The sequence below is a fragment of the Bos indicus x Bos taurus genome, chromosome 3 (assembly GCF_003369695.1).
Source record: "Bos indicus x Bos taurus breed Angus x Brahman F1 hybrid chromosome 3, Bos_hybrid_MaternalHap_v2.0, whole genome shotgun sequence".
Classification (NCBI taxonomy): domain Eukaryota; kingdom Metazoa; phylum Chordata; class Mammalia; order Artiodactyla; family Bovidae; genus Bos; species Bos indicus x Bos taurus.
Genome location: NC_040078.1, coordinates 15,267 through 87,355, shown reverse-complemented (window position 1 = coordinate 87,355; position 72,089 = coordinate 15,267). Strand labels below are relative to the sequence as shown.

General features: G+C 37.9%; 1 protein-coding gene, 1 long non-coding RNA gene and 2 pseudogenes across 2 annotated transcripts; 1 reads left to right on the top strand and 3 right to left on the bottom strand.

Moving 5' to 3' along the window:
* Positions 1–32,513: 32,513 nt before the first annotated feature.
* Positions 32,514–38,879, bottom strand: LOC113882958. The gene is made up of 2 exons (XR_003508504.1): positions 38,350–38,879; positions 32,514–33,563 (listed from the first exon to the last, which is right to left on the bottom strand). It is a non-coding gene; the product is annotated as an uncharacterized LOC113882958 (long non-coding RNA).
* A 5,484-nt stretch (positions 38,880–44,363) lies between these two features.
* Positions 44,364–46,194, top strand: LOC113890383 (annotated as a pseudogene).
* A 14,396-nt stretch (positions 46,195–60,590) lies between these two features.
* LOC113890382 (olfactory receptor 1052-like) lies at positions 60,591–62,915 on the bottom strand. Its single transcript, XM_027538274.1, is given in 2 exon segments — positions 60,591–61,191; positions 61,194–62,915. Coding segments are annotated over 2 exon segments (1,182 nt in total). The 5' UTR covers positions 61,831–62,915; the 3' UTR covers positions 60,591–60,646.
* An 8,655-nt stretch (positions 62,916–71,570) lies between these two features.
* Positions 71,571–72,089, bottom strand: part of LOC113882955 — a 1,318-nt pseudogene continuing 799 nt past the window's right edge.

Here is a 72,089-nt window from a genome sequence, read left to right as displayed (position 1 = left end):
ATCTCATATATTTTTGAAAGTAGTTTAAAATTGTACAAAAGTGTTGAAACAATTTGGCAATATCTGCACCAGCTCTATATGCTATGTTCTAACAATTCTACTTCCAAATGTTTATGCTACTATAGAATTGAGTGACTAATTTCAAGGTCATCATTTATATGCAGGTATATAATGTCATGAAATCATACCTGAGATTAGAGACACAATATGTTGCATGAGCATGTGGCTCACACTTAGAGTACCCAGGCCCTTATTATAATATGTTTCAAAGAGCAGATAAGCAAATAAACACAAAACAAGCTCAAAGAAAATTAAATATCTTTGGACTTAAAATGAAATTTATAGCCATTTCAAGGTCAGGACCCTCAAATTCTAGGGCTAATCTTCTTGCAATATGTACCTGTGTGGATGAAGCACATGGGGTAAGAATCCCAGCAAATTGGACAGATCAGGATTCAGGAAAGCAAATGTGCCATAAACCTCCTTTCAATGGGCTGAAAGATTCTCATATGAAACCTCTCAACCAAATCTAGAATATTTATTACATATCAATAATTAAACTAGGAACTTCATATGGACTATATGCAAAGTTATGTGTGTAAACTCTTATTTAATATAACTTAAAAGTGATGCTTGTAATATGTATATATATATATGGGGGTGACAGAAGTTGAGACGGTTAGATAGCATCACCAAGTCAATGGATATGGCATTGAGCAAACTCCTGGAAATAGTGAAGGACAGAGTAGCCAGGCAGGCTGTAGTGCATGGAGTTGCAAAGAGTTGGACCTGACTTAGCAACTGAACAAAAGCAATTCATTTTTATGGATTTATCATGAGAAACGCTGGACTGGAAGAAACACAAACTGGAATCAAGATTGCCGGGAGAAATATTAATAACCTTAGATATGCAGATGACACCACCCTTATGGCAGAAAGTGAAGAGGAACTCAAAAGCCTCTTGATGAAAGTGAAAGAGGAGAGTGAAAAAGTTGGCTTAAAGGTCAACATTCAGAAAACGAAGATCATGGCATCCGGTCCCACCACTTCATGGGAAATAGATGGGGAAACAGTGGAAACAGTGTCAGACTTTATTTTTCTGGGCTCCAAAATCACTGCAGATGGTGACTGCAGCCATGAAATTAAAAGACGCTCACTCCTTGGAAGGAAAGTTATGACCAACCTAGATAGCATATTCAAAAGCAGAGACGTTACTTTGCCAACAAAGGTTCATCTCCTCAAGGCTATGGTTTTTCCTGTGGTCATGTATGGATGTGAGAGTTGGACTGTGAAGAAGGCTGAGCGCCGAAGAATTGATGCTTTTGAACTGTGGTGTTGGAGAATACTCTTGAGAGTCCCTTGGCCTGCAAGGAGATCCAACCAGTTCATTCTGAAGGAGATCAGCCTTGGGATTTCTTTGGAAGGAATGATGCTAAAGCTGAAACTCCAGTACTTTGGCCACCTCATGCGAAGCGTTGACTCATTGGAAAAGACTCTGATGCTGGGAGGGATTGGGGGCAGGAGGAGAAGGGGACAACAGAGGATAAGATGATTGGATGGCATCACTGACTCGATGGACGTGAGTCTGAGTGAACTCCGGGAGTTGGTGATGGACAGCAAGGCCTGGCGTGCTGCGATTCATGGGGTCGCAAAGAGTCTGACACGACTGAGAGACTGATCTGATCTGATCTGATTGAAGTAGGAAATGGCAACCCACTCCAGTATTCTTGCCTGGAGAATCCCATAGCCAGGGGAGCCTGGACGGCTACAGTCCATAGGGTGGCAGAGTTGGACATGACTGAAGTGACTTAGCATGCATGCATATGTATAGAGATAGAGATAGAGATAAATATAGGTACAGCTATATAGATTGTTGTTGTTCAGTCGCTAGGTTGTGCCTGACTCTTTTTGACCTCGTGGAGTGTAGTCCACCAGGCTCCTCTGGCCATGAAATTTCCCAACCAATACTAGAGTGGGTTGCCATTTCCTTTTTCAGGGGATATTCTGGATCCAGGGATTCAGCCTGTGCCTGCTGCTTGGCAGACCAGTTCTTTAACACTGAGCTAGGTGGAAAGCCCCATATTAATGAAAGGATTTTCTTAAATTACACATTGACAACTGTGACTATTTCTTAAATGTTCTATTTTTCACTCACATGCTGAGCAAAACATAAATAGCTAATTTTACTTTAATATATTTTTTATGTGGCCTTGTGCAATATCATCATATTTTTTGCCAATTTGTGAACCTCGAGAAATGGAAAAAAAAACATGATAATAAAAGTTTATTTATTTATTTGCATAGCATTTTTGTGATGGGATGAGAATTTCCCATCCAACTTCAATACCCTAAAGACCCCCACACCATATATACACAAACACAATCATTACACATACACAGAGATACACACAGCATGCATATACATTCTATATATCTATACTTTAAAGAAATCCAAATGCTTTTGGAAAAAACATTACATTAAACCAAATCAAATGGTACTATGAATGATTTGTCAAAGCTAATTTACAGTGGAATGGACAGATTATTTTCTCCTCATATTCCAATGTATCCAGGAGAAAAAGAAAAAGTTATTATCTTCATATAAAATAAAGAGACTGTGAGATATTTCCCCAGCAAAGATAAGTTTATTCACTATCAACAGAGAATCACAATGTGGGGTCTGAAACCCTGGCAAGCAAAATGCATGAGCCTGTGTAAGTCCCTGAAAAACAAAAGTGAAGGAGAACTCATTTATACAGAGAAAAAAATCAGGTTATAGTAAACAAAGAGGTCATGGCTTTTCATTGGCTGAGCCTCTGTCAGGAAAGGAAAGTCTTTTCTTTTGATTTTTGGGCTGTGTTGTCACAAGGTGTGAAAGCTCCCTGTTACTGATTTACCGATACAATTTAACTGAGGTTTCCCTGTATTAATTTTTTTACAGTTCTAAGAGGTGGAACACTAGAAGATGGGATCCTGATCATTAAGACAATATTTAACATAGTCTCTATGTGTCTTTCCTGGGTTTTGTCTTGGTTGAGGGGCAGGAGTAACTTGGTCAAGAAAATTGTGTGGAAGATACATCATCGTTTGACTGAGAAAAGAAAAGTGCTTGGGCAGAGTGAAATGTCTAGTCAAGTAGGAACCAAAGCTAGAAGCTGAGATTGTGTTATGTGATTCAATGAATACATGGGAAAGAAACAATGAAAGAGTCGTACCTCCTCAATGCATTAAATAAATAACCTGAAAGTCTGCTGGATTTCAATCACTCCATGATTGAAACATGAGGATATATGTTAAAATTTTAGCCTTTCTGACATAATTATTAATGCATGATTGTTAATGACATAAATCCAAGTTCTAGATATGTAAGAACAAATGCATGAAGTTAAACAAAGAGAAAAAATAGAATTTTTGTATTTTATTCAGAAACTATTTTGCTACATCTTAATTTGTGCTGGAAAAAAGAGAGATAAAAGATAATTAAGATATGGCACACAATATTCTGTCTAAGTCATACTAGAAAAACTCAGTTCATAAGAAGAAACATTAATATAAGATGTTAGGTTATTTGAAATAGAGCCAGACATCCTGGAATGTGAAGTCAAGTGGGCCTTAGGAAGCATCACTATGAACAAAGCTAGTGGAGGGGATGGAATTCCAGTTGAGCTATGTCAAATCGTAAAAGATGATGCTGTGAAAGTGCTACACTTCATATGTCAGCAAATTCGGAAAACTCAGCAGTGGCCACAGGACTGGAAGAGGTCAGTTTTCACTCCAATCCCAAAGAAGAGCAATGCCTAAGAATATTCAAACTACCGCACAATTGCACTCATCTCACTCGCTAATAAAGTAATGCTCAAAATACTCAAAGCCAGGCTTCAGAAATACATGAACTGTGAAATTCCAGACGTTCAAGCTGGTTTTTAAAAAGGCAGAGGAACCAAAGATCAAATTACTAACATCTGCTGTATCATCAAAAAAGCAAGAGTTCCAGAAAAACATCTATTTCTGCTTTATTGACTATGCCAAAGCCTTTGACTGTGTGGATCACAATAAACTGTGGAAAATTCTGAAAGAGATGGGAATACCAGATCACCTGACCTGCATCTTGAGAAACCTGTATGCAGGTCAGGAAGCAACAGTTAGAACTGGACAACAGACTGGTTCCAAATAGGGAAAGGAGTATGTCAAGGCTGTATATTATTACCCTGCTTATTTAACTTATATGCAGAATACATCATGAGAAACGCTGGGTTAGAAGAAGCACAACCTGGAATGAAGATTGCTGGGAGAAATATCAATAACCTCAGATATGCAGATGACATCACCCTTACGGCAGAAAGCAAAGAAGAACTAAAGAGCCTCTTGATGAAAGTGAAAGAGGAGAGTGAAAAAGTTGGCTTAGAGCTCAACATTCAGAAAACTAAGATCATGGCATCCAGTCCCATCACTTCATGGCAAATGATGGGGATACAGTGGAAACAGTGGCTGAATTTATATTTCTGGGCTCCAAAATCATTGCAGATGGTGACTGCAGCCATGAAATTAAAAGGCTCTTATTCCTTGGAAGGAAAGTTATGACCAACCCAGACAGCATATTAAAAAGCAGAGACATTGCTTTGCCAACAAAGGTCCGTCTAGTCAAGGCTATGGTTTTTCCAGTAGTCATGTATAGATGTGAGATTTGGACTGTAAAGTGCTGGGAGCACCACGGGAGATCCCACCCATGACAAAGGTCATGCGGAAGAGACCTGACAGGCAAAGGCAGATCAGGCCTCGAGGGACCCCCTGAATCTGCTCGAGCATCTACCCCAAAACCAAAATCTGTCAACTGTTTATTATATTATGCCTTTCACCAACTCTTCTGTCATTAACAGGGGGCTGTCCCCGATCATCTTCCTCTGGAAAAAGTTAACTTAGGGCTTTAGTTAATAAGTCATGAAAGGAATATTTCTATTTTAACCCCTCTGATGGCTTTCTAGCTTGCCTGACAGGCTTATCTAGACTCTTGCAGCTACGCATGTGACTGTTCACAGCCTCCCAACTGTGAGAGACACGGGAGGCCTAAAACATTCTAGAAATATAAAACCTTTCAAAGAGTTAAAAAATATTAGAGTAGTGCTGGTGTAGGATTTCATTGTTAAGCCAGTGCTTGCTGCCAAGTGCCCATATCCCTTATCCATGGTGCACCTGGGAGTGCATTAGTTAACATAGTTGGAATGTAAGAAAAACAAGTAGCAGCCTTGGAATTAACCACATCAGACCTTTGAGCTAATTGGTTCTTTCTTTGTTATAACTTACTGCACCTTTGCTCTGTGAGAATGTAACTTTGTTTAGCACTTTCTGAGGCTGGCATAGATTAGAAATATAAAGAAAAAACACTTCAAGGGAAAATAAGTTTTCTGGGTGAGCAGCCTTTATCAAAAAAGGGTCATAAAATGTCCACAGGCCTCCAAGGCCAGAAGATATTGTACACAACATTGTTTATGGGAAAGGAATGCAGAAAAAATCCTGGTTTTGATAAACAGATGTAATGTTTGGGCTGAGTCTGTATGACTTTGCATCTTTCATTTCCCTCTATGTACAAGTCAAGGTATAAAAGTTCCTTTTGAAAATAAAGTTATGGGCCTTGCTCACTGAAGCTTGGTCTCCCCGTGTTCTTTTTTTTTCCTTTTCCCTCCTTTTCTCTCTCTGTTCTTCCTTCAGGATGACTCCTTGGGGCACAGGGGCTCTCTGAGTTCACTTTTTTGCCTGGGCTTCTAAGACCCGATAGGGAAGGCGCCCTGCATCTTCACTAGGGAGGGGGCGTCTTGCATCCTCACCCCACCGAGAGGGCACCTATGGCCTCCGTGAACAGAGCAAGTTCTGTGCCAGGAGCTTTATTGGCTTTCTGTGCTTATCAAGGAAGATCAAGCCCTGCTCTCTGCTTTGCTATCCTTTTGCCTAGGTCGTCATCCTGAGGGTACTCCTGGCTCCTGCTGGGGCTGGACCCTGGCAGTAAAGAAGGCTGACCACTGCATAATTGATCCTTTTGAACTCTGGTGTTGGAGAAGACTCTTGAGAGTCCCTTGCACTGCAAGGAGATCCAAGCAGTCCATCCTAAAGGAGATCAGTGCTGGGTGTTCATTGGAAGGACTGATGTTGAAGCTGAAACTAGAATACTTTGGCCACCTGATGCAGACAGCTGACTCATTTGAAGAGACCCTGATGCCGGGAAAGATTGAGGGCAGGAGGAGAAGGGGATGACAGAGGATGAGATGTAGGATGGAATCACCGACACAATGGACATGGGTTTGTGTGGACTCCAGGAGTTGGAGATGGACAGGGAGGCCTGGAGAGCTGCGGCTCATGGGGTCCCAAAGAGTCGGATATGACTAAACAACTGAACTGAACTGAACTGAACTTTTTGTGTGTATTGAATTCTTGATTGGAATTTTTGTTTTTTCATTTAGAGATTTGAATATATTGTACAACCGGGTTCTGCTAAACTTCTAAAACCAGGAGAGATCATTTAAGGCCCTAGATATTAGCAGAGTTGTTTCTGGGTGACCTACTTCCTTTTAAATAAATAACATTATCTTCATTTTTTGTTTTTTGCCTTCTCTCCCCACTGTTTATATGCTTTATTCCCTTTTTTTCCTGGTGATATTGTTCAGAGTGAAGCACCTAAGAGGTCCAAATCCTTGTTGGTATGTGATAAATGAGCATGAGGCAATTAACATGCTGCCCTTATAAGCCAAATAGACAAATCAAAGTTGTTTATTACATATGAGGTATTCATGACTAGCATAGAGGGGAAAATACTTTCTATGATGCCAATAAGTTATGTTATTTTTTCCTAAGATATCCTCCCTGAAATGTAGACAAGAGCATTTTTTTTTCAGTGCCCTCTGAGGAGACTACTATTAAAAATGATGAACATAATGGAGAGTAATTCAGAGTGTTTTCTAATAGGCAAGTGAAAAATAGTTTCCATGTTTTATTCAGAGAGGCATTATTACAAAATAAACCAACATAATTTTCTAATATATTTTCCATACATTTTGAATGCATTGTTACCTTAGAGGTATAGTCCATAATAAATAAAGGCAGAACTGGCTCCTTATCTGGGAAACTGACTTCCTTATTCCAACTGTTTAACATCTTTAGAACCCCATTTACCATCCTGGGCTCCAAAGTTTCAGTCTGGGTCAAAGGCCAAAGCATACCTTGGTCATCCAGAATAATATATCAGAGAGTTATTGAGTCTCACACGGAAAAGCACATAGAGGATCAATGTTAATATCTAATGAGTCTCAGGCACTGTTGAATATAACTAATGGAATGTGATGTTGCTATTCAAATTATAATGAATGTGGAAAAAATTGTTTTAAACAATGATGTTTAGTAGCTTCACAAATAGAATGCAATATACTATTCAAGTAGTAAACAATGACTAACATAGTTTTGTGCTCTGTAAGAAGAAATGTTATATGCCTCTTAAAATAATGCTCTATGGAGTTGTATAATAATTTGTGATAATGAGTATATTATGATACAAAAGTAAAAAGTAAACAGAACAATTTTCATAAAAAATAATATTTAACTCTTTAATGATGAAGTTACTGAAAGAAAATAATAAAAATCCACTTTTTTTTTTCAGAAATGAAATTACCAAAAAAAATGGCTATTACTAGTGTATGCTGTTTACTTATGACTGATTTACATTGTTGAATAGCAAAAACCAACACAACCTTGTAAAGCAATTATCTAATTAAAAATTAAAAAAAACATTCTCCAGTATATTATTGTGCATTTTTTCAAACATTTAATCTTTAAAAATGAATATATGTGGGTAACCTAGTACTTATCAAGATTTAACAATTTTTTTTACACCAGAAATTTTCCTTAAGCTGCTTCCTTAATAATTCTCAGTCCCTTACCCCTTATATTCAGTCACTGTTTTTTTTCCAACACAGATTAGTTTTACCTGTTCTATAGTTCAGTATAATTGAAACCATGAAGAAATACTTTTAAGTAAGACTTCAACTGAACAAAATATTTTATGTGTGTGTGTATCATTGTGTATACACACAATAATATTGTGTGTATCAGTAACTCATTGTTTTTTATTGACGAGGAAGATTTGATTTTATATGTTTATTACAACTTATCCTTCTCTTTGGGGCTTCCTATTTGGTTCACACAGTAAAGCGTCTGCCTGCAATGTGGGAGACCCACGTTCAATCCTTGGGTCAGGAAGATTCACTGGAGAAGGAAATGGCAACCCACTCCAGTCCTCTTGCCTGGAAAATTTCATGGATGGAGGAGCCTGGTAGGCTACAATCCATGGGGTCTCAGAGAGTCGTACAGGACTGATTAACTTCACTTTCTTTCTTTCCATCCTTCTCTTTTATTAACATATATTTGGGTTATTGCAGTCTCTTGTCTATTATGTACAAAGCAAGTGTGTAGATAATAGTACAAAACTTTTGAAAACATACTATGACTCCAGGATATTTGGCTAAAAATAAAATTGTTGGAATATATGCTAAATGTATGTTTACTTTATGCTAACCATCTAGAACATTATACAAAGTGGATGTGCCATTTTACACCCCCATCAAAAATTAAAACTGAATCTATAGGAGACATTTTCTGACCACACACTGCTACTCACCTGATTCTATCATAATCTCTTTTCTAGATTATCACAACATCCCCACAACATCCCTGCATCTATTCTTACTGCTCAAAAGGCATGTAGAGTTATCTTGTCAAGTAATGTCATACCATGTCACCAAACAAGATATGGTGTGTTCATTAATGATACTAGGATAAACCAAAGAGGATTTGTGGGTATTAATATGTAGCTTAATAAAATATGCATTTATAGAGTAAATTAAATAAAAATTCAAATAAAATATTTTAAATATGGCAAAAAGAAGTTGAGCTTTCTGCTGGCTCTTTAGTCACTAAGTTGTGACCGACTCTTTGTGACCCCATGGACTGTGGCCCACCAGGCTACTCTGTTCATGGCATTTCCCAGGAAAGAACACTAGAGCAGGTTACCTTCTACAGGGGATCTTCCCCACCAAGGGATTGAACCTGTGTCTCCTGCTTGGCAAATGGATTCCTTACCACTGAACCACCTGGGTAAATAAACTTTTAAAAAGACTATTTTTAGAAAGGTTTTAAGTTTATAAAAAATCGTACAATAAATACTGAGAGTTCCCACATACCCACTCTGTATCCCTCTCAATTTCCTGGTTTTCTGACATCTTGCATTTCTGCAGTGTATTTGCTAAAATTGATGACCAAAATTAATACATTTTTAATAAAGGGCATAATTTTCAGTTTACATCTTGTTATATAGTTTTATGAGTCTTGACATTACAAAATATATCATTTATCCACCATCACAATATTAAACATAATTGTTTCCTTTCCCTAAAATTGGTTTGTGCTGTTCTATTCATGCCATTACTTCTCCCTTGGAATTCCTAGAAATCACTATATACTTATTTCTGCTTCCAAAGGTTTTCTTTTTCAATAAAGGAAATTCATAATTCACATATATGGTATAAATAATTCTCTCTCAAGTCTAAATAATTTCTGGGTTGTCTCATTTATTGCTCAAATCTATTAATATTTTAAAATTAATATCAATTGTTTAAACTCTACAGCCAGTCCACATAAATATATGTTTTAATTTTAAACATCTGTGCTGTATATTGGAGAAGGAAATGGCAACCCACTCCAGTGTTCTTGCCTGGAGAATCCAACGGACGGGAGAGCCTGGTGGGCTGCCGTCTCTGAGGTCGCACAGAATCGGATGACTGAAGCGACTTAGTAATAGTAGTAGTGCTTTATATACTTATAATAACAATTATTATTTTAAAAACACCATAATTGGTATGATTCAAGAGAAACCTTGGGGCTTCCCAGGTGGCTTGGTGGTAAAGAATCCACCTGCAATGTAGGAGACGCCAGACAGGTGGGTTCAATTCCTGAGTCAGGAACATACTCTGGAGGAGGAAATGGCACTGCAGTATTTTTGCCTGGAGAATCCCACGTGCAGAGGAGCCCGGTGGGGTGACAGTACAAACAGTCACAAAGATTTGGACACAACTGAGCAACAAATATCTACTTCTGCTTTACTGACTATGGCAATGTCTTTGACTGTGTAGATAACAATAAACTGTGGAAAATTCTTCAAGAGATGAGAATACCAGACCCCCTGACCTGCCTCTTGAGAAACCTATATGCAGGTCAGGAAGCAACACTTAGAACTGGACATGGAACAACAGACTGGTTCTAAATAGGAAAAGGAGTATGTCAAGGCTGTATATTGTCACTCTGCTTATTTAACTTATATGCAGAGTACATCATGAGAAACGCTGGGCTGGAAGAAGCACAAGCTGGAATCAAGATTGCTGGGAGAAATATCAATAACCTCAGATATGCAGATGACACCACCCTTATGGCAGAAAGTGAAGAGGAACTCAAAAGCCTCTTGATGAAAGTGAAAGAGGAGAGTGAAAAAGTTGGCTTAAAGGTCAACATTCAGAAAACGAAGATCATGGCATCCGTTCCCACCACTTCATGGGAAATAGATGGGGAAACAGTGGAAACAGTGTCAGACTTTATTTTTTGGGCTCCAAAATCACTGCAGATGGTGACTGCAGCCATGAAATTAAAAGACGCTTACTCCTTGGAAGGAAAGTTATGACCAACCTAGATAGCATATTGAAAAGCAGGGACATTACTTTGCCAACAAAAGTCCATCTCATCAAGGCTATGGTTTTTCCTGTGGTCATGTATGGATGTGAGAGTTAGACTGTCAAGAAAGCTGAGCGCTGAAGAACTGATGCTTTTGAACTGTGGTGTTGGAGAAGACTCTTGAGAGTCCCTTGGAATGAAAGGAGATCCCACCAGTCCATTCTTAAGGAGATCAGTCCTGGGTGTTCTTTGAAAGGTCTGATGCTAAAGCTGAAACTCCAGTACTTTGGCCACCTCATGGTGGCCATGGTGAGTTGACTCATTGGAAAAGACTGATGCTGGGAGGGATTGGGGGCAGAAGGAGAAGGGGACGACAGAGGATAAGATGGTTGGATGGCATCACTGACTCGATGTATGTGAGTTTGAGTGAACTCTGGGAGTTGGTGATGGACAGGGAGGCCTGCTGTGCTGCGATTCATGGGGTCACAAAAAGTCGGACATGACTGAGTGACTGAACTGAACTGAACTGAGCTGAGTAACTAAATATTAAGAGGAAGCTTAATATTGCCCCCCCTCCCCCAAACTGGAAGCAATCAAATTAGGAACACAAAGTAGATTTTATTAAAATTTCTGTTCTGGGGACTTCCCTAATGGTCCAGGGCTAAGATGCTGCACTTCCAATGCAGAGGGCCTGGGAACAATCTCTGGTCAGGGAACTAGATGCCACATGCCACAACCAAGAGTTTGAGTGCCACAATTAAAAACCCTGCATGTGGCAACTAAGACCCAGCATAGTCGAATAAATAAATAAATAATATTAAATATGAATAAACCATACTATAATGAGTAAAAACCTAGCAATTAAAACCTTTCTAAGATTTGAAAGCAACAACAACAACAAAAAAAAGACTACCTCAGACTACCTCTCAATTTCCATCTGAGAAAAATCATTTTATCCTATATGATAAATATAAGAAAGAAGAAAACAAATATATATGTGTGTGTATATAAACACCCCCCCCCACATATATGCATATACAATACACTTGTATACCAACATAGTCATACAATAAATTGGACATACGACAATTGCAATTCTCATTTCTTTATCTGGTTCCACGGTTGTGACTGGTTTTTATAACTAGTTTCTTCTGTTCTTCATTTTATACTCTCGGTGCCTTCAGAAAGAGCCTTACCTGGTGGGTGGCACAGACCTTCACTGAGGAAAACTCTGGGTCATTAGTAGTTGTGATTGATTAGATTGTTATAATTAATCTTAATCTTCAGATGTGATAATACTAAGATGGGAGTTTTGGGAGCTACTGTATTTCAGACACATTTTTCCCTATCTCTATTGAGAAGTAGTAGTAAATTTCCTCTTAGTAATCAGGATCAATACCCTAGTCATCACCCTAACTTACTAACTTGCTTGTTGATTCAGAGAAGCCCAAAGTTGTCAAGCAGAAGTCTTAATGCTCAGTTCAATGGAATCTTGTATAACTCTTGGTGGAAGCATTTCTCTCTTTGAAACTAAAGCCTCTAAGCAAACAGAACATAAGTTAACAGGAACAGGAAATACACATTTTGGTAATAGTTTACCAAAGTTAATGGTATAGATTGTTACTCCCATTTTCAACTTTTGTGATTTGGGACGCAAGGATTTTCGTGTTTTTTGCCCATTCAAACAAGTGTGTATATATACCTCTTCCTCAGATTTTTTTGGCACCAATCTTGCAACTATACTCCACTCCCACCCAAGCCTCAGACCATCCAGACAAATCATTGACCAAAACTATGAATCAGTGTATGTTGTACATTTGGACATTTCTCCTTCCAAGGAAAGTAATCAACTAGATGCACCCCTTGAAATGCATCCATTGTGAGGGTTTCCCTTCACTACTGAGCTTCAGGCATTTTCAGGATGAGGTTGCATTTCTGCAGCTTCCAATTTTGGAGATCATTGCAGAACTACCCCTTTATAAGTCTGAAGTCTTACATTCCTCAGTCAGTTGACCCTATGAATCCATAGCACAGTCAGGGAGAGAGAAGGAAATGTAGTGGGAATGGGGACCATGAGCATTTTTGCCATTTCTCTCTGGAACTTTGCCTTCAGGTCCTACTTGGGCCAAATCAAGTATATAGCATTTCATTTGATGATGGAGTACTGCTGTGCACACCCCTTTATGACTTTGATGGGTTAAATAACACCAAATGCATGACAGAAACTTAGGTTGCAGAGTGACTTGGTGGCCCATGATGAAGCATTCAGTTTCCTTTAAGAACCACTAGCAGGCTAAGAGCATTTTCACAAAAAGGGGAATAATTATCTTTCGAGGATGGCAAGAATTTTTCTCCAAAATCCTAAGTGTCTCACTGCTATTCACAAATGGAGGGCAAACATTTCCAACATTCTTATCTGCCACTGACACATCAAGCACCATAGATCTACTGGATCATTTGTCCTAAGTGGAAGAGAAGCTTATGCGATGGCCCTAACTTTTGCAGAACCTTTTCTATTTCTGGCACCCACTTCAAGCTGTCAGCTTTTTGAATAACTTATAAGTCAGCCAGATTAATACTCCAAAATGAAAGATATGTTGACTCCCAAATCCAGTGAGGCCCTAGGGACATTATACATCATCTTTAGTTATAGGAGAGGGCAGATAGAGTGATCCTTCATCTTAAAAGGGATAGCTTGATATGCCCCATGTTACTGAACTCCTAGAAATTTCATTGAGTTTGAGTCTCCAAATTTTAGTTGAACTTGTATTGCCCTGTAACACAGAAATATTTTACCAAAAAGTTAAAAATAATTGGTGTTGAGTTCTGCCCCAAGGCTGCATGTTGCAAGGCCTTGCATCAAGGCCACAGAAGCAGAGCCCAGAACTAAGATCACCTCCAAAGCTGGCTGAGCCCCATTGTAACTGCTGCTGAAAGCCCCCTGATCATCACCAGCAGGTTTCCTAACCTCAAATTAGGCAAAAATGCCCACCCCAATAGTCACCCTGTAGCAACCAAACCAATCACCTAATGCCAACTTCTCAGCAGGTAGTTGCTTTGTCTGGAGGCTATAAAAATTGGCTACCAGCCCATGAAAACTCCACTTTCCCTGGTCTGTCAGGAGATTAGCCCACTGCATTTGCAGTGCCTTCCTTATCTCTGCTTCATGCTCTTAATAAAGTCACTTCCATCTGAAATGATCTGTGTCTGGAAATTCTTTTCCAACCTGTGTTCTGATTACCTCAAGTTACTACTTCTTTATCAGTAGGTCCAGTCAGCATGATGTCATCAGTATAATGTGTCAATGTGATGCCTTGTAGAATATAAAACACCCAAGATCCCTATAAACTATATTATAACACAGTTATGGTGAGAGTTGATACATTCTTGATGAAGGACCATGGAGGTTTATTCTTGGCCTTTCAAGCTGAAATCTAAATGCTTCTGGTGGTTCTTATTGACAGAGACATAAAAGCAGAAGTTAAGCTACGTATTAGATACAAGTAGTTCTGAAAATTTATTCTTGGGATGAAACTACATCTGATCCAGAAGCTGGTTAACCTCAGAATTATCCACTCTCTCTCCAAGATCCATCTGTTTTCAGCAACAGGCAAAATAAGAGAGTTGAATGTATATGTGGTGGGAATCACCACCCTTGCATCTTTCAAGGTTTGACATTGGCAGTAATCTCTACAATACCTCCAGAGATGTGATTCAGCTTTGATTTACTATTTTCCTAGGTAGGACAGTAGCACTGTCTTACACTTAGCTATTCCTGACATAATGTCTCTTACTTCACAGGTCAGCCAAACAATTCTGTTAGTTGCTAAGAATATCTATTCCAATTATGCATTCTGGAGCTGAGGAAATAACCATGGCATGGGTTCCCTGATCACTGGACCCACTGTAAATAGACCTGAGCTATAATTCTGTTGATTGCCAGACCTCCATGTACTCTTACTCTGATTGAGGAACTACAGTATTGCTTTGGATCTCTTGGAATAAGTTTCAGGTCAAAGCCCGTGTTCTGAAAGATCTGCTTATTTGCTTTTCCACAGTGCATAGTTAACCTGATAAAAGGTTAGAGGTCCAAAAGTAAGGGAAAGATACATTATAAAATTTTAGCAAGGTACCAAGGTCCTTCTTCAAGGGTACTGAATCCCCTGCTTTGTTCATAGTATTTGAATCTGTAAACTGGTTCAAGTCTGGGATTGATTTTGATGACATGAATTTCTGTTTTAATGATTTGTTATATTTTTGTTTATGTAATCTAGAACTTTTCTGCTGACACAGTTCAACTGAGAAAGCGTCGAACTGTTTTACTCTAAGACACCGTGATCGGCTAGACAGCACTCTAAATGCTCTCCTGCTGATTATTCCCATTGGCATTTTAACTCTGTGCTTTGCTTCACTTCAGAGGTTCTTTCAAAGAATTTGAGATGCAGTCCACAGGTTGGTAGCAAACAGCAATTTATTACATGTTTAGGCTAGTATGATTCAAGGATCAAAGTGCAAGGGAAGAAGTGAATTTACAATAACACTTAGCAAATGAATCTCACCAGTCCAGGATAAAGTACCTTCATCTGGCTCTTAGCAGCTGGGAGGTCCCGTGGTCAGCACACCAGAGTCCCAGTGAGATCACCGTCCACTACATGTGTCCATGCATAGAGGGGACCTCGCCATGAGCCTGGCTGCCTACCATTTTATGTCTCACAATGTTCTTTGTTCTCAAGGAGTTCAAAGAGTTTGTGCATGAGGGAAGTGAGGGGACCTGAAATAGGAGGGGGCCAGGAAAATAGCCTGGTGCCTCCTTGATTGGCCAGATCAAAGGAGGAAAGCAGGGTATTCCCAATACCCTTACTGTTCCTGATCTTTAGCGTGATGTTTTCCCCTTTCTTTGTGGATGTTTTCATGATGTTCCCATTACTCACTGTGTTTAAGTACATTAGTTGCTTAAGTACAAGTAATGTTTAAGTATACAAGTTGTTTGGGTGCAATCAATGAACACAGTATATCAGGTCACCATTTGGTGGATGCTTCATCAAAATGGTGACTGAATGGCGCAGTAACATTAAATTATTAACCATAGCACTCCACTCCACTGCTCATGGTGATAACTATGCTCACCTTGCCTTTGGGGTTGAGTGCTACCACTTGGCCACTGTTCCCCAGGACTTGTAACACATTTGAATTTGCAAACCTGAGGCCTGGTCTATAGAAAAGTGCCATCTGAAAGCTTTTCAAGGATGCTGAACTCCCCCTTCAAATTTATCTCTCATGGTTGTGATGAAAGTTTTGTTTTCTGGACCTTCTCAGGGAGGTTGAGTAGATCTTCAATAGTAAATTTACTTAGAGTCTATTCCTATTAATCTCTTCCTCTACATTAAACCAAAGCAGTCTGGGCATTTTTAAGCCACTTGCTCACTGTGGGCTACCAACTGATTCATGGCTTACACACCACAGAAACTATTAGTGCCTTTCTTATATCCTTCAGCTGCTACATTAAATGCAGGATCTCTGCTTAGTGCAGGCTTTCCTGGTGACTAGTCAGTAAAAAAAAACTGCCTGCAATGCCTGAGATTGACCACAATGCAGAAGACCTGGTCTTGTTCCCTGAGTGGGGAAGATCCCCTGGAGAAGGAAAGGGCAACCCACTCAAGTGTTCTTGTCTGGGAAATCCCACAGATAGAGGAACCTGGCAGACTACAATTCATGGGGTCTCAAAGAATTGGACACAACTTAGAGACAAATCACCACCACTGTTTAGTGAGCCCATATCAATAAATCAGGCCTAATCAAAGTTTATGATTCTTCTACTTCTGTCCACTCCCACATATATTCCCTGTATCTACAACACAAATTATTAGAACTTTTCTTACTTCCCCCAGGTGTAACATTGAATCCAAAATCCTAGTGTGTAATACTACATTTTGCTGTGTACTTTATTGGAGTTATTTATCGTCCCTTTATTTACACTTATAGACAGAATGCCTGAGAACTACGGATGGAGGTTCGTGACATTGTACAGGAGACAGGAATCAAGACCATTCCCAAGAAAAAGTAATGCAAAACAGCAAAATGGTTTTCTGAGGAGGCCTTACAAATAGCTGTGAAAAGAAGAGAAGCAAAAAGCAAAGGAGAAAAGGAAAGATACACCCATTTGAATGCAGAGCTCCAAAGAATAGTAAGGAGAGATAAGAAAGCCTTCCTCAGTGATCACTGCAAAGAAATAGAGGAAAACAATAGAATGGGAAAGACTAGCTATCTCTTCAAGAAAATTACAGATACTAAGGGAATATTTCACACAAAGATGGGTTCAATAAAGGACAGAAATGATAGGGACATTACAAGCAGAAGATATTAAGAAGATGTGGCAAAAATACACAGAAGAACTGTACAAAAAATATTTTCACAACCAGAATCATGACGGTATGATCACTCACCTAGAGCCAGACATCCTGGAATGTGAAGTCAAGTGGGCCTTCGAATGCATCACTACGAACAAAGCTAGTGGAGGTGATGGAATTCCAGTGGAGCTATTTCAAATCTTAAAAGATGATGCTGTGAAAGTGCTGCACACAATATGCCATCAAATTTGGAAAACTCAGTAGTGGCCACAGAACTGGAAAAGGTCAGTTTTCATTTCAATCCCAAAGAAAGGCAATGCCAAAGAATGCTTAAACTACCACACAATTGCACTCATCTCACACACTAGTAAAGTAATGTCAAATATTCTCCAAGCCAGGCTTCAGCAATACGTGAACCATGAACTTCCAAATGTTCAAGCTGGTTTTAGAAAAGGCAGAGGAACCAGAGATCAAATTGCCAACATCCGCTGGATCATCCAAAAAACAAGACAGTTCCAGAAAAACATCTATTTCTGCTTTATTGACTATGCCAAAGCCTTTGACTGTGTGGATCACAATAAACTGTGGAAAATTCTGAAAGAGATGGGAATACCAGATCACCTGACCTGCATCTTGAGAAACCTGTATGCAGGTCAGGAAGCAACAGCCATAACTGGACATGGAACAACAGACTGGTTCCAAATAGGAAAAGGAGTATGTCAAGGCTGTATATTTTCACCCTGCTTAATTAACTTATATTCAGAGTACATTATGAGAAACACTGGGCTGGAGGAAGCACAAGCTGGAATCAAGATTGCCAGGAGAAATACCAATAACCTCAGATATGCACAAATGGCATAAAGCAGAGAAGAACTAAAGAGCCTCTTGATGAAAGTGAAAGAGAAGAGTGAAAAAGTTGGCTTAAATCTCAACATTCAGAAAACTAAGTTCATGTCATCCGGTCCCATCACTTCATGGCAAATAGATGGGGAAACAGTGGAGACAGTGTCAGACTTTATTTTTTGGGGCTCCAAAATCACTGCAGATGGTGATTGCAGCCATGAAATTAAAAGATGCTTACCCCTTGGAAAGAAAGCTTTGACCAACCTAGAGAGCATATTGAAAAGCAGAGACATTACTTTGTCAACAAAGGTTCGTCTAGTCAAGGCTATGGTTTTTCCAGTGGTCGTATATGGATGTGAGAGTTGGACTATAAAGAAAGCTGCTGCTACTGCTGCTGCTAAGCCACTACAGTCATGTCATGCTCTGTGTGACCCCATGGACTGAAGCCTACCAGGATCCTCCATCCATGGGATTTCCAGGTAAGAGTCCTGGAGTGGGGTGCCATTGCCTTCTCCAAAAGAAAGCTGAGCACCAAAGAATTGATGCTTTTGAACTTGGTGTTGGAGAAGACTCTTGACAGCCCCTTGGAATGCAAGGAGTTCTAACCAGTCCAATCCTAAAGGAGATCAGTCCTGAATATTCATTGGATGGACTGATGCTGAAGCTGAAACTCCAATACTTTGGTCACCTGATGCGAAGAGCTGACTCATTTGAAAAGACCCTGATGCTGGGAAAGATTGAGGGCAGGAGGAGATGGGGACGACAGAGGATGAGATGATTGGATGGCATCACCGGCTCAACGGACATGGGTTTGTGTGGACTCTGGGACTAGGTGATGGACAGGGAGGCTTGGTGTGCTGCGGTTCATGGAGTTGCAAAGAGTCGGACACGACTGAGCTACTGAACTGAACTGATTCAGTATTTCTCATAAACCAGATGCTGTACTACTTGCAGAAACTATTATTACCAAGTCCAGTTCAGTTCAGTTGCTCAGTCATGTCCCATTTTTTGCAACCCCATGAGTCTCAGCACGCCAGGCCTCCCTGTCCATCACCAACTCCAGGGGTTTACCCAAACTCATGTGCATCGAGTCGGTGATGCCATCAAGCCATCTCATCCTCTGTTGTCCCCGTCTCCTCCTGCCCAATCCCTCCCAGCATCAGGGTCTTTTCCAAGGAGTCAACTCTTCGCATGAAGTGGCCAAAGTACTGGAGTTTCAGCCTCAGTATCAGTCCTTCCAATGAACACCCAGGACTTATCTCCTTTAGAATGGACTGGTTGGATCTCCTTGCAGGCCAAGGGACTCTCAAGAGTCTTCTCCAACACCACAGTTCAAAAGCATCAATTCTTCAGCGCTTAGCTTTCTTCACAGTCCAACTCTCACATCCATACATGACCACTGGAAAAACCATAGTCTTGACTAGATGGACCTTTGTTGGCAAAGTAATGCCTCTGCTTTTGAATATGCTATCTAGGTTGGTCATAACTTTCCTTCCAAGGAGTAAGCGCCTTTTAATTTCATGGCTGCAGTCACCATTTGCAGTGATTTTGGAGCCCAGAAAAATAAAGTCTGACACTGTTTCCCCATCTATTGGCCATGAAGTGATGGGACCCGATGCCATGGTCTTAGTTTTCTGAATGTTGAGCTTTAAGCCAACTTTTTCACTCTCCTCTTTCACTTTCAACAAGAGGCTTTTCAGTTCCTCTTCACTTTCTGCCATAAGGGTGGTGTCATCTGCATATCTGAGCTTATTGATATTTCTCCTGGCAATTTTGATTCCAGCTTGTGTTTCTTCCAGCCCAGCGTTTCTCATGATGTATTCTGCATATAAGTTAAATAAGCAGAGTGACAATATACAGCCTTGACATATTCCTTTCCTTATTTGGAACCAGTCTGTTCCATGTCCAGTTCTAAGTGTTGCTTCCTGACCTGCATATAGATTTCTCAACAGGCAGGTCAGGTGGTCTGTTATTCCCATCTCTTTCAGAATTTTCTACAGTTTATTGTGTAGGTAAGTATTATAGAGAGTTTGACTTTTAGTTGATTTAATAAAGAAAAATTTCTGTCTGATATTAATCTATTCTTTTACTTCAGTCATCACTCTTTTTGATGGTTTATCAGGATAAGACCATGACATAAGCAACACAAAGTGATTCTGAAAACAATTTTTTTAATTCCAAATAAAATTTGAAAATATGGTGTAATGTAACTTACACATCCCTTTGAGGTTAAATGGCCCATTACTTTAAACCCTTCAGGTAGTTATAAACCACAGTATTACATACTGTATATAAAATTATATATATATATATATATATATGTGTGTGTGTGTGTGTGTGTGTGTTTGCGTGTGTGTGTATGTTTCAGTGCAGTTCCTGTTTCAGTAAGTGGAAGTAGTATAATTTCGTTTCCTATCTGTCATCATTGTCTGGCAACATATCTTGGCAGCTGAGAGCATGGTCTGAGATATCAGCTAGATACAGGTTAATCACTCTTCAGTATTTATCTTTTGGAACTTTCCCCTTTCTTCTTGCTTCCCCACCTGTAAAATGAGGATAGTAGCAATGTCCACTTCATTGGATTGTTACAGAGATTACTGCTCAATATCAGTGCTTTTTATTTTATTTTGCTTTTTTAGAAGTTTACTAAGCCATATACACTGATGAAACTAGAAAAACTAAGACTCAACTTGGTAGAATGTTCCAAACATGAAAAAGTAGTCTCCTGCTAAGTTTTCTCTGACTTTTCTTGCACCCATTTCTTCTGCCCCTTGCAGGATCTATGATTTGTAGTGGCTATTTATTTTACCTTCATCTCATAGGTATTCTTGCTGAAAGCATCAGCAATGTCCTTTTGAACTTTGCACCAGGAGAATCAATGCTGGTCTCCGTGTACCTCTTATTTATCACCTGAAATAGCTTTTCTATTACACAAATTTCTAATGGCATTTTTCATTTGGGCATTTCTCAAGGTATAGATTAAGGGATTTAACATGGGACTTATCATAGTGTAAAACACAGTAACTGCTTTATCAATAGGAAAAGTATATGCTGGTTTCAGGTACACAAAAATGCAGGGCACAAGGAGTATAAGGACAACTGTGATGTGGGAGACACAAGTGAAGAAGGCCTTGCACCTCGTCTCCAAACTGTGGTTGCTTAGGGAGCACAAAATGACCACATAGGAGCCCATCAAGGGGAGGAAGTTTAACAGACAGAGAGAACCACTGTTGGCAGCAACAATGAGTCCTAGAATGTGGGTATCAGTGAAGGCAAGATCAAGCAAAGGGTTGAGATCACACATAAAGTGGTCTATGACATTAGGACCACAGAAAGGTAAACGGAAGATCTGAATGGTTGCATGAAAAAAGCCTCCCACCCACACCACTCCAATTAGCAGCCAACACACCCTCCATTCATGATGCTTGTGCAAGGGCTATAAGATGGCCACAAAGTGGTTATAGACCATCACGGTGAGCAGGATGACATCAGCACCTCCAAATAAGTGTTCCCCAAAGATCTGAACATGCATTCATTGAAAGGGCTGGTTTTTGTTTCATGGAGTGAATCTACAATCAATTTAGGGTTATTGACAGAGCAATAACAAGCATCAATAAAAGAGAGATGAGCCAGGAAAAATACATTGGGCACCCCAATAAAGGGCTGACTGTGATGGTGACCAAAGTGAGCACATTCCCTACCATAGAGACAATGTTGACGACTCCTTTTCCTATTTGGAACCAGTCTGTTGTTCCATGTCCAGTTCTAACTGTTGCTTCCTGACCTGCATACAGATTTCTCAAGAGGCAGGTCAGGTGATCTGATATTCCCATCTCTTTCAGAATTTTCCACAGTTTATTGTGATCCACACAGTCAAAGGCTTTGGCATAGTCAATAAAGCAGAAATAGATGTTTTTCTGGAACTCTCTTGCCTTTTCCATGATCCAGCAGATGTTGGCAATTTGATCTCTGGTTCCTCTGCCTTTTCTAAAACCAGCTTGAATATCAGGAAGTTCACGGTTCACGTATTGCTGAAGCCTGGCTTGGAGAATTTTGAGCATTACTTTACTAGCGTGTGAGATGAGTGCAATTGTGCAGTAGTTTGATCATTCTTTGGCATTGCCTCTCTTTGGGATTGCTCAGTCATGTTCAAATCTTTGCAACCCCATGGACTATAGCCCACCAGGCTCCTCTCTCCATGGGGATTCTCCAGGCAAGAATGCTGGAGTGGGTTGCCATGCCCTCCTCTAGGGGATCTTCCCAACCCAGAGGTTGAACTCAGGTCTCCCACACTGCAGGCAGATTCTTTACCATCTGAGCTAGCAGCTACATGGTATAACCTTGATTGTTCATATGTTTCATTCTTGGAATGCACATGATAGGTTCTCTCTGTCCTACTTCATCTCAGGTTTTCTTGAAAGGTACTTTAGTTTCCCTCTCAGCCTTCAGAAAGCTGGATGAACACAGAGAAGAGTTTTCTGAAATGCCTTATCTACAGACTTTGTGAGCCCCGAGGTGAATAATACCTGAGGCAAGATAAGATAAATTTGGAAAGTAAACAACCAGAGGAACAGGGACATTACCTTGGACAGTGAGTGGCTTGACAATCTATGTTTTGGATATATTTACAAATACCTTTGGGAATATAATTACTTAGAGCTTTCAAAGACTTATTAATTTTTGCATAGGTACTGAAGTTTATATTCTGTCCTTCCCAACCAAATTTTCCTCAGGCATAGGTATAAAATAGATGATACCCAGGACCTAAATATGATTTACTGAGGGATAAAGATACACTGCTTTCATTCCTGACAATTTTAGTGAATATTTTAATCCTGCTTCCCTTGTAAGCCTGTGGAAGATTTAAGATGTATTGGTTTCCAAAATATTTGAGAGATATGTTTGAATTAATGGTTTTTATTCTTTGCATTTAACTTCAGATTTTTATACAAGGAACAAATTGATGAATAAGTATTTGGAGGTGGAATTCTTCTTGATGCATCCTAAAACTAACCTGACAGCCACTCAGGTCTGATGTTTGTGACACTGGTTTGGGTAGTGTCCCACCAGCCATGTGCTAGGTTGATTATATGCTGTTTACATTTGTTTGATATAATTTCTTTCTAAAATCTATTACTTGTAACATATGATAATTTAATTACTATAATAATGTCACAGCATATTTTAGTTGTAATTATATATTATTTAAATGGAAAATTCTGTTTAATAACATAATTAAAGCATTCTCGAGTTGGCAATATGCCTCATCGTGTACTTCTATGCATTTTCCCATGTTACTATTAAGATTTCAGCTTGAATATCCAATATCCCAATTTCAGCTTGAATATCCATAAATATGGGTAATTCTCCATTTCAAAGTATCTGCCATTTTAACATAGACTAGTTTTATGTAGATCAATAAAAATAAGTTTGTAACGTGCAATGTTTTAATAAAACAAGAGAAAATTAAATATATTCTGGAGAATGTAAGTTAAATATGAGAGTGCCTGCTCTTATACTGACAGCATAATGAACAGCAAAGATATTTTCAAATGAAGAAATAAAGTAATTTTGGAGAATTTTTTCATGATGCAAGGAAAATCAGACAATTGACATGTGTTAAAAATTGCCTTAAAATAACCAACCTATCATCGAACTAATTGAAATTTTCTTCATCACCATATTGTTGAAATTGATGCTTATGTAATTGCTCTTGTTAAAATTATGTGGGATTTTTTTTCTTTTTGTTGAACTTTTATGTAGGCATGATAGTTTCTTTGACTGCTTAACTACTTACTCAAACAAAAATGAGTGCTAAAAAGAAGTGTGTTATGAACCATATATATCACTGGGTATTTTATATTTTTCATCAAATTTCTGAATTAGGTAATAATGTCTTAATTGTAAGATAAATAAGATGGGACTTTCAAACATGTTAAACCATTAGCCTGATAATTACACTGGTTAGTTAATTTAGCATTCCTCAACTTTCCCATAACTTTTCTGTCATTACTTGAACCATCTGTTTACTGGTTGGCTGGTATTTTTTATTTCATCCATTGTGTCTTCAGTTTTTGTATAGATTTCCTTACTATCACATTTTCAAAATGTTGTTTTATGACAATATTTTCTCCTCGACTGACTTTTCACATTTTCTTTTACCTCTGTTAAGAACACTCCAGTGTTCTTTCCTGGAGAATCCCAGGGACAGGGGAACCTGGTGGGCTGCCGTCTATGGGGTTTCACAGAGTTGGACACGACTGAAGCGACTTAGCAGCAACAGCAGCAGCAACACCATTAATTACATTATAATAGCTCAGAAGATACAATGCTGTTTTAATCTGTTATCGATTAAATGTGTTTCTTTTAAATACATAGTATCTTTTTACAGGTGAAAATACTCAGAAAGACACACTGGACATTCATTAACCAGATATTTGCATGTTGCTTTCTGCTCAGATGAGGATTCCAAATTGAGATTTCATTATTTTCATTGCTGCTCTTTGTGATAACTTCTTCCCCATTCATCTCAACTCTCCTGTTTAACCTCAGATTAAAAAAGAATCAGGGATTTTGTCTTTTCTGATTTTAGTGTATTATTTTTCAATTCTGAGGAATTATTTTGACTATCTAGGTCTCTTCTAAAGTCAGAGATTCAGGTTAATGAAGTTATTTCTCTCCAATTTATTTATTTATTTATTTTTGTCTACTCATATAATACATTTCTTTGAATCAATTTTATATAAATGCTTTTATTTGACATATCAGTATTATTCAACCTCACAAACAAAACAATCTATGTATCGATTGCAATTATGTAGAAGACAGATCAATGTACTGCAACCCCCTCACAAAAACCTTTTAAATACTTTTGAGTTAATGCTAATTGCTGAACACTGTGTGATGGATATTTTGTTCTGGTAGTTCCAGAAAAACAGGCTGGAAGCTTTATAGTGAGAGTGAAAACAAAGTAGGATAATGAGAAAATTTAACCTCTGTGATATTGCAGTTTTGAAGAATAGTTTAAAATAGAATCGGTGTCATACAGGCCATTTAAAATGCCTGTTAACTATTTGCCATCTAAAATCATCACCGAGACTATAAAAAACAATAATAACTTTGTGAAGCCCTCAACTTGACAGTTCTTAAATATGAAACCATGCACTTGCTATAAAAACATTCATTCTCTGTTTGCTTTTTTTTTTCTTTTAAGTAGACATTTGGGGGCCTGGATATGACTGTCAAACACTAAAAGTGTGCTAGCTTTTGCAAAGCCACTGTGGACAAATAATTCCTCATCAGTGGTTAAAATAGCACCTAGAAGTGAACTTGTTCTATCTTGCACTTATTTTACACTGATTAAATAATGTATTAAGATTATCCCTTAGTTTCAAAAGATGAAAATCTATAAACATTTCATTCTTTACCGCAACACATGCCACTGAGAGATAACTCGACCAAAAGTTGTCATATCATCTCTTTTACTAACAGTAGTTTTTTTTTTTTTTTGCATTAAGTTTCCAGCAAAAAACACTTGAGCAACTTCACATTTATTGTTCTTCACCAATATCCAAAACAAACTTCAATATCAGTACATATATTTTAATTGTCTTAACACATGAAACATAAATATGAGAAATAAATTAAGTTATAAATTTTTGCAATTTAAATCATAATGTATAAATAAAATATAAATTGTAATGTGAATCTTAATGTATATTTTTCAAAAGTTCTTTACCTTTTTAAGTAACAACAATCACATTGATTTACCATGACTAATTAACTATATTTGATCACAGAGTATGTGTACATTCTGACTTGTGTCCAACTCTTTGAGATGCTATGGGATGTAGCCCTCCACGTTCCTCTGTCCATGGGATTTTCCAGGCAAGAATACTGGAGTGGCTGCCATTCCCTCTTCTAGGGGATCTTCCAGACCCAGGGATCAAAACAGTGTCTCCTGCTTTGAGGCAGATTCTTTACCACTTGAGCCATCACGAAAACCTTAAGATGTTCCATTTAAATTAATGTTCAGCAGTTCAAGCTGGGATTTTAAACAAACTTTTGTTTCTTTGTGATTCATCCCAGATAATTCAGGGAATTTGGTTAGATAATTTTAAAAGAAGGAAAGTTGCCTTCATGTATATGGCCACAAAAATTGAAAAATATACAAAAGAATATTTTCTTGCCTTGGGTCAATTAGCCTTCTTTGTTTTGTAAAATATTTTATTACAGAAATTAACTCTTTTATTTTCAAAATAATGTTTAAATATTTTAAAATTTTATAAGTAATTGAGTAAATTATATAACCATTTTCATTATAAATTGTTTTGCAATAGATTATAAAGTAAGAGAGATTAAAAACATTTACTATGGAGTATTACTCAGCCATTAAAAAGAATACATTTGAATCAGTTCTAATGAGGTGGATGAAACTGGAGACGATTATACAGAGTGAAGTAAGCCAGAAAGAAAAACACCAATACAGTATACTAATGCATATATATGGAATTTAGAAAGATGGTAATGATAACCCTGTATGCGAGACAGCAAAAGAGACACATGTATAGAATAGTCTTTTGGACTCTGTGGGGTGGGGGGATGATTTGGGAGAATGGCATTGAAACATGTATAATATCATATAAGAAATGAATCATCAGTCCAGGTTTGATGCAGGATACAGGATGCTTGGGGCTAGTGCACTGGGATGACCCAGAGGGATGGTATGGGGAAGGAGGTGGGAGGGGGGTTCAGGAGTGGGAACATGTGTACACCCATGGTGGATTCATGTTGATGTATGCAAAAACCAATACAATATTGTAAACTAATTTGCCTCCAATTAAAATAAATAAAAAAAACATTTACTAAATCAATAATTAATATTAAAGTTTTATTCATGTAAATGTATTTTTGGTAAATTTTATATTATTCTGCTCATATTCACCCAAACATATGTTTTCTTTTTTTCTAAAACATAAGTTATTTGTGTATAACCTATACTAAACTCAAATGGAAAACCAGAGAAACATATCAGAATTCATTCTTCTAGGACTTTCATATAACCAGAACATACAAATATTTTGCTTTGTGTTTTTCTTATTCTGTTATTTTGTCCTGTTGGTGGGAAACCTTCTGGTCCTCTTCTCCATTCAATGCAGTCCTCTTTTTAACTAACCAATGTACTATTTCCTCAGCCACTTATCCCTCATAGACCTCTGCTATACCTCCAACATTACACCCAAATTAATTGGAGATCTGCTAGTAGAGAGAAAGACTATTTCCTATGGTGATTGCATGGTACAGGTCCTTATCATGCACTTTTTTGGAGGTACTGAGATCTTTATTCTTACTGCCATGGCTTTTGATCACTATGTTTCCATCTGCAAGCCTCTCCGTTATGTGATTGTCATGAACAGAACAAGATGCAATCTTCTTCTGTTAGCTGCTTGGGCTGGTGGAGCTGTCCATTCCTTTCATTTTTTTTTTTTTTAAATGGCAATTGACTTTCCTTTCTGTGGTCCTAATGAAATCGATCACTATTTCTGTGATACTTTTCCATTGCTAAAAATTGCATGTACTGACACCTATATCCCTGGTGTGCTTGTGACTGACTTTTCAGGAATGGTTGCCTTAGTTACATTTGCTCTCTTGTTTGTTTCTTATGACATTATATTTTTCACTTTAAATACTCGTTCAACCGAGGGAAGACACAAAGCCCTCTCTACCTGTGGGTCTCATATCACTGTGGTCATCTAATTTTTTGTACCTGTTATCTTTATCTATCTTAGACCTCCCACTACTTTCCCTGAGGATAAGATATTTGCTTATTTGGCTTCGCTTGTGGCTCAAACAGACTTCCCTGGTGGCTCAGATGGTAAAGTGTCTGCCTGCAATGCAGGAAACCTGGGTTTGATTCCTGGGTTGGAAGATCCCTTGGAGAAGGAAATGGCAATCCACTCCAGCACTCTTGCCTGGAAAATCCCATGGACGGAGGAGCCTGATAGGCTACAGTCCATGGTGTTGCAAAGAGTCGGACACGACTGAGTGATTTCACTTCACTTTGTGGCTCAGACGGTAAAGCGTCTGCCTACAATGCAGGAGACCCGGGTTTGATTCCTGGGTCGGAAAGTCCCCCTGGAGAAGGAAATGGCAACCCACTCCAGTATTCTTGCCTGGAAAATCCCATGGATGGAGGAGTCCACGAGGTCGCAAAGAGTTGGACACGACTGAGCGACTTCACTTCACTTCACTTCACTTCACTTCACACCATCATTGGCTCCATGTTCAATCCCTTAATCTATACTCTAAGAAATGCAGAGATTAAAAATACTTTGAAAAAATTTAGTATCAAACTTTGTTTTCAAAGGAAGCACACCTTTAAGGAACAAGTTGTGCAGCAAAGAGATATTTAGAGTAGTAACTATTTTAATGTGGTTCCTGTGAGTCAACTCTCTTGGTGCCCTATAGAAAACAATAATGATAAAAAGATAGAATCAATAATTCAGATCACTGTAAACAAATTTACTTGCTTTCCACATAATGACCTGAATTTAATACCATTTCCAATATTAATTAAGGAGTTGTTTAATAAAATTATTTTCCTAAATTTATAAGTGGCTAGTCATTGTATCCAGAATCAAAGTCCACTCCTGTTAAAATGAAAGTACAAGTCGCTAAGTTGTGTCCAACTCTTTGGGACCCCATGGACTATACAGTCCATGGAATTTTACAGGCCAGAATGCTGGAGTGGGTAGCCTCTCACGTCTCCAGGGGATCTTCCCAACCCAGGGATTGAACCCAGGTCTCCTGCACTGCAGGTGGGATTCTTTACCAGCTGAGCCACAAGGGAAGCCCAAGAATACTGGAATGCATAGCCTATCCCTTCTCCAGGAGATCTTGCCAACCCAGGAATCAAACTGGGGTCTCCTGCTTTGCAGGCAGATTCTTTACCAACTGAGCTGTTAAAATGAAGGGGGGTGGGCGGAATAACAAGACAAAACAAAACAGAAACTGGTAAAAAAGACAAAACGTGGCCTATAAACAGATTCACACACACACATGAAAAAAGCAGTTTTGCTGCACATAGATGTTTATAGCAGCTTTACTCATGATTACCAAATCTTGAAAGCAACTGAGATGTCCCTCGATAGGACATAAATAGATAAATAAATCGTAGTACATCCAGACAACAGAATATAATTCAGAGTTAAAAATAAATGAGCTATTAAACGGTGAAAAAATATTCAGGAAACTTGAATGCATATTACCAAATGAAAGAAACTGGACTGAAAGAGCTACCTCTATATAATTTCAACTACATGACATTCTGAAAAAGGCAAAACTATGGAGACAGAAAAAGTATAAATGAATGTAAAGGATTAGGGAAGTGAGAAGGATGAATAGGTGGAGCACCAAGGATATTTAAGGCAATGAAATTCTTCAGCTTGTTTCTATAATTTTGAATCTTATCAATGTATATGTCAAAATCCTCAAAATATACAGTACTTAGAGTGAACCCTAGTGTAAACTATAAAATTGGGGTGATAGCAATGCATCATTTTACATTTCCATTTCTTTGATTTTAACAAGTGTATCCCTCTGAGGGGGAGAGTGTTCCATTGTGGGGCAGGAGGTATATGGGATCTCTGTACTTTAATCTCAATTTAGTCATGAACCTAAAACCTCTCTAAAAATAAAGTTTTACTGATTAGCAAATACATTGTGGTACAATGCTTAAAGGAAATCTTATAACTAAGTTACCATAACTAAGCCTGCAATCAGGCTTCTTTGCTAACTAAGACTTCCTGGGGTTCTGGACGGTCAACATCTGCCTGAGAAAGCGCGCTGAAATCAAAAGCTTTACAGACAAGCAAAAGTTTGTATTTGAATTCTCAAAAGAGAATTCAGCACCACCAAACCAGCTCTCCAACAGATGCTAAAGGATCTTCTCTGGAAAGGAAACACAACAAGGGTGTATAAACTTGAACCCAAAACAATAAAGTAAATGGCAACGGGATCATACTTATCAATAATTACCTTAAATGTGAATGGGTTGAATGCCCCAACCAAAAGACAAAGACTGGCTGAATGGATACAAAAACAAGACCCCTATATATTTTGTCTACAAGAGACCCACCTCAAAACAGGGGACACATACAGACTGAAAGTGAAGGGCTGGAAAAAGATATTCCACTCAAATAGAGCCAAAAGAAAGCAGGAGTAGCAATACTCATATCAGATAAAATAGACTTTAAAACAAAGCCTGTGAAAAGAGACAGAGAAGGACATGACATAATGATCAGAGGATCAATCCAAGAAGAAGGTATAACAATTATAAATATATATGCACCCAACATAGGAGCACCAAAATATGTAAGACAAATGCTAACAAGTATGAAAGGAGAAATTAACAGTAACACAATAGAAGTGGGAGACTTTAGTACCCCACTCACACCTATGGATAGATCAACTAAACAGAAAATTAACAAGGAAGCACAAACTTTAAATGATACAATAGACCAGTTAGAACTAATTGATATCTATAGGACAGTTCACCCCAAAACAATGAATTTCACCTTTTTTCTCAAGTGCACATGCAACCTTCTCCAAGATAGATCACATCCTGGGCCATAAATCTAGCCTTGGTAAATTCAAATAAAATTGAAATTACTCCAAGCATCTTTTCTGACCACAATACAGTAAGATTAGATGTAAATTACAGGAGACAAACTATTAAAAATTCCAACATATGGAAACTGAACAACACGCTGCTGAATAACCAACAAATCACAGAAGAAATCAAAAAAGAAATCAAAATATGCATGGAAATGAATGAAAATGAAAACACAACAACCCAAAACCTATGGGACACTGTAAAAGCAGTGCTAAGGGGAAGGTTCATAGCAATACAGGCACACCTCAAGAAACAAGAAAAAAGTCAAATAAATAACCTAACTCTACACCTAAAGCAACTAGAAAAGGAAGAAATGAAGAACCCCAGGGTTAGTAGAAGGAAAGAAATCTTAAAAATCAAGGCAGAAATAAATGCAAAAGAAACAAAAAAAGACCATAGCAAAAATCAACAAAGACAAAAGATAGTTCTTTGAAAGGATAAATAAAATTAACAAACCATTAGCCAGACTCATCAAGAAACAAAGGGAGAAAAATCAAATCAATAAAATTAGAAATGAAAATGGAGAGATCACAACAGACAACACAGAAATACAAAGGATCATAAGAGACTACCATCAACAATTATATGTCAATAAAATGGACAACGTGGAAGAAATGGACAAATTCTTAGAAAAATACAAGTTTTCAAAACTGAACCAGGAAGAAATAGAAAATCTTAACAGACCCATCACAAACACAGAAATTGAAACTGTAACCAGAAATCTTCCAGCAAACATAAGCTCAGGTCCAGACGGCTTCACAGCTGAATTCTACCAAAAATTTAGAGAAGAGCTAACACCTATCCTGCTCAAACTCTTCCAGAAAATTGCAGAGGAAGGTAAACTTCCAAACTCATTCTACGAGGCCACTATCACCCTCATACCAAAACCTGACAAAGATGCCACACACACACAAAAAAGAAAACTATAGGCAATATCATTGATGAACATAGATGAAAAAATCCTTAACAAAATTCTAGCAATCAGAATCCAACAACACATTAAAAAGATCATACACCATGACCAAGTGGGCTTTATACCAGGGATGCATGGATTTTTCAATATCAACAAATCAATCAATGTAATACACCACATTAACAAAATTGAAAAATAAAAGCCATATGATTATCTCAATAGATGCAGAGAAAGCCTTTGACAAAATTCAACATCCATTTATGATAAAAAAAAAAAAAAACCCTCTCCAGAAAGCAGGAATAGAAGGAACATACTTTGATATAATAAAAGCTATATATGACAAACATTATCCTCAATGGTGAGAAATTGAAAGCATTTCCCCTAAAGCCAGGAACAAGACAAGGATGCCCACTTTCACCACTACTATTCAACATAGTTTTGGAAATTTTGGCCACAGCAATCAGAGCAGAAAAAGAAATAAAAGGATTCCAAATTGGAAAAGAAGAAATAAAACCCTCACTGTTTGCAGATGACATGATCCTCTACATAGAAAACCCTAAAGACTTCACCAGAAAATTACTAAAACTAATCAATGAATATAATAAAGTTGCAGGATATAAAATCAGCACACAAAAATCCCTTGTATTCCTATACACTAATAATGAGAAAATAGAAAGAGAAATTAAGGAATCAATTTCATTCACCATTGCAACAAAAAGAATAAAATACTTAGGAATATATCTACCTAAAGAAACTAAAGACCTTTATATAGAAAACTATAAAACACTGGTGAAAGAAATCAAAGAGGACACTAATAGATGGAGAAATATACCATGTTCATGGATCGGAAGAATCAATATAGTGAAAATGAGTATACTACCCAAAGCAATCTATAGAATCACTTCAATCCCTATCAAGCTACCAAGGGTATTTTTCACAGAGCTAGAAAAATTAATTTCACAATTTGTATGTGTTGGAGATATGTCTCCGGGACTTGGAAATGGCGAACCTGAAAGAACAACACTTGGACAGTCTCTGCAAGGACTGACTAGTTTATTTCTGCAGTCAAGCCTTTTTATAGGAGCAAGGAACAAAGAGCTTAGAGCATACAGCCAGCAGAACACGTACAAGGCTAGGATATAATCAGTAAAAGATACTTCAAGGAACAGCACATTCTTAACGACCCATGTATTTATCTATGATCCATTTTCTCAAGCAACGTCTTTAATGTTTAATTGTTAAATCTAGGCGCCGAGCATAGCCAAAGGCAGGAAATGTTCTTCAGCAATCGCAATGCTTGGGTACTTCTGGCCCTTCGCCATTTTCCCACGGACTTTCTCCTTCAAGGCTATTTAGCACTGTGCCTCCCAACATATCCTCCTTTTGTTTTTAGTTTAAGCATCACAGCTGTTAGTTGGATTCCGTCGTAGGAGGCATGGAGTCTTGAGTAGAGACATCTGTATAGAATTGTGTAGTGCCATACCAGATAGGGTTCCTACTGTAACAATAGATATTAGACTAAGAATGCCAGCAATAATCCATCCTATTATGCGCCTTGACTTCCTTAAGCCATATTTGAGCAAAACTGAGAGAAATACAGAGTTGGTCCATGGTTCTGTTAGGTTAACAGGAAGCCACAAATCAGATCTTTGCTTGACTATTGCAATGTTGACATAATGATATGAAATAATATGGTTTAAACATGTATACAAGGCACATGCTGTACGGTTAACAATCTTAGCAGAAAGATCTATATCAAAGTTACCTACAATAAACATGCATGGGAGGTGCACACAAGATTGGATATAACCTGTACTATTGTATAAAAAGGTATAGTTTTGAGGTTTTCAAGGCTTTCACAGTCCCATACACATTGGCAAAGCGCTCCAATGCAGCAGGAATCTTCCACACATGCCATTGCTCAGGTCCTATGGTAGGGGTTCAGACACTGACGTTTTCTCTTCGGCTTCTCTATGGTCATTGATGAGACCCTTCATGTCAGCTGCATCACCTGTTTGGGGAGTCTGGTCTTGGGGTCCTTCTTAGTAATGGACATGGGGGAGTGGAACCCAGATTTCTTCTCCATCTGCAATGACAAGACCGTAACCTCTGCCTAGGAGTCGTAAGATTCCTGGCAACCATTGATTAAACTGCTTATACCATATTGGTGTGTTGGCTTCTAACGGTTTCTTACTGTTTTCCTCTGCAAAATGTCTGTCTGCATGAGTATCAGAACTATCTTTTAGTAAATTTAAAAAATTTAAAGTATAAAGAGTTAAAGATAATAACAATTGAGGGTTCATAGGATAAGAAGTGTATCTCCTCTTCCATATTCCCCCTTTCTGTTTTAACAGATGAGTTTTAAGAGTATGATGGGTTCTTTCGATAATTGTTTGATCCTGGGGATTATAGGGTAGCCCCTGATGTGTGTTATATTCCATTCCACTAGAAATGAACGAAACGAGTGAGAGGTAAATGCAGGCCCATTATCTGTTTTTAAGACCGAAGGTATTCCCATAACAGTGAAGGTGAGTAAAAGTGCAGAAATGGTGTGTTTGCTGGATTCTGAAGAGACAGGCACTGCCCATATAAAACCTGAAAATGTATCAACTGAGACAAAAAGCAAAGAAAACTTTCCCAAGGAGCAATGAGTGAAGTCAGATTGCCAAAGGGAGTTAGGCTGTTGCCCATGAGGATTAACTCCTGAAACTGTGGTATGTAAGTGCAGAGGAGTGCAGACATCACAGGATTTAATGATATGTCTCACTTCAGTGAGGGGAATATGGTATTTAGAGTGCAATCTTTTAGCATTGGTATGAAGATTAGCATGTTCGTCCATAGCAGATGTAAAGATAGGAGCTATGAACTTATCAACAGCATCATTCCCTGCTGCCAGGGGGCCAGGTAAACCTGAATGAGCACGTATATGTGCAATGAAGAAAGGTTCTGTACGTGATGGAATTAAGGCTTGAGTCTTTGAAAAGAGAATATATAATTCTTCATCTAGGTTGTATAAAAAGGCAGTAACAAAATTGGAGAAAAGGGAAGCAAGGTATTTGGAATCAGTATAGACATTGAAGGATGATGGTTGAAGAGACAAAAGAGCATATAAAGCATACAATTCAACTCTTTGTACTGAAGAATAGGTAGTGGGTAATTTCTCTTTGATATCAGGGCCGACAATCCCAGCTATGCCTTTCTTGTTGCCATCAATGAAATAGGTAGGTGCATTTGAAATAGGCTGGGAGGCAATGATATTAGTTACTATAAATTGAGTAAATTGTAGGGTGTCCCATAATTTTCCTTTCGGCAAATGAAATGAGATAATGTTCTGAAAGTCACTTAATGCTATTTGCATGGTCATGTTATACTGTATACTGTTATACTGACAAAAAATTCCTTTTTTGTCAAAGGGACATGTATTGCATATGGATTAAATCCAGTTAAGGCTTGTACATGGCTCCTTCCTGATGCAATTAGCTGTCCTATTTTCTCAATGTATGATACAATTTTCTTTGACTGCTTAGTATGTAGATATACCCATTCTATTGGGCTGTTTTGAGCTATGATTGCAGTAGGTGAATGTTTGGTGGGGAATATATATAAATAGATCAGTTGGGTATGGTCCAGCTAAGTTGAGAAAAATTGTTGAATGTGTTTTTCAACAAATTTTAATTCTTCTTTTGCTTTTTTGTTAGCTGTCTAGGACTATTAGGGTCAGGAGGTCCCTCTAAAATTTTAAATAAATTTTGTAATGCATAGGTGGAATGCCAATAGATGACCAAAGCCAATTAATATCTCCTATCAATTTTTGAAAATCATTTAATGTGTGTAGAGAATGCATAGAGATTTGAGTTTTTTGAGCTTTTATCTTAGACTCTTCCATAACATGTCCTAGGTAATTAAAGGGTGCTTTCAATTGAATTTTTCTGGTGCAACAAGTAGGCCATGATTTTGAAGAGTGGTGGTGACTTTGTCATATAACTGTTGTAAACAAAGTTCAGATTCCATGGAAAGGAGTATGTCATCATATAATGAATTATGAAGGCAGTAGGATATTTATCTCTACTAGGTTGTAATAAAACATATATGAGATATTGGCAAATGGTAGGAGAGTTCATCATCATCCCCTGAGGTAAAACCTTCCATTGAAATCTTTTAACAGGAGCCATGTGATTTACAGAGGGAACTGAAAAAGCAAAACGTTTTCTATCTTTAGGATGCAAAGTTATAGTAAAAAAGCAGCCTTGTAAGTCAATAATAATTACAGGCCATCCTTTTGGCACCATGGAAGGGGAGGGCAATTCAGGTTGTAAGGGCCCCATAGGAATCATAGTATTATTAACATTTCTTAAATCTATCAACATTTGCCATTTTCCTGATTTCTTTTTTATTACAAAAACAGGAGAATTCCATGGGGAAAATGAAGGCTCTATATAATTTTTATGTAATTGCTCATTTACTAATTGTGTGAGAGCTGCCAACTTTTCTTTAGTCAGGGGCCATTGAGGTGTCCATACTGGGGCATCAGATTCCCAATCAGAGGCAGCGGTGTTAACTCAATGGCCACCATCAAAAAGGCTCATTTAGAGAGATCATGGCTTTCATTTGTTCAAGAAAATCCCTTCCCCACAAATTAATAGGGATACTGGTAATATATGGTTTGATGTAAACTACAATTTGATCAGGACCATAAGCTTGTAAATAGGATGCACTGATGAAAGTTCGTGTAGCATCAGCCTCTCCTACCCCTAACAGTCTGGAAGGAGCCACAGTCTTACCCCTTCAAGGGGTCATTCTTCAGTTCTAATAATGGAAATGTTGGCTCCTGTATCCAACATACCTGTGGAATTTTTTTCCCCGTATCTTTAGAGTAAGCATAGGCTTTTGATGTTCCTTTAATAAGGTAGATAGTGCGGCGGTAAGGTTGGTGCTACCAAAACCTCCCTGCCTAATTTTATCAGATGCTCTCATTGGTTTGACATATGGCAAAAGTAATAATAGTGCAAAGTGTTCCCCTTTTTGTAGATATACATTTCTTAATTCTACGACATTCACCATGACATGTATCTCTCCTTCATAATCTTCATCCACAACTCCAGTCAATACTATTAAACCTTTCATTGTACAGCTGCTACATCCCAAAATTAGTCCAACTGTTCCAGGTGGGATTGGACCATAATATCCAGTGGGGATTTTATGAGGATTGTATAATTCTATTAATTCCATATCATAAGGACTAGGTATATCAATGCAAGCACTCTTAGATGTAGCTGCTTGCAGTGTCATAATGTTGGGTCCTCCTTTTGTAGTGGGGCTAGAGGATAGCCCCTTTATTAGTTTCCCTGTTGTTTTTGTTGTGCCTCTGGTGTCAATGCATTTCCATCCTTATCAAATTTGGAACAACACTCATTCAACCAATGGAATCCCCTTTTACATTTTGGGCAAACTCCCGGGGGCCTTTTTTTTTATTAGAAGTAAGATTATTTTTAGTTGTTTGCACTGGCATGCAGCATTGTTTTTTCATATGGCCGGCCTTCCTGCAGTTAAAGCATTTAGCACTGGCAACCTTTTGCACACTGAAAGTTTCTAGTGCTGCTAATTTTGCTCTATGGGACATAGATCCGATATCTCTACAAGCTTTCAAATATTCCATAAGAGAACCGGTTTCTCGAATTGGTCTAAGCATGGATTGACATTCCTCATTAGCATTTTCAAAGGCAAGTTGTTTTAAAATAATATTTTGTAAGGTTTCATCTCTGATAGATTTTTCGATGGCATCCTTTAATTTTCCTATAAATTGGGCATATTTCTCCTCATGTCCCTGGGTAATCTTGACAAATGAACCATCAGAGTAAACATTATCAACTTTTGCCCATGCTCTGCAAGAAATTTCTCTAATGAAATGCAACATCTGAGGGGTAATATTATCTAATTGCGCAGTCATATTGGCCATGTCTCCCATTCCAGTGAGTATATCATAGGTTAAATTGGCAGGGTTACCACGAGATTGCTGGTCAATCATCATTTGTCGGGCCTCATCATTAACTCACATTTGCCACTGAAGTAATTGTTGAGGATTTAGAACCATCTTTGCTACTTGAAAAAAATCATATGGCATCCAATGATCGGCCCATCCTCTGAGGAATTCTACACAGAAAGGAGAAGTAGGTCCATACAGAGTGCGTGCTTTCTTAAAGCTGGACAACTTACCAAAATCTAGACCAGCCCAAGCATTCTGGCCTTGGGCAGGCTGATCAAACTGTATTGGGAAAGCAAAAGTGCAAGCAGGCATCTTCCGAGGAGGAGTGAAATGATTAGTACGAGCAAAGTTAGCAACTGCTGTTACAGATGAAGCAGAAGGAAAAACCTCAGGTTTGGGCTGTCCGTTGAATGAAATGACCTCTGCTCTAAGTGGCTTCAGTTTTGACACATCCTGTATACATACGTCTCCAAGCTGTTTTTCCAGGGATTGTGTCTGATTAAGCATAACATTCTTATATTTCAAAGCACCTTGCATATCTTGTTCCTTAAGCTCATATTCATGTAAAGACCGAACAGTTTCTACTTCCAAATCAACATTATGCCCTTCAATTTGTTCTATGACAGCCCGTATGAGTGACCATGTAACCCACCACTGAGGGGGAATACGGACTCCTTGCTGATATGCTCGCAAAACATTATTCTTAACCCTTTTCCATATGTCTAGATCGAGCGTCCCCTCCTCTGGGAACCACAGATTATGTTCCAGTAAAATATGATAGCAGTCATTGAACTGATCTCTTGAAACATTAATACCATTTTGTTTCAGAAAGTGATGCATTACAGAAATGAAAGGAATCTTACTGCTATGTTGTCCCAATCCTGCTTACCTCTTTCTGCAGGGCTCGCCGCTCTGTTCAGCCTTTCTTCAAGTCCCTGTTCATGGCGCCACTTGTTGGAGATATGTCTCCAGGACTTGGAAACGGCGAACCTGAAAGAACAACACTTGGACAGTCTCTGCAAGGACTGACAAGTTTATTTCTGCAGTCAAGCCTTTTTATAGGAGCAAGGAACAAAGAGCTTAGAGCATACAGCCAGCAGAAAACTACAAGACTAGGATATAATCAGTAAAAGATACTTCAAGGAACAGCACATTCTTAATGACCCATGTATTTATCTATGACCCATTTTCTCAAGCAACATCTTTAATGTTTAATTGTTAAATCTAGGTGCCGAGCATAGCCAATGGCAGGAAATGTTCTTCAGCAATCACAATGCTTGGGTACTTCTGGCCCTTCGCCATTTTCCCACGGACTTTCTCCTTCAAGGCTATTTAGCACTGTGCCTCCCAACAGTATGGAAATACAAAAAACCTCGAATAGCCAAAGCAATCTTGAGAAAGAAGAATGGAACTGGAGGAATCAACCTGCCTGAATTCAGGCTCTACTACAAAGCCACAGTCATCAAGACAGTATGGTACTGGCACAAAGACAGAAATCTAAATCAGTGGAACAAAATAGAAAGCCCAGAGATAAATCCACACACCTATGGGCACCTTATCTTTAACGAAGGAGGCAAGAATATACAATGGAGAAAAGATAATCTCTTTAACAAGTGGTGCTGGGAAAACCTGTCAACCACTTGTAAAAGAATGAAACTTGAACACTTTCTAACACCATAAACCAAATTAACTCAAAATGGATTAAAGATTTAAACATAAGACCAGAAACTATAAAACTCAGAGAGGAGAACATAGGCAAAACACTCTCCAACATAAATCACAGCAGGATCTTCTATGACCCACCTCCCAGAATATTGGAAATAAAAGCAAAAATAAACAAATGGGACCTAATTAAAATTAAAAGCTTCTGCACAACAAAGGAAACTATAAGCAAGGTGAAAGCCTTCGGGATGGGAGAAAATAATAGCAAATAAAGCAACTGACAAAAGACTAATCTCAAAAATATACAAGCAACTCCTGCAGCTCAATTCCAGAAAAATAAACGACCCAATCAAAAAATGGGCCAAAGAATTAAACAGACACTTCTCCGAAGAAGACATACAGATGGCTAACAAACACATGAAAAGATGCTCAACATCACTCATTATCAGAGGAATGCAAATCAAAACCACAATGAGGTACCATTTCACGCCAGTCAGAATGACTGCTATCCAAAAGTCTACAAGCAATAAATGCTAGAGAGGGTGTGGAGAAAAGGGAACCCTCTTACACTGTTGGTGGCAATGCAAACTAGTACAGCCACTATGGAGAACAGTGTGGAGATTCCTTAAAAAACTGGAAACAGAACTGCCTTATGACCCAGCAATCCCACTACTAGGCATACACACTGAGGAAACCAAAATTGAAAGAGACATATGTACCCCAATGTTCATCGCAGCACTGTTTATAATAGCCAGGACATGGAAGCAACTTAGATGTCCATCAGCAGAAGAATAGATAAGAAAGCTGTGGTATATATACACAATGGAGTATTACTCAGCCATTAAAAAGAAATACATTTGAATCAGTTCTAATGAGGTGGATGAAACTGGAGCCTATTATACAGAGTGAAGTAAGCCAGAAAGAAAAACACCAATACAGTATACTAACGCATATATATGGAATTTAGAAAGATGGTAACAATAACCCTGTATTCAAGACAGCAAAAGAGACACAGATGTATAGAACAGTCTTTTGGACTCTGTGGGAGAGGGAGAGGGTGGGATTATTTGGAGAATGGCATTGAAACATGTATAATATCATATATGAAATGAATCACCAGTCCAGATTTGATGCAGGATACAGGATGCTTGGGGCTGGTGCACTGGGATGACCCAGAGGGATGGTATGGGGAGGGAGGTGGGAGGGGGGTTCAGGATGGGGAACACGTGTATACCCGTGGCAGATTCATGTTGATGCATGGCAAAATCAATACAATATTGTAAAGTAATTAACCTCCAATTAAAATAAATAAATTTATATTTAAAAAATAAATAAAAATAAAATAACAGGAAAGATGAAAAAAAAAAAAAAAGAAGAATAGTTTTCTGAACAAATACTTGATCAATTGGATCAGCTCAGTTCAGTCACTCAGTCATGTCCAACTTTTTGCAACCCCAAGAACCACAGCACGCCAGGCCTCCCTGTCCATCACCAACTCCGGGAGTCCACCCAGACCCATGTCCATTGTGTCATTGATGCCATCTAACCATCTCATCCTCTGTCATCCCCTTCTTCTCCTGCTCTCAATCTTTCCCAGAATCAGGGTCTTTTCAAATGAGTCAGCTCTCAGCATCACATGGCCAAAATATTGGGGTTTCAGCTTTAACATCAGTCCTTCCAATGAACACCCAAAACTGATCTGCTTTAGGATGGACTGGTTGGATCTCCTTGTAGTCCAAAGGACTCTCAAGAGTTTTCTCCAACACTACAGTTCAAAAGCATCAATTCTTCGGTGCTCAGCTTTCTTTATAGTCTAACTCTCAGATCCATACATGACTACTGGAAAACCTATAGCCTTGACTAGACGGACCTTTGTTGGCAAAGTAATGTCTCTGCTTTTTAATAAGCTGTCTAGGTTGGTCATAACCTTCCTTTCAAGGAGTGTCTTCTAATTTCATGGCTGCAGTCACCATCTGCAGAGATTTTGGAGCCCAGAAAAATAAAGTCTGACACTGTTTCCACTGTTTCCCCATCTATTTGCCATGAAGTGATGGGATCAGATGCCATGATCTTAGTTTTCTGAATGTTGAGCTTTAAGCCAACTTTTCCTCTCTCCTCTTTCACTTTCATCAAGAGGCTCTTTAGTTCTTCTTCACTTTCTGCCATAAGGCTGGTGTCCTCTGCATATCTGAGGTTATTGATATTTCTCCGAGCAGTCTTGATTCCAGCTTGTGCTTCCTCCAGCCCACCGTTTCTCATGATGTACTCTGTACATAAGTTAAATAAGCAGGGTGACAATATACAGCCTTGACGTACTCCTTTTCCTATTTGGAACCAGTCTGTTGTTCCATGTCCAGTTCTAACTGTTGCTTCCTGACCTGCATACAGGTTTCTCAAGAGGCAGGTCAGGTGGTCTGGTATTCCCATCTCTTTCAGAATTTTCCACAGTTTATTGTGATCCACACAGTCAAAGGCGTTTGCGTAGTCAATAAAGCAGAAATAGATGTTATTCTGGAACTCTCTTGCTTTTTTGATGATCCAGCGGATGTTGGCAATTTGATCTCTGGTTCCTCTGCCTTTTCTAAAACACATGTATACCTGTGGCAGATTCATTTTGATATTTGGCAAAACTAATACAATTATGTAAAGTTTAAAAATAAATAAATAAAACCATCTTGAACATCTGGAAGTTCACGGCTCACATATTGCTGAAGCCTGGCTTGGAGAATTTTGAGCATTTCTTTACTAGTGTGTGAAATGAGTGCAATTGTGTGGTAGTTGGAGCATTCTTTGGCATTGCCTTTCTTTGGGATTGGAATGAAAACTGACCTTTTCCAGTTTTCAATTGTTGGATATCTATATGCAAAAATATGTGCTTGAATCACTACCACACACTATACACAAAAATTAATACAAAAGTATTAGAGGTATAGAAGTTACATCTACATATATAAACATTCAAAAAATTTTGGCCTTGAGATAGACCATTATTCATGAGATATGATGAAAAGCATAAGGCATAAAACTACTTAAATTAAAACCTGTCAAGTTGTCCAGCACACTCAATGTATCATCCCCATTTTTAAAAGGAAATAAGTAAAAGGAAATTCACAAAAGAAGCCAAAGAAAATCTACAAATTAGGATTATATATATATATATATATATATATATATATATATATATAACATACACAAATTTAACCATAATTTTTTGTAAATAAATATATTTAGAACCAGACATCCTGGAATGTGAAGTCAAGTGGGCCTTAGAAAGCATCACTACGAACAAAGCTAGTGGAGGTAATGGAATTCCAGTTGAGCTATTCCAAATCCTGAAAGATGATGCTGTGAAAGTGCTGCACTCAATATGCCAGAAAATTTGGAAAACTCAGCAGTGGCCACAGGACTGGAAAAGGTCAGTTTTCATTCCAATCCCAAAGAAAGGCAATGCCAAAGAATGCTCAAACTACTGCACAATTGCACTCATCTCACACACTAGTAAAGTAATGCTCAAAATTCTCCAAGCCAGGCTTCAGCAATATGTGAACTGTGAACTTCCTGATGTTCAAGCTGGTTTTAGAAAAGGCAGAGGAATCAGAGATCAAATTGCCAACATCCACTGGATCATGGAAAAAGCAAGAGAGTTCCAGAAAAACATCTATTTCTGCTTTATTGACTATGCCAAATCCTTTGACTGTGTGCATCACAATAAACTGTGGAAAATTCTGAAAGAGATGGGAATACCAGAACACCTGACCTGCCTCTTGAGAAATTTGTATGCAGATCAGGAAGCAACAGTTAGAACTGGACATGGAACAACAGACTGGTTCCAAATAGGAAAAGGAGTATGTCAAGGCTGTATATTGTCACCCTGTTTATTTAACTTATATGCAGAGTACACCATGAGAAACGCTGGACTGGGAGAAACACAAGTTGGAATCAAGATTGCTGGGAGAAATATCAATAACCTCAGATATGCAGATGACACCACCCTTATGGCAGAAAGTGAAGAGGAACTCAAAAGCCTCTTGATGAAAGTGAAAGTGGAGAGTGAAAAAGTTGGCTTAAAGCTCAACATTCAGAAAACAAAGATCATGGCATCCCGTCCCATCACTTCATGGCAAATAGATGGGGAAACAGTGGAAACAGTGGCTGACTTTATTTTTCTGGGCTCCAAAATCACTACAGATGGTGTCTGCAGCCATGAAATTTAAAGATGCTTACTCCTTGGAAGGAAAGTTATGACCAACCTAGATAGCATATTCAAAAGCAGAGACATTACTTTGCCAACAAAGGTTCGTCCAGTCAAGGCTATGGTTTTTCCTGTGGTCATGTATGGATGTGAGAGTTGGATTGTGAAGAAGACTGAGTGCTGAAGAATTGATGCTTTTGAACTGTGGTGTTGGAGAAGACTCTTGAGAGTCCCTTGGACTGCAAGGAGATCCAACCAGTCCATTCTGAAGGAGATCAGCCCTGGGATTTCTTTGGAAGGAATGATGCTAAAGCTGAAACTCCAGTATTTTGGCCACCTCATGTGAAGAGTTGACTCATTGGAAAAGACTCTGATGCTGGAATGGATTGGGAGCAGGAGGAGAAAGGGACGACAGAGGATGAGATGGCTGGATGGCATCACGGACTTGATGGACGTGAGTCTGAGTGAACTCCAGGAGTTGGTGATGGACAGGGAGGCCTGTCGTGCTGTGATTCATGGGGTCGCAAAGAGTCGGACATGACTGAGTGACTGATCTGATCTGATACCAAGAATAGTAATATCATATTGTTCATTTTAAATTCCAAGATATGCTCATTGTGCGAGTTTAATACACAATCTTCAGCAAATTATGATTCCTTTTTAAGTTTTATTTTTCATTGGAAGATAGTTGCTTTACAATATTGTGTTGGTTTCTGGCATATGATTCTTAAATAACTCAAGAAGTATAACCACTTTTATGCTCAACTGGATATTTATCTTATAAATACAAGGTTGTATATTCCAGTTTTGTCTCTTTAATTTGGGTGTTGTTTTCATATCATATTAACCTGTAGTGATCTCTAATCTCATGATTGACTGCTGAGATAAAGCAATGAAGTTTCACACAATTCACATACCTCACAGATGACATCCAAATTATGGATCAAACTGTCAAAATACTATCCTAGACACTTCAATTTTTGTCAACAACATACAATGAGACATCTCTAAGCTATGAGGATAAAGGATATAAAAAATATAATGCAGTGTAATAAATCTTTTCTTTTTTCCAAATGTCAAGAAAAGTTAAACCTTTGATCTCACTCTTTTTTTTTTTTATGATTTCTGGAGCCTTTTAGAATAAAGATGAATGGATGGAGAAAATTGCTTTTCCTTGAATGAATTTATTCTCTTGGGAAATAGTAATGACCCTAGAATCAAAGTGACACCACTTTTCTGGTTGTTTATCTCATTATTCTTGTTGCAAATCTTGGGGTGATCATTTTAATAAAAATGGACTCCCATCTTCACATTCCAATGTACTTTTTCCTCGGTCACCTCTCCTTCAGTGACCTCTGCTATTCCACAGCATTTGTACCCAAGATGTTGATAAACCTCTTTGCCAAGAACAAATCAATCCCCTTTTATGGCTGTGCTCTGCAGTCATTGATCTCCTGTACCATTGTAGATTCTGAGTGTCTCCTGCTGGCAGTGATGGCCTATGACCGGTACAAGGCCGTCAGCAGCCCCTTGCTCTATGCGGTCAGCATGTCCAGCAGGGTGTGCTCCCTGCTCGTGGTTGCGATTTACATGATCAGCATTGTGGATGCTTTAATTAATGCAATATTAACTTTTTTTCTTTAATTTTTTAACTTTACAATATTGTGTTGGTTTTGCCATATATCAAAATGAATCCACCACAGGTATACATATTAATATTCCATGTCCATTTCTGTGAGTCAAATGAGATTAATCATTTCTTCTGTGATGTTCCTCCTCTACCTTCTCTATCTTGCTCACATGCACAGGTCAATGAGGTAGTGATATTTATCATTTTTGGCTTCATTGAACTGATTACGCTGTCAGGTCTTTTTCTGTCTTACTGTTACATCATCCTAGCAGTGATAAAGATCCACTCTGCTGAAGGGAGGTTCAAGGCTTTCTCGACCTGCACCTCCCACCTAACTGCTGTGGCAATTTCCCAGGGAACTCTACTCTTCGTGTGTTTCCAGGCAAGTTCATCCTACTCTCTTGATGAAGACAATATGACCTCCTTGTTTTATACCCTTGTGATTGCCATATTAAACCCCCTGATTTATAGCTTAAGAAACAGGGATGTGAAAGAGGCTCTGAAGAAACTTAAAAATAGAAAGTGGTTCCATTGTAAAGCTGTAGGTATATGTTTTTCTCCCACTCTTACACTATGGTTTAAATCAAAATTGTTCTGATTCATTTGGTTTAATCGACAAGTATTTTTTAATTATGTTCAAGTCATTCCAAAATGTGTTGTTTCCTATATACTCTATGCTTCCATTTTATGTCTTGAACTTATATTTAAGACTCCCTATTTGTGGAAAAGTTCTGAACTGTTAGTTTGCCAAGTTTTTGTTTCCTCTAGCAGTAAATCTAGCAGTTTTTACAAAAATTAATCTTTTCTAATGGAAGTGATAGGTGTTAGATAATTATTGATGTTATTTATAATTAACTATATTTGCACCATAGTGTAAAAAGACTGGACAACATAAACCCAAAGCATATTGTTCAAATGTAGTGCAAAAAGTTAAAAATTGCTTCCTGAAAATGAACACAACTAGTTTGGTATCTAAGACATAAGTAGGAAGTATAACTGAGAGATGCAAGTCAGCAGAGAAAGCATTTTGTGCAGATGGTTGGACAGTTAGAGTGACTGTAAGGTGGACAAGACCGTGTCATTTAAGGAAACTCAGTGCGTCTGGGTTGGAGTGCTGCAGTTTACAACCCAGTTACCTCCTCCAGGGATTTTCCGTCTCTCCTGCAAGCTCTGAGCTTGATTCGCACACCAGCCTGTGCTTCGGATCATTGTTGTATCTGTTTTCTAAATCATTTCCTTCAATGTGGGATTATGAACATCCTGATTTTAAGGACTGTTATCCAGGAGATATATAGCAAGTGGGTAAATGAACAAATGAGAGAGAGAGAGAAAAGGAGAAAGAAGTTAATTTTATTGAAAATTTATTCATAATAAAGCAAAAAAAAATTACTGATAGCTTTAAATTCATGTGCCTTAAACACATGTTTTGTACTTTATATCTGCTTCCCAGATGGCACAGTTGTGAAGAATATACCTGCCAATGCAGGAGATGCAGGAAGTGCAGGTTTGATCCCTGAGTCAGGAGGATCCCCTGGAGAAGGGAAAGGGAATCCAATCCAGTATTCCTACTTGGATAATTCCATGGACAGAGGAACTGGCAGGCTACAGCCTAGGGGGTCACAAAGAGTCAGACACAACTGAGCACAAACTCACACACAAATACACACACCTTATATCTAAGTACATAAACTGGTTGTCAATACTAAAAGTCATGGAAAGTTGCTGTATGTAAAGACATACAGATGATTTTTTTTAAAAATAATTAAGCCAAAGAACTCTTCTCTGGTTAGAAGATATTTGAAAACTTTCACATAGCTCTATTATAGTTTGCTGGTGATTGAATTGCTGAAAGTGGCTTATTTAGTAAAAAGAGACATTAGCATTCATTTGAAGGACCCTGTAAAAATCAAGTGCATTCTTGAGTGTTTGCTACAATAAAATAAGCCAAAAATAATTTGGTAACTAAGTCTATCCATGTGCCTTCATAAGATGCCTTTGAGTGAAAACATTTTATTTACTATTTTTTTTCAGTTTTATTTATTTTACTTTACAATATTGTATTGGTTTTGCTAAAGCCCAAGTAGGAGAATGAGACTCCAGAGTAATAGCTTTCTAGGATTCTGAGACAGGTAGGGGGATGTGTTGAGGTATAGAAAAATGAGGGAGTGTTTCTTTTATTTATAATATTTTCTCAGTTCTTTTGAATGTTATTACCTTTTGAAATGTTTATCTGCTGCTGCTGCTAAGTCACTTCAGTCATGTCCGACTCTGTGTGACCCTAGACAGCAGCCCACCAGACTCCCCCATCCCTGAGATTCTCCAGGCAAGAATACTGGAGTGGGTTGCCATTTCCTTCTCCAACGCATGAAAGTGAAAAGTGAAAGTGAAGTCGCTCAGTCGTGTCCGACTCTTAGTGACCCCATGGACTGCAGCCCACCAGGTCCCTCCGTCCATGGGATTTTCCAGACAAGAGTACTGGAGTGGGTTCCTTTGCCATCTCCAAATACTTAAGCCTAGAAAGAATAAAAGTCAGACCACATTCCAATTTTCTTATATCAACAGTGCATACACATGCAACTCCACTCTTTGAATATTCTGAAAGAACAGAGGAGAATATTTGTGACATTGTATACAACATAATTTATTGTGTAGAATGTAAGACTGGGGCAGGGAATTCAAGAAACATCAACTCTAAACCAGAGAGGCAGATTTCAGAAATACTGAAGAATAGGGATCAAAAAAAAAAAAAAAAAAAAAAACCAATAAACCAATATTACAGTTTCTGGGGGATTGGGATGGAGACATCATTAATATATGAATATTTCTGCATATGTGGGACTGAGGACATAGGAGCATTTTTACCAAACATCTTACATATCTGATCTATTGGTGAGTAGATTATGTAGATTCTAGTTAATTACAGCCGAACGACTCATGCAGGAAATCTACTGCCTCTCCTGCCTCAGTGTCACCTGTCTTACCAGGAGCTCTATGTTAAGTCCCAAACATTCTTCATAATGTCCCCTGAGCAACAGCTCAGTGTTAGGGGAGTGCTGTCCAGCATATAACTTATGGAGACACATCAACCTTCTTCAGTTCCCTCCCTGCTCTGGTTAACTGATACCTGTTAGTGGATATGGGACTTCCCCGGAGGTTCAGTGGTAAAGGATCTGCCTGCCAATGCAGGAGACTGAGGTTCAATGCCTGGATAGGGAATATCCCCTGAGAAGGAAATGGCAACCAACTCCAGTATTCTTACCTGGAAAATCCCATGGACAGGGAAGCCTGGTCCATGGGATCACAAAAGAGTCAGACATGACTTAGCAACTAAACAACAACAGCAGTAAGAGTGAACACTGGATACAGAAAAAAAAAAAAAAAAAGACCTATGGGGACACAAGAGCATGTTATAGCCAGGAAAATGGAAAGCTCTGCCTGTTCCATAATTGTGCATGATGAGAAATAACAAAAGGGACACATCCATTATTTACACCACTCATTAACTATTCTTCTCTATTTCAGGATAAAGCAATATTTCTGCAATACTGAAAAGAGCAACAATCTTGTCAGAATATGTGGGTTATCTGGACCAATTAATTTAAGAATTATTGCCTCAAATCTGAGGACATCAATTTCTTAATATAAGTAAAAGTAGCAAAAATAGGCATACACACTAATAAGGCTGACATGGAAATAATTTAGATGAAAGAATGCCACAAATAGTACAGTGCTATGCAAATGTAAGTGATATCATCATTATTATTATTGATTTATACTAAAATAGATAAATTTTCAGGGAGTCAGTTTGCCTCACATAGTCCTAGCATTATCTCTTTTCTTAATTACTGAACTACAGAAAGGACCGGCAACTAAAATACTAAGATATTAAGATGATGTTATCCTCTACTTCCATCTCCCCTTACATAATCAGGGATTCCCAGATGTGAGTGATGGCTGCAGAGAACTGAACTGTGTTTCCAGAGTTCGTACTGTTAGGACTTTCTGGCAGATGGGATGTGCAGCAGGCACTCTTCATTCTCTTCCTGCTGGTTTACGGCATAGCTGTGCTTGCCAATGTAGGGATGGTCCTGCTAATCAAGGTGGACCCTAGACTCCACACATCCGTGTCTTATTTCCTGAGCAATTTGTGCTTCTGTGATGCTCACTGCTCCTCCACTGTCTATCCCAGTATGTTGGCTGATTTCTCATCTGAGCTAAAGAAGATTTCATTTAATTTGTGTGCTGTTCAGATGTATTGTTTTGGGACCTTTGCAGATGTGGAATGTCTTATGATCACTATGTAGCCATTTGTAATCCACTTCTTTATGCAGTTGTCATGTCCAGGAGATTCTGTACCCAGCTTGTAGTTTTTGTGTACTTAGAACCTTTGATCTATCCAGCAGTTTTTACCTGTTGCACAATTCAGTTGTCATTCTGCAATTCCAATGTCATCAATCATTTTTTTCTGTAACTTCCCACCCTTATTAGTCCTCTTTTCGTCAGATACAACCATCAATGAGATTGTGATGTTCCCTTATAGCAGCTGTGTTCTGGGTTGCAGTATCATCATGGTCTTCGTCTCCTACAGCTACATCATAACAACAATCCTTAGAATGAACTCAGCCAAGGGGAGATGCAAAGCCTTCTCTACATGTGCCTCCAAGTTAACCACTGTGGCTATATTTCATGGCATGCTCCTGCTCATGTATCTCAGACCCAGCTCCAGTTACTCTATGGACACAGACAAAATGGCCTCTGTCTTCCACACAGTTTTCATCCCAGTGTTAAATCCACTGATCTACAGTTTAAGAAACAAGGATGTGAAAACTGCACTGAAAAGAGCAATTGTCACTAAATTACATTTTTACTCAAAATGATTTATTTAAAGATTTTGATAGCTAATGTTCAGGTACTTTGAGTCTGGTAATCTCACCAATACAACTTCTAGATATTTTCTATCGCTTATCTTTATGCCTAAAATGAATGTGGGGGTCAGAAATTATTTATCTTCATTGTCTCTCTAAACTAAGGAAGAATAGTAATGGGTTCACTTTGCTATTTTTTTAGAAAAGATATATTATATCTCTTCTCTGTTCATGTGTATGCTTCAGAGAGAGATCATGGGCAGAGCAATCCTTCTTCCCATACCAATTCAACTTGTGGTTCAAATATTCCAATAATTTTTTTTAAAACAATGGTATTAATAAACTTTCTCCCTCAAAAGTGAGAGTTAGTGGGTTAAAAGGCTTGTTTTTGTCTTTCTTGTGTAATAGTAACATATGTTCCATCATGACATTTAGTAGTACTTAAGTAATAAAAATAAATAAAGAAAGAAAGAAAAGAAAAACCTCCTACCTTAACTCAAAGTTTCATTGATGCAAAAATGAGTTTTGCCAATTTTTGAAATTAAAAAAAATCTATTTTTAATAGTTTATTTCAGAATATCTATTGTAGACAAAATTCACTTATGCTTCTGTCTTTTGGCATAGATTAAATATATATCAGAGGCAGGGATCATTGGATGTAGAGAATTTCTCAATCTTCTATTCTTCGTCATTCTGCCCTGATTACATCAGTGGGAACAACTTTATAGTAACTACATGAATGGGAGTTGGGGGCAATGTACTAGGACCTTCTCTAAAGCTCACTAGAAAAGAAGACTCCATCTCTTTTCATGTGCTCATAGCATTATTCTTCTTAAAATTAGGGAAAAAAAAAACCTGGTTAATACAATTGCAGTTGTAAAGGAATGGTTATTAAAAAATTTGTGTTCAATGGGGAAAAAAGTAGTATTTGCATTAGTACTCCATTTGTAAGTACTTATATTCTCTCTCTGTATTCATGAAATAAACAGGAACTGTATTCTTAACAATTTAAATAGTGGTGATTGCCAAGTAGATGGATACTAAGTAATTCTCACTTTGTAACACTAAAGTACTTCAGGTTGTTCTCACAGTAATAAATTAGCAGTTAATCCATTTATGAAACACGTAACATTATATCAGGTTGTCATGACCACTCATTTTATTTTACATCATCAAAAATGAACATGAAATCACTCTTTTCTGATTCCAAGAGGATGGGATAATGAGTTATACAAGGTTTTCAATTTAATTTCTTTTATAATTCTATGTATCTCATTAGGCATAAAAAGTGCTGAATATTATGTACTTTAAAATATCATAAGAATAAAGCAACACATTAAAACATAATGATCAGCAGGTTATTTGCTTTCAATTACTGATTGAATTGAGTTTTAACACAAAAGTATATATTACTCTAAAATATTTTATTTTATATTCCAGATAATATATTTGCTGTTCATAGAATATTTCACATATTAGGAAATTAATTACAGTCCAACTCCTTTCACATTCAATTTACTTTAATAAAAACATACTAAACATACTCATATCTATAAAAATTAAACCTTTCTGTATTGCATAAAATTAGATTCAATGACTATCTTTGACATATATGTTTAAGATAAAGAGACATCTCTTAATCTCTTTACCGTTGTTTTTTTTTTAAAACTCTTTGCTTTAAAGACTGCTGTAATAGGATTTGCTGGTTCTGTTTGTGTTTAATTTTAAGAAAATTATCAAGCAGTAAACACTCAATGTTCTGTCTGATTGACGTTTTTAAAGTATGAAAACATAGTGTGTATATCTGTGCCTGTGTATGTGTGATAATTCTTCTGGATGTATTAATACTCACTACATCAATAAGTCTGTGGCTTGATCTTAAGGGGCAGCAAATGTAACCTAGTTTGAGTTCATCTTCTTCAGCATTCTATGAACTGAAAAAACAATAACGGAATTGGGTCTGAATTTGTATTTCAGCTTGCTAGCAATGTGACCTACAACAAATCACTTTTTCTCTTTGGGATATAGTGTCTACTCTGCTAAAAGATGGGCTTAGACAGAATAATCTTTCTTGTCTATTCCTGCTACCACATTCTGTAGCTACATTGGTATTAACCTATCAAGGCAACAGCTGATTCTATTGGTGTGTGTGTTTTTTTTCTCTTTAAGCATATTCATTACAATAGAATATGTGATATCTCTAGGCCAGTTAGACCTTGGATGAAAGTGGCAATCATAAGATAGTTAGCATGTGTTTCAGGAGTCCTAATGCCATCAAGCTGGACCCATTAAACCATTATTTCATTCTGCATTTTTTAAATGGGTAATCAAATGTATTAGTCATGAGGAAAAAAAATACTCAGTAGCTAAAATTAAAGCGAAAGATATCACTGATATTGATGTTTAATAACCAGAGGATTCAAAATGATAGTGTGTTAGTGGAGGTGGGGATTGACATATGTCATAGAAAATTATATGATGATATAAAAGCACTGTTGATACTTATTTATTTATTTTAATTTTATTTTATTTTTAAACTTTACAATATTGTATTAGTTTGCCAAATATCGAAATGAATCTGCCACAGGGATACCTGTGTTCCCCATCCTGAACCCCCCTCCCTCCTCCCTCCCCATACCATCCCTCTGGGTCGTCCCAGTGCACCAGCCCCAAGCATCCAGTATAGTGCATCGAACCTGGACTGGCGACTCGTTTCATACATGATATTATACATGTTTCAATGCCATTCTCCCAAATCTCCCCACCCTCTCCCACAGAGTCCATAAGACTGATCTATACATCAGTGTCTCTTTTGCTGTTTCGTACACAGGGTTATTGTTACCATCTTTCTAAATTCCATATATATGCGTTAGAATACTGTATTGGTGTTTTTTTTTCTGGCTTACTTCACTCTGTATAATAGGCTCCAGTTTCATCCACCTCATTAGAACTGATTCAAATGTATTCTTTTTAATGGCTGAGTAATACTCCATTGTGTATATGTACCACAGCTTTCTTATCCATTCATCTGCTGATGGGCATCTAGGTTGCTTCCATGTCCTGGCTATTATAAACAGTGCTGCAATGAACATTGGGGTACACGTGTCTCTTTCCCTTCTGGTTTCCTCAGTGTGTATGCCCAGCAGTGGGATTGCTGGGTCATAAGTCAGTTCTGTTTCCAGTTTTTTAAGGAATCTCCACACTGTTCTCCATAGTGGCTGTACTAGTTTGCATTGCCACCAACAGTGTAAGAGGGTTCCCTTTTCTCCACACCCTCTCCAGCATTTATTGCTTGTAGACTTTTGGATCTCAGCCATTCTGACTGGCGTGAAATGCTACCTCATAGTGGTTTTGATTTGCATTTCTCTGATAATGAGTGATGTTGAGCATCTTTTCATGTGTTTGTTAGCCATCTGTATGTCTTCTTTGGAGAAATGTCTACTTAGTTCTTTGGCCCATTTTTTGATTGGGTCATTTATTTTTCTGGAGTTGAGCTGTAGGAGTTGCTTGTATATTTCTGAGATTAGTTGTTTGTCAGTTGCCTCATTTGCTATTATTTTCTCCCATTCTGAAGGCTGCTTTTTCACCTTGCTAATAGTTTCCTTTGTTGTGCAGAAGGTTTTAATTTTAACTAGGTCCCATTTGTTTATTTTTGATTTTATTTCCAATATTCTTGGAGGTGGGTCATAGAGGATCCTGCTCTGATTTATGTCGGAGAGTGTTTTGCCTATGTTCTCCTCTAGGAGTTTTATAGTTTCTGGTCTTACATTGAGATCTTTAATCCACTTTGAGTTTATTTTTGTGTATGGTGTTACAAAGTGTTCTAGTTTCATTCTTTTACAAGTGGTTGACCAGTTTTCCCAGCACCACTTGTTAAAGAGATTGTCTTTAATCCATTGTATATTCTTGCCTCCTTTGTCAAAGATAAGGTGTCCATATGTGCGTGGATTTATCTCTGGGCTTTCTATTTTGTTCCATTGATCAATATTTCTGTCTTTGTGCCAGTACCATACTGTCTTGATAACTGTGGCTTTGTAATAGAGCCTGAATTCAGGTAGGTTGATTACTCCAGTTCCATTCTTCTTTCTCAAGATAGCTTTGGCTATTCGAGGTTTTTTGTATTTCCATACAAATTGTGAAATTATTTGTTCTAGCTCTGTGAAGAATACCGTTGGTAGCTTGATAGGGATTGCATTGAATCTATAAATTGCTTTGGGTAGTATACTCATTTTCACTGTATTGATTCTTCCAATCCATGAACATGGTATAATAGATCTCCATCTATTAGTGTCCTCTTTGACTTTTCACCAGTGTTTTATAGTTTTCTATATATAGGTCTTTAGTTTCTTTAGGTAGATATATTCCTAAGTATTTTATTCTTTCCATTGCAATGGTGAATGGAATTGTTTCCTTAATTTCTCTTTCTGTTTTCTCATTATTAGTGTATAGGAATGCAAGGGATTTCTGTGTGTTGATTTTATATCCTGCAACTTTACTATAGTCATTGATTAGTTCTAGTAATTTTCTGGTGGAGTCTTTAGGGTTTTCTATGTAGAGGATCATGTCATCTGCAAATAGTGAGAGTTTCACTTCTTCTTTTCCAATTTGGATTCCTTTTATTTCTTTTTCTGCTCTGATTGCTGTGGCCAAAACTTCCAAAACTATGTTGAACAGTAATGGTGAAAGTGGGCACCCTTGTCTTGTTCCTGACTTTAGAGGAAATGCTTTCAATTTTTCACCATTGAGGATAATGTTTGCTGTGGGTTTGTCATATATAGCTTTTATTATGTTGAGGTATGTTCCTTCTATTCCTGCTTTCTGGAGCGTTTTTATCATAAATGGATGTTGAATTTTGTCAAAGGCTTTCTCTCCATCTATTGAGATAATCATATGGTTTTTATTTTTCAATTTGTTAATGTGGTGTATTACATTGATTGATTTGCAGATATTGAAGAATCCTTGCATCCCTGGGATAAAGCCCACTTGGTCATGGTGTATGATCTTTTTAATGTGTTGTTGGATTCTGATTGCTAGAATTTTGTTAAGGGTTTTTGCATCTATGTTCATCAGTGATATTGGCCTGTAGTTTTCTTTTTTTGTGGGATCTTTGTCAGGTTTTGGTATTAGGGTGATGGTGGCCTCATAGAATGAGTCTGGAAGTTTACCTTCCTCTGCAATTTTCTGGAAGAGTTTGAGCAGGATAGGTGTTAGCTCTTCTCTAAATTTTTGGTAGAATTCAGCTGTGAAGCCATCTGGACCTGGGCTTTTGTTTGCTGGAAGATTTTTGATTACAGTTTCAATTTCCGTGCTTGTAATGGGTCTGTTAAGATTTTCTATTTCTTCCTGGTCGAGTTTTGGAAAGTTGTACTTTTCTAAGAATTTGTCCATTTCTTCCACGTTGTCCATTTTATTGGCATATAATTGTTGATAGTAGTCTCTTTTGATCCTTTGTATTTCTGTGTTGTCTGTTGTTATCTCTCCATTTTCATTTCTAATTTTATTGATTTGATTTTTCTCCCTTTGTTTCTTGATGAGTCTGGCTAATGGTTTGTCAATTTTATTTATCCTTTCAAAGAACCAGCTTTCGGTTTTGTTGATTTTTGCTATGGTCTCTTTTGTTTCTTTCGCATTTATTTCTGCTCTAATTTTTAAGATTTCTTTCCTTCTACTAATCCTGGGGTTCTTCATTTCTTCCTTTTCTAGTTGCTTTAGGTGTAGAGTTAGGTTATTTATTTGACTTTTTTCTTGTTTCTTGAGGTGTGCCTGTATTGCTATGAACTTTCCCCTTAGGACTGCTTTTACCGTGTCCCACAGGTTTTGGGTTGTTGTGTTTTCATTTTCATTAGTTTCTATGCAAATTTTGATTTCTTTTTTGATTTCTTCGGTGATTTGTTGGTTATTCAGCAGCGTGTTGTTCAGCCTCCATATGTTGGAGTTTTTAATAGTTTTTCTCCTGTAATTGAGATCTAATCTTACTGCATTGTGGTCAGAAAAGATGCTTGGAATGATTTCAATTTTTTTTAATTTACCAAGGCTAGCTTTATGGCCCAGGATGTGATCTATCCTGGAGAAGGTTCCATGTGTGCTTGAGAAAAAGGTGAAATTCATTGTTTTGGGATGAAATGTCCTATAGATATCAATTAGGTCTAACTGGTCTATTGTATCATTTAAAGTTTGTGTTTCCTTGTTAATTTTCTGTTTAGTTGATCTATCCATAGGTGTGAGTGGGGTATTAAAATCTCCCACTATTATTGTGTTATTGTTAATTTCTCCTTTCATACTTGTTAGCATTTGTCTTACATATTGCGGTGCTCCCGTGTTGGGTGCATATATATTTATAATTGTTATATCTTCTTCTTGGATTGATCCTTTGATCATTATGTAGTGACCTTCTTTGTCTCTTTTCACAGCCTTTGTTTTAAAGTCTATTTTATCTGATATGAGTATTGCTACTCCTGCTTTCTTTTGGTCCCTATTTGCATGGAAAATCTTTTTCCAGCCCTTCACTTTCTGTCTGTATGTGTCCTCTGTTTTGAGGTGGGTCTCTTGTAGACAACATATGTAGGGGTCTTGTTTTTGTATCCATTCAGCCAGTCTTTGTCTTTTGGTTGGGGCATTCAACCCATTTACGTTTAAGGTAATTACTGATAAGTATGATCCCGTTGCCATTTATTTTATTGTTTTGGGTTCGAATTTATACACCCTTTTTGTGTTTCCTTTCCAGAGAATATCCTTTAGTATTTGTTGGAGAGCTGGTTTGGTGGTGCAGAATTCTCTCAGCTTTTGCTTGTCTGAAAAGCTTTTGATTTCTCCTTCATACTTGAATGAAATCCTTCCTGGGTACAATAATCTGGGGTGTAGGTTATTTTCTTTCATCATTTTAAGTATGTCTTGCCATTCCCTCCTGGCTTGAAGAGTTTCTATTGAAAGATCAGCTGTTATCCTTATGGGAATTCCCTTGTGTGTTATTTGTTGTTTTTCCCTTGCTACTTTTAATATTTGTTCTTTGTGTTTGATCTTTGTTAATTTGATTAATATGTTTCTTGGGGTGTTTTGCCTTGGGTTTATCCTGTTTGGGACTCTCTGGGTTTCTTGGACTTGGGTGATTATTTCCTTCCCCATTTTAGGGAAGTTTTCAACTATTATCTCCTTAAGTATTCTCTCATGGTCTTTCTTTTTGTCTTCTTCTTCTGGAACCCCTATGATTCGAATGTTGTAGCATTTAATGTTGTCCTGGTGGTCTCTGAGATTGTCCTCATTTCTTTTAATTCGTTTTTCTTTTATCCTCTCTGATTCATTTATTTCTACCATTCTATCTTCTAATTCACTAATCCTATCTTCTGCCTCTGTTATTCTATTATTTGTTGCCTCCAGAGTGTTTTTAATTTCATTTATTGCATTATTCATTATATATTGACTCTTTTTTATTTCTTCTAGGTCCTTGTTAAACCTTTCTTGCATCTTCTCAATCCTTGTCTCCAGGCTATTTATCTGTGATTCCATTTTAGTTTCAAGATTTTGGATCAATTTCACTATCATTATTCGGAATTCTTTATCAGGTAGATTCCCTATCTCTTCCTCTTTGGTTTGGTGGGCATTTATCCTGTTCCTTTATCTGCTGGGTATTCCTCTGTCTCTTCATCTTGTTTAAATTGCTGAGTTTGGGGTGTCCTTTCTGTATTCTGGCAGTTTGTGGAGTTCTCTTTATTGTGGCTCTTCTTCGCTGTGTGTGGGTTTGTACAGGTGGCTTGTCAAGGTTTCCTGGTTAGGGAAGCTTGTGTCGGTGTCTGGTGGGAGTAATGAGTTATGAGATGTCTATGTTTTGGGGGTGACTTTGGGCAGCTTGTATCTTGAAGCTCAGGGCTGTGCTCCTTTGTTGCTGGAGAATTTGCCTGGTATGTCTTGCCCTGGAACTTGTTGGCCCTTGTTTGGTGCTTGGTTTCAGTGTCGGTATGGAGGCGTTTGATGAGCTCCTGTCTATTAATGTTCCTTGGAGTCAGGAGTTCCCTGGAGTCAGGGTTTGGACTTAAGCCTTCTGCTTCCAGTTATTGGTCTTATTTTTACAGTAGTTTCAAAACTTCTCCTTCTATACAGCACCTTTGATAAAACATCTATGTTAAAGATGAAAATTTTCTCTACTGTGAGGGTCACTCAGAGAGGTTCACAGCATTACATGGAGAAGAGAAGAGGGAGGTGGGAGTTAGAGGTGACCCAATTGAGATGAGGTGGAATCAATAGTGGAGAGAGTGGGGTAGCCAGTAGTCACTTCCTTATGTGCACTCCACAACTGGACCACTCAGAGATGTTCACGGAGTTATACAGAGAAGAGAAGAAGGAGCAAGGAGACAGAGGTGGCCAGAAGGATAAAAGGGAGGAATGAAAAGGAGGGAGACAGATCCAGCCAGTAATCAGTTCCCTAGGTGTTCTCCACCGTCTGGAACACAGAGAAACTCACAGAGTTGGGTAGAGTAGAGAGGGGTTAGGGAGGAGACACAGGCGACCTGGTGGAGAAAAAGGAGAGTCCAAAGGGAGGGAGAGCAGTCAAGCCAGTAATCTCGCTCCCTAGTGAAAAATGGGTCCTGAGGATTGGGTTCTTAAAGGTACAAATTTGGTAACAAATACATAAAAGCAAAAATTAAAAATCTAGAGTAGAGTCTGGAATTTCAAAAATATGATGTTAAAGAAAAGAAGAAGGAAAAGAAAGAGAGAAAAAAACGAACAAAGAAAAACAAACAAGGTCGTGAAAATTATAAAGAAAATACAGGTACAAAATTGATATCTAATACCAAAAAGCAAAAATTAAAAATCTGGAGTAGAGTCTGGAATTTCAAAAATACAATGTTAAAAAAAAGGAAGAAGAGACATAAAGAGAGAAAACAATGAAACAAACAAAAACAAACAATGTCGCAAAAATTATAAAGAAAACACAGGTACAAAATTAATATCAAATACCAAAAAGCATAAATTAAAGATCTAGAGTAGAGTTTGGAATTTCAGATATACAATGTTATATAAAAGAAGAGAAAGAAACAGAATAAAAAAAAAAAGTCACAGAAATTATTAAAAAAACTATAGGTACAAGATTGATAACATATACCAAAAAGCTAAAATTAAAAAACTAGAGTAGAGTTTGGAATTTCAAAAATACAATGTTAAAGAAAAGAAGAAAAGAAGAAGAAGAAGAAGAAAAAAAAACAAGGTCCAAAAAATTATAAAATATATATATATATGAAGTTTGCTGAAGAAGAAAAAAATAGGGTCTTTTTTTTTTTTTTTTCAAAGTAATAGGTTATAAAAGTGAAAATTAAAGGAACAATAGAGGACTTAAAAATTTTTTTTTTCCTAAAAATTAAAAAAAAAGAAAGAAAGAAAGAAAGAATGATCGTAAAAATAGTAAAAATATATCTAGGACTTTTTCTGGTTTTGTTGTGAGTACTGTGGGTTCAGTTCATTTTTGGCTAGTTCCTTGGTCTGACTTATATTTCTCAAGATCTATAGGCCCGTTCCTATGTAGTCCGTAGTAACCACGGGGTTTTAATCTATTGCCTGTAGCTTCCAAGGCGTTTCCCTCTGTTATAACTTCTGTTTGCTGGTCTCTTCAGTGTCTGGTTACTGCCCTGACACAAAGGGGACGGTGGGGGAAACTTTTTTTTTTTTTTTTTTTAGGCTCACTTGTTCAGTCGCGCTGTGGGGAGCGAGGAAGGGATGCTGCAAACAAATAACACTGGCGTACGCTCGCAGTGCCTCAGCCACACTGGGTCTGCCCCCGCTCATGGCGCGTGTAGCCTCTCTGCCCACACTGCTCGGGCTCTAGGTTGTTCCGCCGGGAACAATCCGAGGCCGGCCCTGGGCTGCATGCACCTCCCAGGTCCAAGCCGCTCAGGTTCAGGCACTCGGGTAGTCCTCAGAGGCGCAGACTCAGTTGGGCCTGTGTTTTGTGCTCTTCCCAGGTCCGAGCAGCTCAGGTGATGAGGTGTTTGGCGAGTGCCGATGCTGCGACTTATCGCCTCCCCACCACTCGGTTATCTGGGTGTAAAACTGGCACACCTTCTCAGGCAAATGTTGACTGTCCAGACCCCCAAGAAGTTTTAGTTAGCAAAGAAGCCTGCTTACGGTTTTATAGATAATGTCTCTCTGGGGCTGCGATTGCCCCCTTCTGGCTCTGGCCGCCTGTCACCGGAGGGGGAAGGTCTGCAGCCGGCTATCTCTGTTCAGTCCTTTGTTCCGTGCGCGGGCCTGGCGGTGTCTTAGGTTGGGGCTGGCTTTTCGCGTGGTAGATATCCCACAGTCTGGTTTGCTAGCCCAAATTATTTCACTCAGATAGTGCTCAGGGTATTCAGGCCAGATTCTTACTCTGAGCGATGCAGCCCGCACCGCGCCTCCCTGCCCAGCCCCCGCTTGCTAATGGCGTGTGCAGGCGTCTGCTCTGCTTCTCCGCTGGGGGAGTTACCTTAGGGCTCGCAATCTGCGAGTTTTAATTGTTGATTTATTTTTTCTCCCTGTTATGTTGCCCTCTGTGCTTCCAAAGCTCGGCACAGATTCGGCAGTGAGAAGGTTTCCTGGTGTTTGGAAACTTCTCTCTTTTTAAGACTCCTTTCCTGGGACGGAGCTCCATCCTTCCCTCTTTTGTCTCTTTTTTTTGTCTTTTATATTTTTTCCCTACCTCCTTTCGAAGAGTTGGGTTGCTTTTCTGGGTGCCTGATGTCCTCTGCCGGCATTCAGTAGTTGTTTTGTGGAATTTACTCGACGTTTAAACGCTCTTTTAATGAATTTGTGGGGGAGAAGGTGTTCTCCCCGTCCTACTCCTCCGCCATCTTGCTCCTCCCCTTATCCTTTCTTAAGAAAGAAATTTTCTGCTAATCATTTTCCTCAAGGCATTTTTTACATATTTGTTCCTAAGGCTGTAAATTAAGGGATTTAACATAGGTATAATCAATGTATAGAACACAGAGGTCACTTTATCAATAGCCATTGAATGGACAGTGCCAGGGCACAAATAAATGAAGATCAGGGTACCATGGTAGATAGAGACCACGGTCAGATGGGAAGCACAAGTGGAGAATCCTTTTCTTCTTCCCTCTGCAGAACCTGTTTTAAGAATGGGTGCTAAGATGAGGATATAAGAGAGGAGAACTATTAGAAGGCAGAGGGCTTCCACTAAACTAGCAAAGACCACCAGTACAATGTCATGGATGTAAGTGTCAGTGCAGGACAGAGAGAAGAGAGGGGAGGTGTCACAAAAGAAATGGTTAATTTCACTGGAGCAGAAAGACAGGTGAAATATATTTGTGGTGTGGACGATTGAGGTCATGGTGCCTCCCAGAAATGCTCCAATTGCAAGCTGGCAACAAATCCTCTTGGACATAATAATGGTGTAAAGCAGGGGTTACAGATGGCTATGTACTGGTCATAAGCCATGACAGTCAAGAGAAAAGACTCTATGTCCTCCAAACAGCAGAAGAAATATAACTGTGCAGCACAGCCATTGTAAGAAATGGTCTTCTTATCAGAAATTAAGCCCACAAGTAACTTGGGGGCAATGACTGAAGAGTAGCAGGCGTCTACGAAAGACAAGATGTGGAGAAAAAAGTACATAGGGGTGTGCAAAGGGGGACTGGCTGTGATCAATAAAACCATCCCAAGGTTGCACAACAGGGTAACAGAGTAGATGGACAAAAACACAGCAGAAAGAGCACTCTGCAGTTCTGGGTGGTCACTGACTCCCAAGAGAAAGAACTGTGTCTTCACAGAGCTGTTCTCCACCTGCATTCTCTGCAGGGTTTGTGGAGGTTGGAATTTTGACAGGGTACTGATGTTTATAATAACCTGAAGAGTCAGAGAAAAAATAAATATGAAAATGGCTAAAGTAATTAGAACATTAATTCTAAATCCACGGGCATCCTGGTAACCCCTAGGCATATGAACAGTAAGCACCAAAAATGTACATATTTCCAGTTGAACTGATAACTTACCACTTCTATTTCTTAAAGCTATCATTTTCCACATTAAATGACACAGCATCAACCAGTGGGTGAACTCTAACCTCTGAACCTCTTACTTTCATTTACTCTCTCATCTTTCACCAATGTGAATGATCATGGTTAATTACATTGCATACAGCACACTCTGAGTAACTCACTTCTGTTCCACTTTGCAGTATTTTTTTACTTGCACAACAAGTTAAAGTATTTCTATTTCAGTCAAAACCTTGCCTAATTAGAGGAGTCAAAGTACTTTATCTCTCATACATTGAGAAGCATTTTGCCTCTGAGGAAAAAAGGAACTTCTAACAGTTGCTTGTAAAATAGAAAGAGAAAATATTCAGAATTAGTTACTGAATCAGTAACAGAATTAGTAACTGAATCCTAACTCTAATGCTCAGCGGTTACAATTCTTTAGTCAGGCCAAGTAATCACTAAGTTTAAGTTTCACCATCATTAGTATGAAAATGACAGTGCCTGTCTCATCAAATTATATGTTAAATGATTTTCTTCTACAGTTAAATATCTTTAGCATCTCATTGATTCACCGTTCTAAAGTTGGCAACATATTAATAGTAGGTAGTACATCCATTTTTTATTTTTTAGAGTATAAGCCAAGCTATGGAATCTAACTAGAGAAATTTTCATGCTTGGACAATTACTGAATTAATCCAGGCAATATAATGAGTATTCAGGACTATTTCAATGTTTAATGATACATTGTAACAGATGTTTAAAAAGGGTCACCTACCCCCTTCTCTTAATGATGTCTGCATTCTCTTGCCATTGCACTAGTCTACAGCTCTGTAAATTGTAAATAGCCCAGAGAAACACACATGATACTTGTTTATAGACAGGTACATTGTTTTCCAGAGACAACTGATTTGCTCTGTAGTGGAAAGGCAGTTTTGTATCTATTATCAGTTTATTTGTGAATTCCTGATTTATAATATTGTGATTCTTTGAATTATCTTTTGTAACATTTATAGCATCTTAATGAATGAAATAAGTAAAATCTTTTACATGTGCACATTTTATATAAGTACAAAGTTCATATGTACATATATAGTGAAAGTGAAAGTCGCTCAGTCATGTCTGACTCTTTGTGACCCCACGGACTATAAAATCCATGGAATTCTCCAGGCCAGAATACTGCAGTGGGTAGCCTTTCCCTTCTCCAGGGGATCTTCCCAACCCAGGGATTGAACCCAGATGTCCTGTATTATAGGTGGATTCTTTATCAGCTGAGCCACCAGGGAAGCCCATATATACATATATCTATATATAGACATACATATATACACATTTTATGTTATATATAATGTGTATATATATATATATCATACATATATAATTCTTCCTTAACAACGCACATCACACACAGCTCCTACAAGTTCAGCATTTGCATAATGTCTGATTTGAATATATTTTCATTTTCATTTTATATACTCTATCTCAGATTATGATCTAACCACATTACCAAAATCTTATCCTCCTGTTTTTTCTCAATTTGTTCCAGATTTTTAATAAAACTGAATGTCTTTTGAAACTTTTCGTACATTTAGAATTAATAGGCATAATGCAACTATTTACCAAGCTATTCTTTGGGTATAGAAAATCAACTATGTATACAATTATGATTGCAGATTCTGGATTACTTAATGTCTATTTTTCTACATTTGTTCTGTTAGCTAAATTAACAGCTTCCCAGGTCACTTGAGTAGTAAAGAATCTGTCTGCCAATGCAGGAGATGAAAGATATAAATTAGAGTAAATGTGAAAATCTGGCATGGATACATTGCCATCTTATAATTTTCAAAGTGCTTTCTCATCTAACTTAATTCTCACAGCTCTTTAAAATATGTTGGCCACCTCTACTGAAGAGGAACTGATGATTTCAACCCAGTTAACAATCCAGGATTGCATAACTTTGCAATCAAAGAGTCAGGGCCAGAGTTTGGACATTCTGGATCACTGGGCACTCTTCAATAAATACTACCTCCCCAGAAATGGAAATGTTAGAGACAGTGGTACTTAAAAGATTAGCCTAACCAAGACAGTTATTCCCCAAAACTCAATGTGCTGAATTGGATATATGGATATTAGCTTAAAGCTAGCATAAATCTTGATTTAGAGTTTGTGCTCCAACAGGTTTACATCTTTTGACACAGTATCAGAGAAGATGTGCTGTGGTGGTTGAACGCATGGATGATAAATCCCATGTGTCTGGCTCTTTCACCTCATATTTGTATGACTTCAGCAACATTTCAACAACTATATGATTTCATTTTCTGATATGTAAATTACATATTATAGTGACACTTGTCTACAGGGTAGACAATGATGAGGATTAAATGAGCTAATATGTGTATTTTCAATAGTGTTTTTCACACAGCAAATATTCAATGTGTGATGTGTGTGTGTTTAGTGTGTCCACCTCTTTGCAACCCCATGGATTGTAGCCCATGAAGCTCCTCTGTCCATGGAATTTTCCAGGCAATAATGCTGGCTTGGGCTGCCATTTCCTCCTCCAGGGGATCTTCCCAACCCAGGGATCAAACTCAAATTTCTTCTGCCCCCTGCATTGACAGGTGGATGCTATACCACTGCGCCACCTTGGAAGCTAATATTATTAAGCTATTGAGACAAGTTTGAACTTCTTGAGAAATTAATACATATTATTTTATTATCAATCAGGATTCCTTTTTCCTCTAAGCAAAGGGTTAAGCAAAGAAGGAAAGCATCACTGATCTACTAGTTAATTCATTGGAATTATACTTTTATGAAATACAGATGGCTTCCTCCTTAGAAAATATTAACTCTCCTTGAATGATAGCCCATCTGCTTTGTTCTGCAAACATAGAGACAAGATTGTCTATTGATTAAGGAGTGGAGCAATTGCCTCTCTCTGAAGGCAAGAAAAAGATACAATTATATCTTTTCTGAGCTATTCTTTCTTTTGTAATAATGAAAAATGACTATTCAAAGGTGAAAGTGAAAGTGAAGTGGTGTCTGACTCTTTGAGACCCTATGGACCGTAGCCTACCAAGGCTCCTCCGTCCATAGGATTCTCCAGGCAAGAGTACTGGAGTGGGTTGCCATTTTCTTCTCCAGGGGATCTTCCTGAACCAGGGATCAACTTGGGGTCTCCTGCATTGTAGGGGAAGACATCAAATAAAGAGACTTGTCTTTAGGGACAATGTTTAAATAAGTTTGAGGCTTTGACCATGAGAAACAAACACTTCTTTGCTGAGGTGTTTTTCTGCCAAACCTCATATTTCTATTCACAGATGTGCAGGACCTGAAGAGAACAATTTATATAGAGAACATTAAGTGTAATAATATTTCAAGTTTATTACACACTTCAAGTCTGAAAGAAAATTTCAAGATTCAAAAAAGAAATATAAAAGCTAAATAGAACAAATGGAAAAGGAAAATAATACAGGAAATAAAAAACAGACACCATTTAGGAGCCAACTACTATGTTTCTATGTACTTGGCAGGTGAGCATGAAAACAGGATTTTGGAAGAGTTTAGCAAAATCATCTATTCTTGCAGGAATTTCTCTTTATTGATACTAGTCACTACTTTTTTTTTTTCCTACTCTCTTAAAAACATTCCTCTAACCCCACCCCATGGCACCCCACTCCAGTACTCTTGCCTGGAAAATCCCATGGATGGAGGAGCCTGGTGGGCCGCAGTCCATGGGGTCGCTAAGAGTCGGACACGACTGAGCGACTTCACTTTCACTTTTCACTTTCATGCATTGGAGAAGGAAATGGCAACCCACTCCAGTGTTCTTGCCTGGAGAATCCCAGGGATGGGGGAGCCTGGTGGGCTGCCGTCTATGGGGTCGCACAGAGTCGGACACGACTGGAGCGACTTAGCAGCAGCAGCAGCAGCAACCCCACCCCAGTACTGTTACTTGGGTGTTGATAATTGATGGCATCAATGCAATACGGTAAGAGAAGATGGATAATATAATAAATAGATTGAGTCAGCCTTAATGGATATGTACATGCTTTAAAAAGAAATAATAGGTGATTAGAACAGTGTTAACATTTAGATTCTTAATCAGAGTCCAATATAGTGAGAATTGATTTAATATCATGTGTCAAATATTTGGGCCTTTTTGCTGCTATTGTTTTTGTTAGACGTATCTTGATCATTTAAAACTTGTGTTACTCGGGGAATATTTATTATCAAACTATCAGTTTCTACATGTAGAATAAATGACTATGAACTTAAAAGAACTTAAAATCCCATCAAGTTCTAATATCCTGGGATTAAGGTAAGATCACTATCTTTTTCATTCACCTTCTCTCTATACTGTGTCAGCAGTGGTTCATTTTTCACAGGAAAAGTCAATTTTGATACTTAAAAGAGAAAAATTGACCTACTGTACATTTTTTAATTATCTGATTTGAATGGCCTTCTGTGTTTGTAGAAGAAATTTGTGCTTCCCTCAGGAAGACTGCTGTTCCCTAGGATAATTCAAGACCTTTTATATTTCTCTGAGGCTTTTGAGACTAGTTTTCTGATTTCACATCAGATCCCAGGAACACACACTGATACCCAATTCCCAGTGGGAATATGTACCTGCATAATTACAGTTCTACTGAGAAATTGTTTAAACACAAAATTAAGTGATGTCATATGTTTTTCTACACGTTAAGAATGTCTAAGGAAAACATATTATTATATTGTGGCTCACAAAATGGTATGTTATTATATGTAAAATTGTATTATATATTTGCTATCTAATTTTATTTAACTTGCTCAAAGCAATTTATCAAACGATTAACAGGCTATACTAGAATGGTGGAATAAACTGGTATAGCCTTAAATTGGTGCAGTGATGCTCAGGCCAAAGGTGTGACAGCATTTTTGAGGAGAAAGAGCAGGAAGAGAAAGACTTTGAGTTCAGGAGCTTCTGATGATGCAGTGACAGTGGACTCTCCCACAGGAGTGCTTTCTACCATATGTCAGGTCTGGGAAACCAAATGACAAATTTTGTGTTTCTTCTGAAAAAAAAAAAAAAAAAAAGAATAAGGGAGAAAATATGTTTATATTAACTTCAAAAAATTATAGGCATCAAACACTGTCTTCTCTTTTTTTGGCTTTATTTTTATTTTTACTGAACACTCTTTAAAATGCAATCATCAAATAATTCAAAATGTTCAATATCCCAGTGGATCCCACTGACTAAAATATTAAAATTCAATTACGAGCAGAAATCAATGTAATTCCAAACGTTAATCTATCAATAAATTGAGCTGATGAATTCAGTTAGGTATTCTGTTGGACCTTGAAACATAATCAGTGATCTAATTTACAGCCTGATGGAGATCGACTCTTTCTTTGGGAAATGTTGTAAGTCTGCCAAAGTAGGGTGACAGCTTTTATGATCCTATATAATCCAAGCTAATTGTTCTATTCAGTTATCAGTCACATAAATTTGCAGTAGGTTTGTACAATTCCCTTGTTGGGGAGTATGACCTATCTCTTTGAAAATAGTGGCTCATAAGGACAGTTACGTTTTGAATTGTGCAGAATATACAAAAGAGAATTTCAATATATGCTGAAGATCATCATCATTTTTACGTATCAAATTAACAAAGGGATTTAATTAATTACAATAGTAGTGGTCAGTGTCAATAAGGACTGAGAAAGATGTAACTCTGGTATACATTTTTCTGGAAAGCCACTGGTAACATATTTCCCAAGTCTTAGCCTTGAAAACCATAAAAGCTATATGATCTTTTAATGAGATTTTTTTTTCTTGACAGTGAAAATGGGTCTCCCCGTCATGTCCAACTCTTTGTGACCCCATGGGCTGTAGCCTGCCAGGCTCCTCTGTACATGGAATTCTCCAGGCAAGAATATAGGAGTGGATAGCCATTCCTTTCTCCAGGAGATTTTCCCAACCCAGGGATCAAACTCAGGTCTCCCACATTGCAGGTGGACTTATTATTTGTTAGTTATTAAAAGAAATAATTTAATTACATTTTGATAAAATTGAGAAAATACTATTGCCAAAGCTACAATGTAACATTGTTTAGAATAGGGTAAGTTAACAGTAAAAAAATAGAACTTTTTAAAAAAAACTATGGGGTATCATATCTTGGGTAGAAAATTATGTTATTTAAAATTATGGTTTTGCATTTTTTAAAATATGCTTAATTAAAAAAATAAAGATATCAAATTGCACATGTAGTGTATATATGCAGATGTAAGTGAAGATGTATATATAGAGGTATGAATGCACAGAGATATCATATGTTATCACTCTCATTTGCCTCAACCCTAAAAAGATAACTCCTTTATCCATATTAAGAAAGGCAAGTAAAGACTTCCCCAAGGTCTCTCATGTACTACAGGGCAGTTTCTATGTGAGTAGGATCTACCATTCTGACATTGTCCTGAGGGAAAAAACAAATGAAAATCGAGCAATTTTATTCTCTGCCTTCCTTCCTAGCAGCAGGAGAATTATACATGCTTTCATATATACAGTAATGAGACTGAGTCAAGTACTGGAAATCTTGCTATCCAGTATACCTGGTATATTATCCATGCATGCATGCCAAGTCACTCAGTCATGTCCGACTCTTTGAGACCCCATGGACTGTGGCCCGTAAGGCTCCTCTGTCCATGGGATTCTCCAGGCAAGAATCCTGGAGAGGGTTGCCATGCCGTCCTCCAGGGGATCTTCCAGACCCTGCGATTGAACCCAAGTCTTTTACTTCTCTTGCACTGGCAGGTGGGTTCTTTACCACTAGTGCCACCTGGGAAGTGCATATTCTCCATACCTTGAACTAATTTCCTTAACATTGAAAATTCTCCAATTCTTTAAATTGAAAACATATCACTTTCAAACAACAAATCAAAGCAAAACAAAACAAATTGTAGCAACAGTAGCAACAAAAATTGAGTGATTTGCCTACTTCAGAGTTAAAACAGAAAAACCAACTTGGAAAATTTCTTTCCTTAAGTTTTAGACTAAAAAGAAGAAGCTGCTACTGCTACTGCTAAATCACCTCAGTCGTGTCCAACTCTGTGCGACCCCATAGAGGGCAGCCCACTAGGCTCCCCTGTCCCTCGGATTCTCCAGGCAAGAACACTGGAGTGGGTTGCCATTTCCTTCTCCAATCCATGAAAGTGAAAAGTGAAAGTAAAGTCGCTCAGTCGTGCCCGGCTCTTAGCGACCCCACGGACTGGAGCCTACCAGGCTCCTCCATCCATGGGATTTTCCAGGCAAGAGTACTGGAGTGGGGTGCCATTGCCTTCTCTGAAGAAGAAGCTAATCCATGATAAACCCATAGCTTCATCATTTTATGCCCTCTTTATTCTTAGTGATATTTCTTGTTCTAAAGTCTACTTTCTACTTTGTTTTATATCAATATATTCATGCATGAGATGCTTTCTGCCATTGTATATTTAACTCAATACATTATCATAACTGAGATTTCTTTAGAAGCAGTTTAAGTCACTCATTTTAGAGGCACATGAGTTTAAAAAATGAGTAACATCAATGTAAATTATACTCTACAGCAGCTATAGGAGTTACCAAAAATGAATTGAAATCTAAAGGTAAATAATAGAAGAGTATGGAATTTTACATCAGTATTTATTGAAGAGCATCAATGCCTGTAGTGTTGCCATATTAAATAATTCTCTTGATTATGCCACACACTAATTTTTAAATCACGATCAGAGGACTTAAGTAATATGTATTTCCATTTTTTCAGAATAAGAATAAAGGAATTTTGTCTCTGAATTAATCAAAAAAATTAGTCATCCTTTGTCAAGATAGAGAAGAAACATGAAAATTTATGCTCTGAAAATGGATTATTTATTACTGATTTGAGTCAAGGTTAATATAACATTTCTGCTACTTTCCACTGATATTCTAGTTAATGTAAATATCAAGTAAGCAATGATTTGTAGAAGAATATATTTTATTTATGAATATATAAAATAATGTTGGTTATCACTACATATCAAAATGTTAACCAGAAAAAAGTGATTTACATAATTCATCCTTGTAAGTTTGACATCATATAAGGATTTGAAATTACCCCATTGAACTGTTTTCAAATTTTTACTTCATCCTCATGAAAATAGAATTATTTCTCTTAATATTTTTCTCAAAAGATTTGGAATTTCATTCAGACACAAAGATTATAGAACAGAAAACAGATGCATAAGTAATTCTAGCAAAACTGATGAGGCAACAGATGAAAGAAAATATAAATATGATTGCTAATTTCAAATTAGATATATGTGCCTATGAGGGTGAAAGTGAAAGTTGCTCAGTCATGTCCAACTCTTTGGACCCATGGACCACAGTTCATGGAATTCTCCAGGCCAGAATACTGGAGTGAGTAGCCTTTCCCTTCTCCAGTGGATCTTCCTGATCCAGGAATCGAACCTGGGTTTCCTGCTTTGCAGGTGGATTCTTTACCAACTGAGCTATCAGGGAAGCCCCTAAATATCACATTGCTTAGAGGAAAGTGTAATCCTCCCTGATATACACAACCATATAGATTAGATTATTTCAATGTTTAGATTATATTTAAAAATTAGAGCTATTTTAAAGCAATGTTCAAGTCCCAGGAAAGCTATTAGCTCCCAATTTTTACAGCAAATCTACTCAATTGTTTTATGGAGATTTTCTAGAGAGTCCTGTTAAGGAGAACTAAGATACAGGCTTGATCAAACTGCCATGTGAAGTAATAATATATATATAATGATTGGTAAGTGATAGGCAACACAAAACATACAATATGTATAAAGTATCTACGTTTTTGTTCTCAGTATTTCAAGAAGCAAGCTAATTTTCTTAAGCCTCTTGTAAATTCTTTCATTCTCTATACTGAAACTTTCTTCCAAAATAAGTTAGAATTGTAGCTACAATGTATGCAAAATTTCATTTCTTCAAGCACCTGGCAAGATACCTTGTAGGCATATGACATACAATAATAGCTTAAAATATGTTTGAATCATTGACTCTTGACCATTATGTTCTTTCAGTTCAGTTCATTTCAGTTGCTCAGTCGTTTCCGAAGTCATTAGCGACCCCATGAAACGCAGCATGCCAGGCCTCCCTGTCCATCACCAACTCCTGGAGTTTACTCAAACTCATGTCCATCGAGTTGGTGTTGCCATCCAGCTATCTCATCCTCTGTCGTCCCCTTCTCCTCCTGCCCCTAGTCCTTCCCAGCATCAGGGTCTTTTCCAATAAGTCAACTCTTCACATGAGGTGGCCTAAGTATTGGAGTTTCAGCTTCAGCATCAGTCCCTCCAATGAACACCCAGGACTGATCTCCTTTAGAATGGACTGGTTGGAACTCCTTGCAGTCCAAGGGACTCTCAAGAGTCTTCTCCAACACCACAGTTCAAAAGCATCAATTCTTTGGCGCTCAGCTTTCTTCACAGTCCAACTCTCACTTTCAAGTAAAACTTATGTCATTCTCTTTTATTTCTCTTTAAAAATCTGTCTATCCTTCAAGGCCAAGTAAAAGATGCATGATAGCCATAAATGATTTTGTACAGTCTCTTCCCACCAACTGTATTATGATATTAACTAACACCACTGGCTTGGGAGGTTCCTGAAAGTAAAACTATATCTTTCCCTGTCATCTATTCACTAAATTTAAAGTATAAAATTGGTCATTTATTTAAGACTACTCATTAGTCATCAGGAAAAAAGGAATGACAGAACTAGAGTTTACAGCACATGTACAATATGTTTGATATATTATCTATATTCTTCTGTTCTATATACCACTTTATGAACAAAATAATATTAAACTGGTTTTTTAGATAATGACTGAGTCAGGTCAATCCATCTTCTCTGACTTAGTCAGAACCAGGTATAGTCTCCTGATCTAAAATTCATATTTTTTCCATTGTTTTTGTTTTTCAAATCTAAGGTTATTTGTTAAGTAAATTTTTGACATAATCCATTTAAAATCAGAAAAGTGTTCTTTAATAACCAAAGTAAATATTTAGCAGTTACATGCCTTCAATGTGAAAACAATTTTGTTTTCATTAGTTTGCTGACTGTGTCCTTGACATCCTTATTTCTCAGACTGTAGATCAGGGAATTCAACATGGGGATGACCACCGTGTAAAACACAGACGCCATTTTGACTGTGTGCCTGGAGAGTGTGGAGCTGGGCACAGAGTAGAGGAAGAGGATGGTGCCAGGGAAGATGCTGATGGCGGTCAGGCAGGAGGCGAGGGTGGAGAAGGCCGACCACCAGTTGATTGCGTCTTCAAGGTGGTGACAACAAT